Source organism: Xenopus tropicalis, chromosome 8, assembly GCF_000004195.4.
Source record: "Xenopus tropicalis strain Nigerian chromosome 8, UCB_Xtro_10.0, whole genome shotgun sequence".
Lineage (NCBI taxonomy): Eukaryota > Metazoa > Chordata > Amphibia > Anura > Pipidae > Xenopus > Xenopus tropicalis.
Genome location: NC_030684.2, coordinates 20,395,249 through 20,467,337, shown reverse-complemented (window position 1 = coordinate 20,467,337; position 72,089 = coordinate 20,395,249). Strand labels below are relative to the sequence as shown.

Below are 72,089 nucleotides of genomic sequence, written 5' to 3'. Positions count from 1 at the left end.
GCGCTTATACGTTCTTCATTGGATCTGTTAATATTCTATCATAGAAATTCCTTTGGGCAGATTGTTGGTCTTAGTCTCTAATAACTCGTCTTATGCAGTTGTTTTGCACCTAAGGGAAGAATGTTATAATATTAGCTACGGAGCAGATCTTTGGTTTAACAAAGTCAATTCTAGGAAACTACAAATGAATGTGAGATAATAGGTGTAATTTCAGCTAGCCATTTAGCATATCTCCACATTTATGTAGTAATTACCCCTAGTAATTAAACACCTACACCTGGATATTAAAATGCCCTAAAAGCACCCTGAGGGGCAGATTTATTAGCATTTGAATTTTTTAAATCCCCAAAAAACCTGAAATCTCAAATGTGGCCATCATCACAGCCACTTGGCCGTTATTTCCCCTTGAGCTTCCTTGTTAAAAGAGTCTGATTGAAAATCCTAAGGGATTTTCTTATTACATTTGTTGCAGATTTAGTTCTTTTCAACTTACGCCATAGTCTTCCTCTGATTCATCAGAACCATAAACTTCTTCTTCATAAACTTCTTCATAAACTTCTTCATAAACTTCTTCATAAACAAGTTCTTCATCAGATTCCTCCTTGTTAAGAGAAAAAGACAAATACAATTACACAAAAACACATTTTACATTCAAAGTCAATCAATATCGGGATTTTCTTATTATATTTGTTGCAGATTTAGTTCTTTTCCACTTACGTCATAATCGACCTCTTCCTCTAATTCATAAGAACCATAAAATTCTTCATACAGTTCTACTTCCTCAGGTTCCTCCTTGTTGAGAGAAAAAGACAAATACAATTACACAAAAACACATTTTACATTCAAAGGCATTCATTATCGGGATTTTCTTATTATATTTGTTGCTGATTCAGTTCTTTTCCACTTACGTCACAGTCTTCCTCTAATTCATAAGAACCATAAACTTCTTCATACAGTTCTTCATAAACTTCTTCATAAATTTCTTCATAAACAAGTTCTTCTTCATCAGATTCCTCCTTGGTAAGAGAAAAAGACAAAAACAATTACACAAAAACACATTTTACGTTTAAAGTCAATCAATATCGGGATTTTCTTAATATATTTGTTGCAGATTTAGTTCTTTTCCACTTACGTCATAATCTAACTCTTCCTCTGATTCATTAGAACCATAAAATTCTTCAGGTTCTTCATCAGGTTCCTCCTTGTTAAGAGAAAAAGACAAATACAATTACACAAAAACACATTTTACGTTCAAAGTCAATCAATATCGGGATTTTCTTAATATATTTGTTGCAGATTTAGTTCTTTTCCACTTACGTCATAATCTAACTCTTCCTCTGATTCATTAGAACCATGAAATTCTTCAGGTTCTTCATCAGGTTCCTCCTTGTTAAGAGAAAAAGACAAATACAATTACACAAAAACACATTTTACATTCAAAGTCAATCAATATCGGGATTTTTTTTAATATATTTGTTGCAGATTTAGTTCTTTTCCACTTACGTCATAATCTACCTCTTCCTCTGATTCATTAGAACCTTGAAATTCTTCAGGTTCTTCATCAGGTTCCTCCTTGTTAAGAGAAAAAGACAAATACAATTACACAAAAACACATTTTACATTCAAAGTCATTCAATATCGGGATTATTCTTATTATATTTGTTGCTGATTTAGTTATTTTCCACTTACGTCATTTTCTATCTCTTCCTCTGATTCATTAGAACCATGAAATTCTTCAGGTTCTTCATCAGGTTCCTCCTTGTTAAGAGAAAAAGACAAATACAATTACACAAAAACACATTTTACATTCAAAGTCATTCAATATCGGGATTATTCTTATTATATTTGTTGCTGATTTAGTTATTTTCCACTTACGTCATTTTCTATCTCTTCCTCTGATTCATTAGAACCATGAAATTCTTCAGGTTCTTCATCAAAGATGTAAGTTTGTTGTCTGTTCTGCTCTGGGGGTTCCTGCGTAAGAGACAGAGATATCAGGCCTCACCCCTCTATACGGTATTTAACGTATCTTTCATGATACAAAAACAAGCAACTTTAGTTCATATTTTTATCAGTTTTATATTATGTATTTCTTGCGACTTACTTGAGCGACAACATTACTAGTAGGTGCAACTGGTTCCTGGTTCAGGAAAAAAAGAGAATAATGAGATCAGGGAGATCAACTCGGCTCTTTGCTGGAAAAGCTAAAACCTATTTCTTGTGACCTTATGGGTTTGGCAGTTGCGATAGATAGATAGATAGATAGATAGATAGATAGATAGATAACTTTGTTAGATCAATAAATGTGAATTTGGAAAAGTCAGATGGCTCAGGTGAATACTCCTATTTAGCCAAAGAGAAATTATTCTTTATACAAAGGAAGGTTTTTTAAAGAACTTTTTTTTGTCTATTTTAACTTACCTGGTGAATATCCACGCCAGTTTCATCTTCTGTTTGTTCCTGGTTAAAGAATTAAAAAAAAGTGTGATTAACTCATTCACTACTGTAATGATGTATTTGATAAAGGGCAAAATAACCAGTTACTTTCCACTATTGCCTTTCCCACTTACTTGGAAGGTGTTATCTCCAAGCCCCACAATCTGCTCCGGGTTGTCCTGCGTAAGAGACAGAGATATCAGGCCTCTATACGGTATTTATCTTTCATAATACAAAAACAAGCAACTTTACTTCATATTTTTATCAGTTGTAAACAATTTATTTCTCGCTACTTGAGAGACAACATTCCCAGTAGGTGGAACTGGTTGCTGGTTAAGAGAAAAGAGAATAATGAGATCAGGGAGATCAAGTCGGCTCTTTGCTGGAAAAGCTCAAAACTATTTCTAGTGACCTTATGGGTTTGGCAGTTGCATTAATCTGTATTTAAAATGGATTATTAATTGTATGTGGCAGGGCACATGGCTAGAGCCGACTGTGTGTGCCAGTATAGGGGTGCAAAGCGGATATATATAATGTAGGGGGGCAGTACAACTATGGGAGCCTACATACACCGGCAGGTACAGGCGCAGTAGGGTAAAAGCCAATTACACATGAAAAGCTGCTTTTTCCCTTTACTGTGTATGCGCCTGTCTGTGTCCAAAGGGAAGAAGAGGAAAGAGACAGGTGGGCAGATAGGTAGGTAGATAGAGAGATAGATAGAGAGATAGATGATAGATAGGTAGAGAGATAGATGATAGATAGGTAGATAGATAGATAGAGAGATAGATGATAGATAGGTAGATAGATAGATGATAGGTAGGTAGATAGATAGATAGATAGATAGATAGATAGATAGATAGAAAGATAGAGAGATAGATGATAGATAGGTAGGTAGATAGATAGATAGAGAGAGATAGATAGATAGATAGATAGATAGAGGATAGATAGATGGATGGATAGAGAGAGAGAGATAGATAGAGAGAGATAGATGGATAGATGATAGATAGATAGATAGATGATAGATATATGATAGAGAGATAGATAGATATATGATAGAGAGATAGATAGATAGATAGATGATAGATAGATAGATAGATAGGAAAGAAGACAGAAGAGGAAAGAGATATTTGCAGCTTCTCCGTTTTGCTTACCTCGCAGATGGTTTCAGTGGGTTGATGTTGTTGTTCTTCTGGTTGAACCTGTTTCACATAAAGAAAAGAGTTTATTTAATAGAAATAAAGAGCCAAGTATTTGATATTATACTGAAATGCAAACTGGGATGGGTACAATATATTTGCTTGGCAGTTCCCTCCTTACCAGAATAACAACTTCTTTATCTTTCACAATTCGTTTCTGAAAACAAAGAGAATAAAGTCGGATTATAAATGGTAACGATCGCGTTGGGAAATCGGTAACTTTTATTCGCAAACCCAAATCAGAGATATTAGAGTCAAACAAAGGCCCTTACTTTTCTAAAAAGTGGGAGGCAACAAAATACTTTTCGAAGTATGCGCCTCGCCATTTTCGCTGCCATTCTTTCTGCGGAGAGAGAGAAACATCATTGGTGCAAACGGTAGTAATCCGATTGGTTGCTTTTATTTATATTTTATTATTTATATAGAGACATTAAACAGTTTGGCCCCACTTTTGAGCCTTGTACCAAACCCTTTTCTTTAATAGTGTTTTAATGTCGGTTTGAAAAACAGGTGAAGCCACTGAATGAGATGTGATTGGCTGTCGGCTTTTTGTAACCGTGAATACATAGTCACCCAATGGGAACCCTGGAATTAAGCCAACAAAATTCAATAGGTGAAATCGGATTGGCTGTTGGTGGCTCCGCCCCCTTTTTCTACAAATAAAACTGCAATCCCCTAGTGACCAACTGTGAAGAGTTTGGGGTCCCCGGGGTTAATACTGTGAGAATGGCAGCAGGTTGGATTTCCCCATTGAAAGTCAATAGATAAATTCTGATTGGATGTTCATAGCCCTGCCCACTTTTGGGCATCCAACATATATCATCTTTTCATTCAAGCTGACCCCATGACTATGCCATTCAAGTTTGGGGGGTGCAGCTTCAAAGCTGTAAGATTGGCAGCAGTTTGAAAATCTTCCCTGTCAAAGTCAATGGGAAAATTGGGGGGTTCGGAGCGGCGCCACAAAAAGACGTGGGGCGGGATCGCTTAGAAAAACACAAGCAAACTGCTCTGCTATAAGGCGAAGAAGTGTGGGGAGTTTGGGTGTTGTACCCCTAAAGTTATAGGAGGAGTAGCGTTTAGAAAATGGGGGGCGCTAACCAACATAATTACGTTTCCCCATAGCAACCAATCAGCAGCATTTACTGGTCACAAAGCCAAAACAATGTATTGGTTGCTATGAGTTACTGCACACAGTGCTTAGTGGCTTTTATTACATAAGGGGTAAACCTCTGAATTTAAAAAAAAAATAATACTATTTACGAATGATAAAAGACGACCAATATAGATAAATAAAAGGAAGACAACACGGTGTGGAATCCAATAAAATATATTAGAATTGGTAGGGTGATAAATCCCCGTAGGGAAATGGAAACTGTATGTATAGTATATACTGTATTGTATTTATATTGGCCCCTCCCCCTGGGGATCTTACAATGGAAATGATTGGCACAGGGAACATATTTGCCCCGCCCCTGTTTATATGTATAAAGCCGGACGCGACTGGCGCATTTAATGTACAAACGTAATAGCGAATTTTTATTCACAGTGCGAATGTCATGAAAAGCTTTTTAAATATGGCTTATTCCCAAATTGCTCTCTATAATAAATATCCCCCCCACTATGTTACACTCTGTAGTAGGGAATTAAATACAGTCGCGCGGGGTGTATCCTTCCCCCACTTGTTACACTGATAAATCTGTCCCTAAACCTTTATTTCCATAATGTCCCCCCTATGTAACCGGAGCTCCACTCACCTTGCTCGCGTAAGAAAGAATGTGCCGATCCCAGGCTGCTTAGCAACAACCTCAGCTTTCTGCATTGTGACATCACAATACAGCTGCCTGCACTGTGACATCACAATGGCTCAAGCAATGCGATTACTGACAGGAGTTATGGGCACTGGGGGGGCTGTAATACTGATACTAATAATGGCAGGGGGTAAGGTTATTGGGGCAGTTGATATTGATATATGGATGTATAATATAAATAACATAACAATACAGGGCATTATTGTGCTGTTTATATTGAGCTAATACAGTATGTATATGTACAGGTATAGGATCTATTATCCAGAATGCTCGGGATCTGGGGTTTTCCAGATAAGCGGTCTTTCTGTAATTGGGATCTCCTACCTAAGTCTGCTACAAAAATTATTTCAACTGTAATTAAACCCAATAGGGCTGTTCTGCCCCCAATAATGGGTAATTATATCTTAGTTGGGATCAAGTACAGGTACTGTTTTATTATTACAGAGAAAAGGGAATCATTTAACCATTAAATAAACCCAATAGGGCTGTTCTGCCCCCAATAAGGGGTAATTATATCTTAAGGAATCATTTTTAAAAATTTGAATTATTTTCTTATAATGGAGTCTATGAGAGACGGCCTGTAATTCCGAGCTCTGTTACTAGAACTCCCACAATCCCTTGCTCCAGCCCATGTGATGCCATCATTACTAGCAAGAGATACTGAGAGCCTGACTGTTATACAGAATGTACCAATACATGGGCCGGGGGGTATCAATCTGCACATAGGGGGAGTAGCAAGAATGGCAGCTCCCAAATAGAGGGGATCCCATAGAAAGCAAGGGGAGGGTTACAGGCACTTATTTGGATTTCATGGAATATAAAGGCCAATGGGTTGGGAATGATGGGGCTGCTTAACTGTATCCCCTGTGTGAGTGCCTGTATGGTACAGATTAGCTGTATGGGTTACAGCCAATCACAGTAGCCCAACTGTAATTGGCTGCTGGATCACCTCACTAAATGGTACTAAGGTAAATGGGGAGCTGACAACCAGATGGCAAGGGACACAGACTGCAGCTCTGATAGGGGATGCTGGGATATGTAGGCCAGTGACAGTTATAGGACTACAGGCTGCAGCTCTGATAGGGGATGCTGGGACATGTAGGCCAGTGACTGTTATAGGACTACAGGCTGCAGCTCTGATAGGGGATGCTGGGACACGTAGGCCAGTGACAGTTATAGGGTTACAGGCTGCAGCTCTGATAGGGGATGCTGGGACATGTAGGCCAGTGACAGTTATAGGACAACAGGCTGCAGCTCTGATAGGGGATGCTGGGACATGTAGGCCAGTGACAGTTATAGGACAACAGGCTGCAGCTCTGATAGGGGATGCTGGGACACGTAGGCCAGTGACAGTTATAGGGCTACAGGCTGCAGCTCTGATAGGGGATGCTGGGACATGTAGGCCAGTGACAGTTATAGGACTACAGGCTGCAGCTCTGATAGGGGATGCTGGGACATGTAGGCCAGTGACAGTTATAGGACTACAGACTGCAGCTCTTATAGGGGATGCTGGGACATGTAGGCCAGTGACAGTTATAGGACAGACTGCAGCTCTGATAGGGGATGCTGGGACACGTAGGCCAGTGACAGTTATAGGACTACAGGCTGCAGCTCTTATAGGGGATGCTGGGACATGTAGGCCAGTGACAGTTATAGGACTACAGACTGCAGCTCTTATAGGGGATGCTGGGACATGTAGGCCAGTGACAGTTATAGGACTACAGCTGCAGCTCTGATAGGGGATGCTGGGACATGTAGGCCAGTGACAGTTATAGGACTACAGACTGCAGCTCTGATAGGGGATGCTGGGACATGTAGGCCAGTGACAGTTATAGGACTACAGGCTGCAGCTCTGATAGGGGATGCTGGGACACGTAGGCCAGTGACAGTTATAGGACTACAGACTGCAGCTCTGATAGGGGATGCTGGGACATGTAGGCCAGTGACAGTTATAGGACTACAGGCTGCAGCTCTGATAGGGGATGCTGGGACACGTAGGCCAGTGACAGTTATAGGACTACAGCTGCAGCTCTGATAGGGGATGCTGGGACATGTAGGCCAGTGACAGTTATAGGGCTGCAGCTCTGATAGGGGATGCTGGGACATGTAGGCCAGTGACAGTTATAGGACTACAGGCTGCAGCTCTGATAGGGGATGCTGGGACATGTAGGCCAGTTACAGGACTACAGGCTGCAGCTCTGATAGGGGATGCTGGGACATGTAGGCCAGTGACAGTTATAGGACTACAGGCTGCAGCTCTGATAGGGGATGCTGGGACACGTAGGCCAGTGACAGTTATAGGACTACAGGCTGCAGCTCTGATAGGGGATGCTGGGACACGTAGGCCAGTGACAGTTATAGGACTACAGGCTGCAGCTCTGATAGGGGATGCTGGGACACGTAGGCCAGTGACAGTTATAGGACTACAGGCTGCAGCTCTTATAGGAGATGCTGGGACACGTAGGCCAGTGACAGTTATAGGACTACAGGCTGCAGCTCTTATAGGGGATGCTGGGATATGTAGGCCAGTGACAGTTATAGGGCTACAGGCTGCAGCTCTTATAGGGGATGCTGGGACATGTAGGCCAGTCACAGTTATAGGACTACAGGCTGCAGCTCTTATAGGGGATGCTGGGACATGTAGGCCAGTGACAGTTATAGGACTACAGACTGCAGCTCTTATAGGGGATGCTGGGACATGTAGGCCAGTGACAGTTATAGGACTACAGACTGCAGCTCTTATAGGGGATGCTGGGACATGTAGGCCAGTGACAGTTATAGGAGTACAGACTGCAGCTCTGATAGGGGATGCTGGGACACGTAGGCCAGTGACAGTTATAGGACTACAGGCTGCAGCTCTTATAGGGGATGCTGGGACATGTAGGTCAGTGACAGTTATAGGACTACAGACTGCAGCTCTTATAGGGGATGCTGGGATATGTAGGCCAGTGACAGTTATAGGACTACAGACTGCAGCTCTTATAGGGGATGCTGGGATATGTAGGCCAGTGACAGTTATAGGACTACAGACTGCAGCTCTGATAGGGGATGCTGGGACATGTAGGCCAGTGACAGTTATAGGACTACAGGCTGCAGCTCTGATAGGGGATGCTGGGACACGTAGGCCAGTGACAGTTATAGGACTACAGACTGCAGCTCTGATAGGGGATGCTGGGACATGTAGGTCAGTGACAGTTATAGGACTACAGACTGCAGCTCTGATAGGGGATGCTGGGACATGTAGGCCAGTGACAGTTATAGGACTACAGGCTGCAGCTCTGATAGGGGATGCTGGGACACGTAGGCCAGTGACAGTTATAGGACTACAGACTGCAGCTCTGATAGGGGATGCTGGGACATGTAGGTCAGTGACAGTTATAGGACTACAGGCTGCAGCTCTGATAGGGGATGCTGGGACATGTAGGCCAGTGACTGTTATAGGACTACAGGCTGAGGCTCTGATAGGGGATGCTGGGACATGTAGGCCAGTTACAGGACTACAGGCTGCAGCTCTGATAGGGGATGCTGGGACATGTAGGCCAGTGACAGTTATAGGGTTACAGGCTGCAGCTCTGATAGGGGATGCTGGGACACGTAGGCCAGTGACAATTATAGGACTACAGGCTGCAGCTCTGATAGGGGATGCTGGGACACGTAGGCCAGTGACAGTTATAGGACTACAGGCTGCAGCTCTGATAGGGGATGCTGGGACACGTAGGCCAGTGACAGTTATAGGACTACAGGCTGCAGCTCTGATAGGGGATGCTGGGACACGTAGGCCAGTGACAGTTATAGGACTACAGGCTGCAGCTCTTATAGGAGATGCTGGGACACGTAGGCCAGTGACAGTTATAGGACTACAGGCTGCAGCTCTTATAGGGGATGCTGGGATATGTAGGCCAGTGACAGTTATAGGACTACAGACTGCAGCTCTGATAGGGATGCTGGGGACACGTAGGCCAGTGACAGTTATAGGACTACAGGCTGGCAGCTCTGATAGGGGATGCTGGGACATGTAGGCCAGTGACAGTTATAGGACTACAGGCTGCAGCTCTTAAAGGGGATGCTGGGACATGTAGGGCCAGTGACAGTATAGGACTACAGGCTGCAGCTCTTATAGGGGATGCTGGGACACGTAGGCAGTGACAGTTATAGGACTACAGGCTGCAGCTCTTATAGGGGATGCTGGACCGTAGGCAGTGACAGTTATAGGACTACAGGCTGCAGCTCTTATAGGGGATGCTGGGACACGTAGGCCAGTGACAGTTATAGGACTACAGGCTGCAGCTCTGATAGGGGATGCTGGGACATGTAGGCCAGTGACAGTTATAGGACAACAGGCTGCAGCTCTGATAGGGGATGCTGGGACATGTAGGCCAGTGACAGTTATAAGACTACAGGCTGCAGCTCTGATAGGGGATGCTGGGACATGTAGGCCAGTGACAGTTATAAGACTACAGGCTGCAGCTCTGATAGGGGATGCTGGGACATGTAGGCCAGTGACAGTTATAGACAACAGGCTGCAGCTCTGATAGGGGATGCTGGGACATGTAGGCCAGTGACAGTTATAGACTACAGGCTGCAGCTCTGATAGGGGATGCTGGGACATGTAGGCCAGTGACAGTTATAAGACTACAGGCTGCAGCTCTGATAGGGGATGCTGGGACATGTAGGCCAGTGACAGTTATCGGGCTACAGGCTGCAGCTCTGATAGGGGATGCTGGGACACGTAGGCCAGTGACAGTTATCGGGCTACAGGCTGCAGCTCTGATAGGGGATGCTGGGACATGTAGGCCAGTGACAGTTATAGGACTACAGGCTGCAGCTCTGATAGGGGATGCTGGGACACGTAGGCCAGTGACAGTTATCGGGCTACAGGCTGCAGCTCTGATAGGGGATGCTGGGACATGTAGGCCAGTGACAGTTATAGGGCTACAGGCTGCAGCTCTGATAGGGGATGCTGGGACACGTAGGCCAGTGACAGTTATAGGGCTACAGGCTTCAGCTCTGATAGGGGATGCTGGGACACGTAGGCCAATGACAGTTATAGGTGTTGCCAGCAGGGGGCAATTAACCACCATCTGTCGTAGACCCATGAATGAGGTGTCAAACCGTGCGGCTTATTCGGGAATGGGGTGCTATGACTTTTGTGAGGGGTGGGTAGTTAATTGCCCCCAGGGCCGCCATCAGAAATCACGGGGCCCCTCACAAAAATTTTTTCTGCGCCCTCCTCCTCCCACACCCTGCCCCCCAATGCCCCCCCAGTGATCCCTCCCATCAGTAGATAGGACACACACACATTGGTAGCCAGGGCCCCCTAATACATTGGTGCCCAGCAGTAGTGCCCCCATAGTACATTGGTGCCTAGCAGCAGTGCCCCCATAATACATTGGTGCCCAGCAGCAATGCCTCCATAATACATTGGTGCCCAGCAGCAGTGCCCCATAATACATTGGTGCCCAGCAGCAATGCCTCCATAATACATTGGTGCCCAGCAGCAATGCCCCCATAATACATTGGTTCCCAGCAGCAGTGCCCCCATAATACATTGGTGCCTAGCAGCAGTGCCCCATAATACATTGGTGCCCAGCAGCATTGCCCCCTAATACATTGGTGCCCAGCAGCAGTGCCCCCATAATACATTGGTGCCCAGCAGTGCCCCCATAATACATTGGTGCCCAGCAGCAGTGCCCCCATAATACATTGGTGCCCAGCAGCAGTGCCCCCATAATACATTGGTGCCCAGCAGCAGTGCCCCCATAATACATTGGTGCCCAGCAGCAGTGCCCTCATAATACATTGGTGCCCAGCAGCAGTGCCCCCATAATACATTGGTGCCCAGCAGCAGTGCCCCCTAATACATTGGTGCCCAGCAGCAGTGCCCCCATAATACATTGGTGCCCAGCAGCAGTGCCCCCATAATACATTGGTGCCCAGCAGCAGTGCCCCCTAATACATTGGTGCCCAGCAGTAGTGCCCCCATAATATATTGGTGCCCAGCAGCAGTGCCCCCATAATACATTGGTGCCCAGCAGCAGTGCCCCCATAATACATTGGTGCCCAGCAGCAGTGCCCCCATAATACATTGGTGCCCAGCAGCAGTGCCCCCATAATACATTGGTGCCCAGCAGCAGTGCCCCCATAATACATTGGTGCCCAGCAGCAGTGCCCCCATAATACATTGGTGCCCAGCAGCAGTGCCCCCATAATACATTGGTGCCCAGCAGCAGTGCCCCACTAATACATTGGTGCCCAGCAGCAGTGCCCCAGTAATACATTGGTGCCCAGCAGCAGTGCCCCCATAATACATTGGTGCCCAGCAGCAGTGCCCCCATAATACATTGGTGCCCAGCAGCAGTGCCCCCATAATACATTGGTGCCCAGCAGTGCCCCCATAATACATTGGTGCCCAGCAGCAGTGCCCCCATAATACATTGGTGCCCAGCAGCAGTGCCCCCATAATACATTGGTGCCCAGAAGGCAGTGCCCCCATAATACATTGGTGCCCAGAAGGCAGTGCCCCCATAATACATTGGTGCCCAGCAGCAGTGCCCCCATAATACATTGGTGCCCAGAAGGCAGTGCCCCCCTAATACATTGGTGCCCAGCAGCAGTGCCCCCCTAATACATTGGTGCCCAGCAGCAGTGCCCCCCTAATACATTGGTGCCCAGCAGCAGTGCCCCCATAATACATTGGTGATCATTGTGCCCTGCAACCCCCCCTAATACATTGGTGTCAAGAGCAGTGTCCCTCTAATACAGGGGTGGGCAAACTTTTTGGCTCACGGGCCACATTTACTCACCCCCGGGCCGGACCGGGCCAGGGCGGGCACCCTTCTCTCTTTAATTCCGGCACGCCAATGACACCAAGTCTCGCGTGATGAGACTTGGCGTCGTCAGCGGGCCGGATTAAAAAGGCAAAGGGGCCGGATGTGGCCCGCGGGCCGTAGTTTGCCCACCCCTGCTCTAATACATTGGTGGTCAGTGTGTCCCGCAGCCCCCCCAATACATTGGCGACCTGCAGCAGTCCTCTTCGGCTTTGGTGGCTCCTCTGGCATCTTCGGCAGCATCTCCGGATCCTTCACGGGCGAAGCCTCCGCAAGTCTGTCTCCACGCGAATAGAGACAGGCCCTTTTATAAGGTTGCGCCCCGTGCGTATGACGTCACCCGTACACGCGGGGCGCAACAAACCAATGACAGGGCCCGGATTTTATTAAATAGGGCCCGAGCGACTAAGAAAACTGTAGCACCGCCGGGCCCCCTTTAAAAGTAAAAATTGCTTGGGCCCGGGACAGCTGTCCCCACTGTTCCCCCCTAATAGTTACATAGTTACATATAGTTACATAGTTACATAGGGTTGAAAAAAGACCAGTGTCCATCAAGTTCAACCCATCCAAGTAAACCCAGCACACTTAACCCACACCTACCAATCTATACACTCACATACATACACTATATATACAACCACTAGTACTAACTGTAGATATTAGTATCACAATAGCCTTGGATATTCTGATTGATCAAGAACTCATCCAGGCCCCTCTTAAAGGCATTAACAGAATCTGCCCCAGAAGGGGCAATTGTCACAGAGAACTGAAGGAAACATTGTAATATTGGGGCACGAGTTTTTCCACGGCAAGCACCACTCACATTTTCTTCAGGAAATGTACCTCTCTAGTTATATTTTAATGGTTCCCAGGTTCTTTATAATAGGGATGTAAACATCTGAATTCTAAACTCTTCTGTTATATCTTTTACTAGAAATTAGGCAAAAATTAGGGCTTATTTATGATGCCCGAGTATTTTGACAGAGTTATAACAATGGCTAATGCTCTGGGAAAAATACACTCTGCCATTTAACATTTTATTCTTTAACCAACAAATGTATTTGTAGCTGTAATATTGGTGTGTAGGCGCCATCTCGGTGCATTGTGCCCAAGTCTGAGCTTTCAGCCAGCGCTACACATTAGAACTGCTTTCAGCTAACCTATTGTTTCTCCTACTCCCATGTAACTGGAGGAGTCCCAAGTCGGACTTGGATTTCTTACTATTGAATGCTATTCTGATACCTACTGGGAGCTGCTATCTTGCTCCCTTCCCATTGTTCTGTATATGCAAACCCTATGGGCTTGTATTAGTGTCCCCTTACTCTGTAAAGTGCTACAGAGAACAATAACACTATATAAATAGTAATAATAATTAGGCCCCTCCATTATACATGATTTCTTTGCAGAAAATAAACAGCAGGGAGGAAGGAGCCCCTGACTTTCCATTTTCCATAGACCAGGAATAGAGTGCAAGGCGCCTATGTTCCTCTGCATTCTTCAGTTTGAACCTTAATTACAGTAATAGGCAAAATGGGCACACTGGGGCTTTACATGATGTGCGCGATTGTGTGCCTGGCACTGCGCCCCCTTCAGAGAAAATGGCTCTGTTTAGGGATCCAATGCATTTACAGACAACGATGCTACAAAATGAGCTGCCAACGAGGAGCATAAAGCGACACGTGTGTATCACAAACACGCAAAAGCCTGTAGTGTGTAGGGCAGAAACTCACAAACTAAACCCAATGTATTGTTACTAAACCCAAATATTCCAAAGCTCACTCAGTTGAATGTATATTTGGGTATGAGGAGGAGAGAAATGAATCTGACTTTACTAATAAACCTTCCTTTTGTCTGTAGAGTTATGAATAAAGGGATATTCCTTGCTTTTCATTGGCGGCAGGGGACTGAAAGGGAATGGCTGTCTCCATTTGAACAGTAAGACTTTTACTAATATTTTCCCTATAGAAAAATAACCCAAGGGAATGTCTGACAAATGATGGCACTTAATTTTAATTAAACTGCTGAATTGCATCAATATGTCTCAGTAGGGCGGGCCTGATACATTCCATTCAGGTAAGAATACACAAAATCAACTATTTTATAAATAACATTTCCACATCATATTAAAAATATGGGGTTCGAATTCCTGATACAGTATGGGATCCCTAATCCAGAAAACCATTAACCAGAAAGCTCTGAATTACAGAAAGCCCGTCTCCCATAGACTCCATTTTAATCAAATAATTCAGAATTTTAAAACTGATTTCCGTTTTCTCTGTAGTAATAAAAAAACAGCATCTTGTAATTGGTCCCAACTAAGATATAAATAATCTTTATTGGATGCAAAACAATCCTGATGGGTTTGATTAATGTTTTATTGATTTTATAGTAGACCTAAGGTATGGAGATCCAAATTACGGAAAGACTCCTTATCCGGAATACCTTTGGTCCCGAGCATTCTGGATAACGGGTCCTATACCTGTACTTGGTAGTATTGCTAACGATGCCCTCTTTGGAAATGGAATGCCAGCAGGAAGCACATGAAGCAGTGATCAGTTTCAAATCCCCACATGTATTGTCCGGTCAGTGTAGGAGCACCCATTTGTTTTGGCATCAACAGTTTGATGGATCCTTTCTTCGCATTATCTACCTATATACTTGCACGCAACGATTCCAGGCTAAACTTGGTCTTGTAAAAAGTAAGTATGGTTACAACTTGGATTACACAGAGAATTCGAATGTGTATGAACACCCCAATATCTTTGTTGAGTTTACAGTAGTTTTACTGATTTGGAGTTTGACGTTTAGCAAAGTGAAGTTGAAAGAGCCATAGAAAGCATTGCTAAAACCCAAACTGCAGGATATGATGGAATTCCAGCTAAACTGTTTAACCCTTTAAGTGCCATGGGACGTAGATTCTACGTCCAAGGCACTAAAGGACCAAAGTGCCATGGGACGTAGAATCTACGTCCAATGGCACTGTCGGGTTTACAAGCGCTGCGCTCGCTTTTAAAGCAGCGCAGCGCTTGTAAACCCCTCAGATCCCCCTAGGCAACGAGCAGAGAACAACATACTCACCGATCCGGTCCCCCAGCCGCACCGCTCCAGCCAATGACAGCAGTGGACACGCATTGATGACGTGTCCACTGCTGTCCCTTTAAAAGTCGCCGTCTACTGTCGGCTCCCTCACTCCTGCTGCGCACGTTGGACCGGATGGAGCTCCCCTGCTGCCTTCCTGCTGGATTTATCGCCCCTGATCGCCTCTGATCGCCTGCCTGCCTTGGGTAAGCTGAACTACAACTCTCTACCACTGTTTATTTTGCTTATTTCTATCTCAACTGTCTAAAAAAATTTTTTTCCATTTTTTCTTCTATCTTTGTCATTATTACACTTTTGTACACATACACACTTATTTACAACTTTCCCAAGCACACACAGACACTTACACACACACTTACACTTACACTTTTTTTTTTTTTTTTTTTCTTTCTTTTCTTTTCTTTCTTTCTTTGCTTTCTTTGGCAGTCTTTTTTTTTTTACTAAAACTTTATTTCTGATCTTGCTCTATAATTATCTGATTTATTTGGTTGCATTTTAGTGTTTTTTTGGCATTTTCATAATTGATTTCTGTTTTTGAATTATTCTATTGCACTGTAACTTTTTTATTGCTATTTGGTGCTGAATTTGCAGTGACGTTGGTGGATCCAGGGCTCTGACCACCGATTTCATTGCAATTATTGTTCTTCTGTTGGTTTAGGTGGTTTTATTGGATTTTACTGATTTTATGGTGTTTTATCTTTGCATTGTTCTTTGTGTGTTTAGTGCCCCCAAAAAGGTTGCTTTTGCAGTGACATTGGTGGATCCAGGGCTCTTACCGATTTCATTGCAACTATTGTTCTTTGATTGCTTTTAGTGGTTTTATTCCATTTTAACTTCATTTGATTTCAGTTGTTCTAGAAAGTTCCAGAGGTGCTAAGATTGTTCTGGTAGTTTCTATTGCCAAGGGTTAGGCTGATGCCACACATGGCGTAGGGCTGATTTTTTCAGCAAGTGGAAAAACGCTTGCCGAAAATTCAGCCCTACGCTTGCTACTTGTGCCTGCACCCGAATGAATGGGATACGCTCGGGTGCAGACACATGTAGCCGATATACACATGAAAACGCGAGACTTTGCATTCTCACGCGTTTTCATGCGTATATCGGCTACATGTGCCTGCACCCGAGCGTATCCCATTCATTCGGGTGCAGGCAAAAAAAAAGGGGTGCATAGAGTGCAGCCCCAATATTATGCATTTTCAGGTTTGGTGGCCATGTACTTATGTGCAACCAGACATAGGTATCGTTTTATTCAGGGGAACTTGCAGATTGATGGTTAGTAAGTTTTTGGTAGTTGCCATGGAGATTTTGGGGAGAAATCTAGGTTTTTATCTGGTTTTTCCTTGATTTCTGACCAAAATCTAGGGTTGTATCTTGTTTTTCCTTGATTTCTGACCAAAGCGCTGACTTCTGCAAGGGACTGCGGCCACAATTTTCCATGTAGAAAGAGAAGAATGGTGTCTCTGAATAGCTGAAGGTGTGCACTTTTCGTAAATATATAGATTGTGGGGGTTATCTCACAGGTAGGGGGGGTTAACACTGAAAAACTGCAGGTAGTGCACATAGAGCGCAGCCCCCAAAATTTCAACTGAAATTGCCCTTATGCATTGCCCCTGTTTTGGGGCATTTGGTGGCCACGTCTTTACGTGCACCCATACATATGGGGTATCGTTTTATTCAGGGGAACTTGCAAATTGAGGTTTAGTAAGTTTTTGGTAGTTGCCATGGAGATTTTGGGGAGAAATCTAGGTTTTTTATCTGGTTTTTCCTTGATTTCTGACCAAAGCGCTGATTTCTGCAAGGGACTGGGGCCACAATTTTTCATGTAGAAAGAGGAGAGTGGCGTCTCTGAATAGCTGAAGGTGTGCACTTTTCAGAAATATATAGTTTGCGGGGGTTATTTCACAGGTATGGGGGTGTTTAGACTAAATAACTGCAGGTAGAGCACATAGAGCACAGCCCCCCCTTATGCATTGCCCCGGTTTGGGGGCATTTGGTGGCCACGTCTTTATGTGTACCCATACATATGGGGTATCGTTTTATTCAGGGGAACTTGCAGATTGAGGTTTAGTAAGTTTTTGGTAGTTGCCATGGAGATTTTGGGGAGAAATCTAGGTTTTTTATCTGGTTTTTCCTTGATTTCTGACCAAAGCGCTGACTTCTGCAAGGGACTGCGGCCACAATTTTCCATGTAGAAAGAGGAGAGTGGCGTCTCTGAATAGCTGAAGGTGTGCACTTTTCAGAAATATATAGTTTGCGGGGGTTATTTCACAGGTATGGGGGTGTTTAGACTAAATAACTGCAGGTAGAGCACATAGAGCACAGCCCCCCCTTATGCATTGCCCCTGTTTGGGGGCATTTGGTGGCCACGTCTTTATGTGTACCCATACATATGGGGTATCGTTTTATTCAGGGGAACTTGCAGATTGAGGTTTAGTAAGTTTTTGGTAGTTGCCATAGAGATTTTGGGGAGAAATCTAGGTTTTTATCTGGTTTTTCCTTGATTTCTGACCAAAATCTAGGGTTGTATCTGGTTTTTCCTTGATTTCTGACCAAAGCGCTGACTTCTGCAAGGGACTGCGGCCACAATTTTCCATGTAGAAAGAGAAGAATGGTGTCTCTGAATAGCTGAAGGTGTGCACTTTTCGGAAATATATAGATTGTGGGGGTTATCAATGAAAAAACTGCAGGTAGTGCACATAGAGCGCAGCCCCCAAAATTTCAACTGAAATTGCCCTTATGCATTGCCCCTGTTTTGGGGCATTTGGTGGCCACGTCTTTATGTGCACCCATACATATGGGGTATCGTTTTATTCAGGGGAACTTGCAGATTAATGGTTAGTAAGTTTATTGGAAATTGCCAATGGACGATTTGGGGGAGAAATCCTAGGTTTTTTTTTATCTGGTTTTTCCTTGATTTCTGACCCAAAGCGCGACTTTGCAAGGGACGTTAGCGGGCCACAATCTTGTCCAATGTAGATTGTATATCCGCTTTAAGGCTATAGGTAATATTAGGTTAAGGCTTCAGTGCCTTCTCAGATTGTGAGACTCTCTTGCAAATTGGGTACGGGCTCTATCTCTTTTGACTTGCACCAATACATCTAGTACAATGTTATAGAATAGAATGTCAGGTAAGAACACAAAAAAGTAAAAAAGGTTAAAAATGCCTAGAAACAAGCATGATACCCATAGTGTTGGGCCAACCCTTCCCATTCAGCGGCTCAGTATTTGTCTAAGGGAAATGCACGTGATCTAGGATTTTCAGTATCCAACCAAGATTCGACCTTTTTCAGCAGGATAGATTCAGCCGAGAATCCACGTTTCCTGGCGGACCAAATGCGAATTACCGAAAAATTCCATGTGGCTTTTTTTACATGGTAAACACGGGAAGCTTGAAATCTTTTTGAGATTTAACCCTTCCAAACCCGGTATTGGGCCGAATCCTTTACGAAGGGAGAATCCTTGGGAGAAGGGGCTCAGGTTCCTACAGACTACTTGCTGCAAAATGTAGAGCAGAGGGGGAGATCCAACTGACACATGCAATAGTCTGTGTACCCCGATCACCGATGGGGCAGTTGAAAAATAGTGGTTTTTCTGGAGCAGGTCCAGGGGGGGCCATTTTACAAAACTTTACCCAAAGTGGCTTTTTTTTTTTTTTTTTTTAAACTTTGTTTTTATTAGTTGTTTTACAACAAAGTAGGATGCATACAAAATATGTGGAACAACGGGGGTTAAAGAAAGTAGAATAGGGGTTGGATAGAGGGTTAGAGGTAAAGGGGGGGTTGGACTCTCGCCTTGCCGTTTTCATCTGGGTGGTCTTTTTTCTTTTCTCTTTTTTTCCTTTTATTTAGTTAGCGTCTGGGATTTTCCCTTGGCATTGTCCGTTTTTAGATATGGTTAGTTGGTCGATTGTTTTGGTTTTCGGTCCAGGGTGTCCATATTTTTTCATATATGTCCATTTTGTGGTGGATGAGTGCGGTCAATTTTTCCATTGTAGATGTCCACCAGATTTTAGCATATATACCAGCTGTGTGCCCTGTGGGTTTTATAGATGAAGTTGGCACTGCATATATACTGGCTGTGTGCCCTGTGGGCATTATACATGATGTTGGCACTGCATATATACTGGCTGTGTGCCCTGTGGGCATTATACATGATGTTGGCACTGCATATATACTGGCTGTGTGCCCTGTGGGCATTATACATGATGTTGGCACTGCATATATACTGGCTTTGTGCCCTGTGTGCATTATACATGATGTTGGCGCTGTATATATACCAGCTGTGTGTCCTGTGGGCATTATATATGATGTTGGCACTGCATATATACTGGCTATGTGTCCTGTGGGCATTATACATGATGTTGGCACTGCATATATACCGGCTTTGTGCCCTGTGGGCATTATAGATGATGTTGGCACTGCATATATACCGCCTGTGTGCCCTGTGGGCATTATATATGATGTTGGCACTGCATATATACTAGCTGTGTGCCCTGTGGGCATTATAGATGGCATTGGCACTGCATATATACTAACTGTGTGCCCTGTGGGCATTATACATGATGTTGGCTCTTCATATATACTGGCTGTGTGCCCTGTGGTCATTATACATGATGTTGGCACTGCATATATACAGGCTGTGTGCCCTGTGGGCATTATACATGATGTTGGCTCTTCATATATACTGGCTGTGTGCCCTGTGGTCATTATACATGATGTTGGCACTGCATATATACTGGCTGTGTGCCCTGTGGGCATTATAGATGGTGTTGGCACTGCATATATACTGACTGTGGGCCTCTTGGGCATTATACATGATGTTGGCTCTTCATATATACTGGCTGTGTTCCCTGTGGGCATTATACATAATGTTGGCACTGCATATATACTGGCTGTGTGCCCTGTGGGCATTATAGATGGTGTTGGCTTTGCATATATACTAACTGTGTGCCCTGTGGGCATTATACATGATGTTGGCTCTTCATATATACTGGCTGTGTTCCCTGTGGGCATTATACATGATGTTGGCGCTGCATATATACTGGTTGTGTGCCCTGTGGGCATTATACATGATGTTGGCACTGCATATATACTGGTTGTGTGCCCTGTGGGCATTATACATGATGTTGGCACTGCATATATACTGGTTGTGTACCCTGTGGGCATTATACATGATGTTGGCACTACATATATACTGGCTGTGTGCCCTGTGGGCATTATACATGATGTTGGCTCTTCATATATACTGGCTGTGTTCCCTGTGGGCATTATAATGATGTTGGCACTGCATATATACTGGCTGTGTGCCCTGTGGGCATTTTAGATGGTGTTGGCACTGCATATATACTAACTGTGTGCCCTGTGGGCATTATACATAATGTTGGCTCTTCATATATACTGGCTGTGTGCCCTGTGGTCAATTTACATGATGTTGGCACTGCATATATACTGGCTGTGTGCCCTGTGTGCATTATAGAGGGTGTTGGCACTGCATATATACTGGCTTTGTGCCCTGTGTGCATTATACATGATGTTGGCGCTGCATATATACTGGCTGTGTGCCCTGTGGGCATTTTAGATGGTGTTGGCACTGCATATATACTGGCTGTGTGCCCTGTGGGCATTTTAGATGGTGTTGGCACTGCATATATACTAACTGTGTGCCCTGTGGGCATTATACATAATGTTGGCTCTTCATATATACTGGCTGTGTGCCCTGTGGTCAATTTACATGATGTTGGCACTGCATATATACTGGCTGTGTGCCCTGTGTGCATTATAGATGGTGTTGGCACTGCATATATACTGGCTTTGTGCCCTGTGTGCATTATACATGATGTTGGCGCTGCATATATACTGGCTGTGTGCCCTGTGGGCATTTTAGATGGTGTTGGCACTGCATATATACTGGCTGTGTGCCCTGTGGGCATTTTAGATGGTGTTGGCACTGCATATATATACTAACTGTGTGCCCTGTGGGCATTATCCGTAATGTTGGCTCTTCATATATACTGGCTGTGTGCCCTGTGGTCAATTTACATGATGTTGGCACTGCATATATACTGGCTGTGTGCCCTGTGTGCATTATAGATGGTGTTGGCACTGCATATATACTGGCTTTGTGCCCTGTGGGCATTATACATGATGTTGGCACTGCATATATACTAGCTGTGTGCCCTGTGGGCATTATACATGATGTTGGCACTGCATATATACTAGCTGTGTGCCCTGTGGGCATTATACATGATGTTGGCACTGCATATATACCGGCTTTGTGCCCTGCGTGCATTATACATGATGTTGGCACTGCATATATACCAGCTGTGTGTCCTGTGGGCATTATACATGATGTTTGCACTGCATATATACCGCCTTTGTACCCTGTGGGCATTATAGATGATGTTGGCACTGCATATATACCGGCTGTGTGCCCTGTGGGCATTATATATGATGTTGGCACTGCATATATACTGGCTGTGTTCCCTGTGGGCATTATACATGATGTTGGCACTACAGATATACTGGCTGTGTGCCCTATGGGCATTATACATGATTTTGGCTCTTCATATATACTGGCTGTGTTCCCTGTGAGCATTATAAATGATGTTGGCGCTGCATATATACTGGCTGTGTGCCCTGTGGGCATTTTAGATGGTGTTGGCACTGCATATATACTAACTGTGTGCCCTGTGGGCATTATACATAATGATGGCTCTTCATATATACTGGCTGTGTGCCCTATGGTCAATATATATGATGTTGGCACTGCATATATACTGGCTGTGTGCCCTGTGTGCATTATAGATGGTGTTGGCACTGCATATATACTGACTGTGTGCCCTGTGTGCATTATAGATGGTGTTGGCACTGCATATATACTGACTGTGTGCCCTGTGGGAATTATACATGATGTTGTCACTGCATATATACTGGCTATGTGCCCTGTGGGAATTATACATGATGTTGCCGCTGCATATATACAGGCTGTGTGCCCTGTGGGCATTATAGATGCTGTTGGCACCTCATATATACTGGCTGTGTGCCCTGTGGGCATTATACATGATGTTGGCACCTCATATATACTGGCTTTGTGCCCTGTGGGCATTATACATGATGTTGGCGCTGCATATATACTGGCTGTGTGCCCTGTGGGCATTATACATGATGTTGGCACTGCATATATACTGGCTGTGTGCCCTGTGGGCATTATACATGATGTTGGCACTGCATATATACTGGCTGTGTGCCCTGTGGGCATTATAGATGGTGTTGGCTTTGCATATATACTAACTGTGTGCCCTGTGGGCATTATACATGATGTTGGCTCTTCATATATACTTGCTGTGTTCCCTGTGGGCATTATACATGATGTTGGCACTGCATATATACTGGCTTTGTGCCCTTTGGGCATTATAGATTATGTTGGTGCTTCATATATACTGGCTGTGTTCCCTGTGGGCATTATACATGATGTTGGCGCTGCATTTATACTGGCTATGTGCCCTTTGGGCATTATACATGATGTTGGCGCTGCATATATACTGGCTGTGTGCCCTGTGGGCATTATACATGATGTTTGCACGGCATATATACTGGCTGTGTGCCCTGTGGGCATTATACATGATGTTGGCACTGCACATATACTGGCTATGTGCCCTGTGGGCATTATACATGATGTTAGCACTGCAGATAAACTGGCTATGGGGTTTTGGGCACATAACCCATTGGGGTGAGAAACAGGGGGCACTGGGAAAGGCATATTAAAGTGGGAGCTGGACGCATTATGGCTCACATATTTCTCTTTAGAGCTCACTGACCCATCTGTGCTTCAGCAGCTCCGTATTCTCATTATCCTTAGTCGCTATTGCTGAACAGTTAGCATAGTTACAGCACAGCAGAGTGAGGGACTGTTCGGCTATAGAGAATAAGAATAATTATAATATGGAGCTGCTGAAGGGGCTTTAGCCATGCTGTTGCATTGTGGCCTTTGGAGCAAAGCAATATTCTACTTCCTTAGGTAAATCGCCAACTGATTTTGCTGAGCAATGGCTCAAACAGCTCCTACCTCATGCGGCCTTCACAGCTCACTACACAGTAGAAAGAGCACATCGCGTACCCGGCCGCCCTAGACCACCGGGACCCCCCCCCCCGCGCCCGTTCCTCATAAGGCTTCTCCACTTCCGAGACAGAGATGCAGCTCTCTCTGAAGCGCGAGCAAAAGAGCATTTGGAGCATAATGGAGCATCGATATCCCTATATCCTGACTACTCCACACAACTGCAGAAACTTCGCAGCACCTTTACCGGAGTCAAAAGAAAGTTAAGAGAACTCAACCTAACATATGCCATGACTTATCCTGCCAAGCTCAAGATCAATGACGCAAACCGGACCTATTTCTTTACCACTCCTGAGGAAGCCATCGAGTGGATTGAGGCAAGACCGAGGAGAAGCCCCAGTCCCTAAGAATTGCAACCGGCAATTGCACACTATAAAACCATGGGGTAGGAATAAACTTTAGCAAAATGTGAACCCCCAGCCACAGCCTTCCTGGCCCATGATGCCCCAACCTCCCCAGAGGCACTGCACGCTACCATGATATGACTAAACCAGCGCACAGTACCTACACACCAGCAAAACCACTGATCCTAACCACTGGGAGGCACTGACAAGACAACAAACTTTAAGGTACTCACACAGGAAATGCAAAACAGAGTTAAACTAAAGGCCCAAAATCTCCCCCCCCCCAAAAAAAAAAAAGTAACTACAACAGAAACATAAGCACCAGAGCAAAAAACGAACATACCAACAGCCCACAGTCAACCAGAAGCCTACAACCTACATACCCACTAAAATCTGAAAAACCCATTTGCATCCAAAGACTGAAAAAGAAGACATATCCGTAATGTACAATAACTAACCAGAACAGACTCAGAAGGGAATTGGGGGGGGGGGGAGAGGAGGGGCTGGGACTAGTGGGTAGGGGGGGGGGGCATTTACCCTTAGACAGTACCACCAATAAACCGCAAAGACTTGGACAAAGTTAACCCCTATTCGCAAAGGGTCAAACCGCAGCAAACGCTGCTAAATGCCACGGAGCCCCCCGGAACACCGTGGACTTCAATGCCATCTTGTTGTGGGCAACCACTTCCTCCAGGTTATACCAAGTTTGGGATACTAAGCCCGTCAGACTTTAAGGATTGGGCAGGGTGGGGGTTTTTTTGTTGGGAATCTTCTCTGTTTACATGTTTTGTTACCTATCTTTTCTCTCTTTCTTTACTATCCCTGCACCACCAAGCCCTGATCCCTACTCAGCTGGACCAACCATCCCTACAAATGAAGTCGAGCCACGTGACAACTGGGCACCCGGGAGCCGCAGCACACTTAGTGAGTAACAAAGCACTACACCCGCCATATAATGAGCACGGTTAAAATAATTTCATGGAATGTGAGGGGTCTAAACGATAAAATAAAGCGGGCATTAGTATTTAACTATTTAAAGGTGCACAACCCCCACATTCTCCTATTACAGGAAACACACTTAACTGGGAAAAAAGTACTAGCACTCAAAAGGCCGTGGGTCACCTACACACCACCTAATGTATAGGGGTCCCATGTATTAAGATCTTTGAGTGTCTTGGTTATGAGGGGAGCATAGTTTTCCTTATATAGAGAAGCATAGTTGGGTGTGAGGTGTATTCCCAGCTATCTTATATGGTCTTTTTTCCATTTATAGTTGAAATTAAGTTTAAGTACCTTGCACAGATTTTAACAGAGTGTAACTGTGGGATAGTGAGTATAGTAAGGCAAGATGGTATCAGGGGTACAGAGTATAACTGTGGGATAGTGAGTATAGTAAGGCAAGATGGTATCAGGGGTACAGAGTATAAGTGTGGGATAGTGAGTATAGTAAGGCAAGATGGTATCAGGGGTACAGAGTGTAACTGTGGGATAGTGAGTATAGTAAGGCAAGATGGTATCAGGGGTACAGAGTGTAACTGTGGGATAGTGAGTATAGTAAGGCAAGATGGTATCAGGGGTACAGAGTGTAACTGTGGGATAGTGAGTATAGTAAGGCAAGATGGTATCAGGGGTACAGAGTGTAACTGTGGGATAGTGAGTATAGTAAGGCAAGATGGTATCAGGGGTACAGAGTGTAACTGTGGAATAGTGAGTATAGTAAGGCAAGATGGTATCAGGGGTACAGAGTATAACTGTGGGATAGTGAGTATAGTAAGGCAAGATGGTTTCAGGGGTGCAGAGTGTAACTGTGGGATAGTGAGTATAGTAAGGCAAGATGGTATCAGGGGTACAGAGTGTAACTGTGGGATAGTGAGTATAGTAAGGCAAGATGGTATCAGGGGTACAGAGTAACTGTGGGATAGTGAGTATAGTAAGGCAAGATGGTATCAGGGGTACAGTGAGTATAGTAAGGCAGATGGTATCAGGGTACAGAGTGTAACTGTGGGATAGTGAGTATAGTAAGGCAAGATGGTATCAGGGGTACAGAGTAACTGTGGGATAGTGAGTATAGTAAGGCAAGATGGTATCAGGGGTACAGAGTGTAACTGTGGATAGTGAGTATAGTAAGGCAAGATGGTATCAGGGGTACAGAGTGTAACTGTGGGATAGTGAGTATAGTAAGGCAAGATGGTATCAGGGGTACAGAGTGTAACTGTGGGATAGTGAGTATAGTAAGGCAAGATGGTATCAGGGTACAGAGTGTAACTGTGGGATAGTGAGTATAGTAAGGCAAGATGGTATCAGGGGTACAGAGTGTAACTGTGGATAGTGAGTATAGTAAGGCAAGATGGTATCAGGGGTACAGAGTGTAACTGTGGGATAGGAGTATAGTAAGGCAAGATGGTATCAGGGGTACAGAGTTAACTGTGGAGTATAGTAAGGCAAATGGTATCAGGGTACAGGTAACTGGGATAGTGAGTATAGTAAGGCAAGATGGTATCAGGGATACAGAGTGTAACTGTGGGATAGTGAGTATAGTAAGGCAAGATGGTACAGGGATACAGAGTATAACTGTGGGATAGTGAGTATAGTAAGGCAAGATGGTATCAGGGGTACAGAGTGTAAGTGTGGGATAGTGAGTATAGTAAGGCAAGATGGTATCAGGGGTACAGAGTGTAACTGTGGGATAGTGAGTATAGTAAGGCAAGATGGTATCAGGGGTACAGAGTGTAACTGTGGGATAGTGAGTATAGTAAGGCAAGATGGTATCAGGGGTACAGAGTGTAACTGTGGGATAGTGAGTATAGTAAGGCAAGATGGTATCAGGGGTACAGAGTGTAACTGTGGGATAGTGAGTATAGTAAGGCAAGATGGTATCAGGGGTACAGAGTGTAACTGTGGGATAGTGAGTATAGTTGTAATCCTAAGCACATTAGGCATTAAACTGTTCGGGGGCCCCGTGGCGCTGCCATTCATTTTTAGGGAGAAATGATGTAAAATGTAAGCTGTAAGGTGATGTTTAGGTGCTGCTTCAAAACGCTAATTTACGAAGAGTTTTGCAACTTAGTAGTTTGGAGTAGAGAGACGTGGTTACCCCGTTCAGATTCACCCTTATGTGTAGTGTCCAAAAATATTTGGCTTTCTTGGGTAAACTTAGGGATATTTTTGTCACTTTACTTAAAATGCAGTAAGTGCATTGATTTTGCAGTAGCTAAAGTGACCTATGGGATAAATTGTATGCGCTATTGTGATGGAGTCTCTGTTGGCCGGACCCTTATGTAATGCTGTACATACCGGCACCAAACTGCCCAGCACTTCCCTTTAGCCCGGCACGTTAGCTGGACTTGCACCTCAGTTTGAGCGCATACCTGCTTTCTCCAGATGGTGGCGCCATTGGGCCACAGTTGTGTCAGGCACATCACCATCTCTCCGGCTCATGTGGAATTGTAGAGGGGTAAAAATGCTGAGTTTGGGCTAAAATACAACATGGTTACTTAAAATGGCCTAAAATGGCACTTTGTATGCCGCACTTCCGCTTATAAATGACCCCTGCGGCATTCTTGGTTTCGCTTGTAGATTTGTTCCACTTTTATTAAGGGGGAAGTTGACCTTTAAATTAGCATTAAGTGTGATGTAAACAGTTGTATATTCCAAAACAGTTTCAGTTAGTCTTTTTTTTCTAGCTTTTTGTTCAGCATTGTGGCTGGGTCTTTTAGCAGCTAGCTAGTTGCTAGGTCCAGTTTACCCTAGCAACCCAATAGGGGTTTGATAGAGAGATAGGAAAATGAATAGGATAGAAATATTAGTAGTACAATAAAACCCCGACCTTAGCTCCTGCACAGGGTACAATGGCGCTACCCAAACAAAGCTGTACATGGGGTGGGTACGCAGGTTGGTAACATCTTGCCCTACTGACGCCATCTTGTTCTGCTGAACCTATGTTACCTTCCGCTGCTGCTGTGCAGGAACCTTCTGTGCTTGGGGGAACTCGCATGAATGGTCCTGCAGCTCCAGTGGCTTTGGTGCTACAACTCCCAGTACCCTGCATCCACCTTAAGGCAATGTTTTATATACATAGTACATAGTATTAATGTACATAGTATTAATGTTACGCCATGCTGGTGTTTGTATCCAGCAATGCTAGGAAGGTCTTTATTCTGCTCTTGTATACGGCGCGGTGCCACAGGGGTTCTGCCCGCTGCTGCTTCCCGGTGCCTCATTCAGTTGCACCTGGTTCAGATGGCACCGGCAGGACTAGGGATCCATATACTTTGAAAAGGGAATGGATTTGATACATACAAAAGAGTTACCTGTTAGTGGGAAATCAGAAGGATTTCCCTTCCCCTCAGTATGGGGGTTCCATAACATGGGTGGGTTCTGTGCTTTACTGCTCACCTGGCAATATTCTGTGTATCCATGGAATATGGCTGCATAGTAACCCTACAGGAGCAGGTTTTGTACCCACAGGCACCTTCACATCTGCCCAATGAATATTGTGTTGTGCATTTTACCCTTCAGTGATTTGGTCTCAGGGCTGGATGCCATGATGGGGAATGATGGGAGGATGCCAAGAATGGCCATTATAAACAGAAGCTCAGCCCGTTAGCCCGGTGTGAGAATGCTTGGTGGAGCAGCCATACCCGCAGGAGGACTGGTGTGTGTCACTCACAGGTACTGAAGTGCTGGGGGGTGTAAGGAATCAGACTGACACATACAGTGGAAAGCAGGGTTTCTTATAAAGCAGCAACATGTGTACATTTCTCTTTCTTTCTTCTTTAACTTTTCAGTGCCTCTACTTTGCTGATTTGTTCTATTCTCACAGTCTCTCCCCCTCTATGTGTTTCCCCTTCCAAATGAGCCCAATACCCAGAATAAAGACACACACACGGCTTGATGGTTCATCTGTGAAAATCACAGTTTTATTAATAATACAAATAATAAATTGTGTTTTTCATTGATTCTGAGGAAGGCAAAAAAAACCTCTGAGAAGCTTTGAGCCAATCTGCTTCATTAGAGGGAAAAATTCCTTCCTGACTCCTTAACGGCAATCGGATTTGCTCCCAGAATCAATGCCTTCACCCTGCTTGCCATAATCAAGGGAAGCAGGGTGAGGGAAACAAGGGAATATGGTACCATACACATGAGCATGTTGAAGTCACAAGGTGAATGCTGCATTCTGTTTCATTCTATGGCCCCCAGGCAGCTTGCAGACCCCGGCATCTGCAGTCTGAGGGATGGAGTAAAAAGGAATGCAGTGTTTACCAAGTAGCAAAAGATGCTCTTGTGCATAATACCATATTTTGAATCAAGGCGAAAGCACCACTGGTGGAACTGTGGTGGCTGGAAAGGGAGGCACCCCTGGTGGTAATGCTGTGGAAAGAAATATAGTACCATACACAGGAACCCCTTCAAGCTGCAAGGTCAATGCTGCATTCCGTTCCATTCCATTGGGCCCCAGGCAGCCTGCAGACCCCGGCTCCTGCAGTCTGAGGGATGGAGGGAAAGGGAATGCAGTTTTTACCAAGCAGGTTAAGGTGCTCTTGTGCATAATACCATATTCTGGATGAGGGGGAGGCACCTCTGGTGGAACTGGCATAGCCTCACATACTCACTGCTGTTCCCTGTAGATGGAGTACCCAGACGGAGATGCACCGTTAGTTGTTAGTGATAAACTACCGGTGGTTCTGATAGTTGGTGCCGTTGTTCTAAGGGCAGTCTGTAAAAGCAAACAAAATAACGTCAATCTCAAACCAGAGCAAGTGATATCCCTGTAGAAATCCTATAACTCTTACGGGCACATTAACCTTAATTTGGACAGTAGAGCAAAGTAAAAATATAGACTTAGCAGCATTGCACCTTTTTCCTCAACTTTCTGTGATTGTGGGAAAAAGTACAAATTGCGGTTTTCCGTGCATTTCAAGCCATTTGCACAATCATAAATATGGTTTTCTGTTTGGCAAAATGATGAAGATTCACTTCCCATTGGTTTCTATGGCCTCTCAGCAGGTTTCATCTGCGCGGGATTTATATGTCTTTTTCATGTTTTTCACTCAATGCTCAAAATCACAGACTTGTAATGGCTTTTAATTCATCAACCCCTTACTCTTTCCAAAACAAAATAGTGAGAATGAAAGAAATCTATTCCTTTGAAATAACAGCATACAAAGAAGAAAGCAAGAGGAGGATGGTTTATATACTGCACCTGGGTATCTGTCGATGTTCTTCAGGAGTATGGCCCTGTTGATCTCCTCTAGTTTTTTATAGAGGTACTCCAGGTAGACTTTGGCATCATTCCTGTTCTTCCGGAACTCTGCCTTCCATGTCAACCACCACCATTTGGTGATTGTCAGGCAGTCTCTGGCCATCCAGTAATCATACAGGGCCCTCCTGATCTCAGCAGTGATGTACTGCCTAATGCAGTCCAAGTAAGGGCTCACCCGGGGATCCTCAAAATCGGTGATCTCAAAGATCCCGTGCTCCTCCTCCCTGTAGATCCACCTTGAGGCCTAGAGAAATGCAGGAAACAAGACAACATTTAGGTCTCCAGCAGTTTGTATTTAATCCCCAGCAATAATAATTCATCCCAAATGCACAAATATCAACACAATGGGGCACATTTACTTATCCACGAACGCTCCGACCGTTCGCTCGATCGGTCCAATCGTATTTTCCTTGACGTTTTCCTACCTTGCGTGACTTTTTCGCCGCTTGCGCGACTTTTTCAATGCTTTCACGAATTTTTCGACGCTTTCGTATTTTTAGCTCGAAAAAATCGGATCGGATTGTGACTAATACAATTTTTTCGGAAGCATTTTCGTGATATTTGCGATCTTCAGGAATTTTCGTCTCCAATCCGAATTTTTCCCATTCGGGATTCGAACTCGTGTTTTGATAAATCTGCCCCAATGTGTATTTATTAGTACTAGGGGAGCTGTTCAAATGATCTTTATATAGAGAGCAAATAACATGGAAACTCTCACTAGTATGTTTTAACCCTGAATATGGGAAATGTAACGCTCAGGGCACACACTAAGCTAAACCCTCTAATCATATTTACATTGAAAATATACAGTGTTTATAATTGGGTTAGTATTCCCTTTAACCCCTTGGGTTTGGAGAGGACAGAGAATAAAACAAGCTGTGAGCGGCCTTACCTGGCTGTAGCCTTTCATGAAGTCATACTTCCTGCTGGGACACAAGCCCATCTCTGCTGCCCCTGTAATATAAAAGAGAGATTTGGGAAGGTTAGGGTTAATGTGGATGTGTAAAATAACTATCTAAAGACCTCGTTACACAAAATTAAAATTAGAGTTAGGGGTATTGGAATAACAGCAGCACATTTTCACCAGTTTTAATAATACCCCTCATGGAGCCAAGAAGTAATTTTATCCCCCTCTGAGGCAAAATAGAGAGGCTTCAGATGGGGTTTCCCACCTCCCTGTGGACCAGCTAGCAGTTAGGCAGGGATCATTTGGACAAAAGGTTGGACTGAATGGACATGTGTCTTTTATCAACCTCACCTACTATGTCATACATATTACAGAGAGAAAATACAGGATCCTTACCTTCCTTCAGATGATCAGGAATAGGGTGGGCAAGTTCTTCTTCCTCTTCTCTAGATGGTATTTGCTGGTCTCAATAAGGAATCTTCTTTCTTCTCTGTCGTCTTCTCTGTCTTCTTCTGTATCGCAGGAAATCGCTTGGAAATTCGCTATAAATCGCTAGAATCTCTGAATATTTCACTTTATGGGGAGACAGAGAGAAGAGAGTGTGAGCTCTCATGCATCGAAACCTCTCTGCCATTTATAGCAGTATATACTAGGGTTCCCTTTCTGTATCCCTCCCAGTTGTACTGCGCTACTGAATATGGCAATCAGCTTTGACCGGTCCTCTAAGGGGGCATCACCACTATTTTAGGACAAGTGATTTAGATTTAACCCCTCCAATAGTTAGAAATAGTAAATCAGGCCCTGTGTCTGGAAAGGGAGAAATACAGTTTTGCTCATGTATCAACCCTGGGCAAGATTGCACCTGGCAGCAACCCATAGCAACCAAGCAGTGATAAGCTTTGCCCTGCCAGCTGTAGGTAGAACTATGAAGGCATAAATCTGATTGGTGCCGGTGTTGGTAATAGCCCCCTCCCATTTCTGTTCCTACCATGTACCCTATTGCCCCCCACAGTCGGGGGTGCTTGAAGGCAAAGTACATGAGACTTTTACTAATAAATTTTTTCTGTAAAAGAAAAATGTATTGAAATGTATTGAGTTAAATTCAGTTAAATGTTAAGGTTGCTACATGAGAGCAGGGCAGATACCCGGGGCAAAGGGGCAGAACTCTAAGGAGCCTGTCAATACTGGGAGGAAAAATGTATGTATTGTATGGCCTCCAAATGTTTATGGGGTCCCCAGTCAAAAAAAATATATATATATTTGCTGCAGAACTGCCAAAGCCTGTGTCTGTGTCTCCCAACCAGCGCTAAGATTAATGTCATCTCTAAATTTCTCCAAATTCACTAAAATCTGTGAGAGGAGCAACATCCGCTAGTCTAGGGGGGCATCACCCAACTATTTCCCATCTTTTTTTAGCTAAAATAAGGGTTATTTGGCAAAAAATCTCTCAGAGGGGATTCAGACTTACCTCTCGCCACAAAGTCAACCAACGGACAAACCCAACTGTCACATTTCTAGGAGTGAAGTCACATGTCGTGAAGCAATGTGAAACAATGTAGCAGAAACAACATGATTGTTAGACCTGGGTAAAAACATTTCGCTAGATTATTTTTGCTTCAATCATCAGTACCAGCGACCAGAAAGGGATAAATAAATGCTGCTTCATTTGTCTCTGGCATACATAGTGTGAGAATGGCAGTATTTTAAATGTTAAACAATGAAATTCAGTGAATTAAATCTGATTGGCTGTTGGTAGCTCCGTACACTTTTGGGCACCCAAGAAAAATTGCCTTTTCATTTGGGTTTCCCCCTTGACTGTGTGATTCAAGTTTGGTGGGTTTGGCTCCAGAGCTCTAAGATTGGCAGCAGTTTAAATGTCTCCATTAAAGTCAATGGGTGAAATTGGATTGGCCGCTGTTGGCCCCTTCAACTTTGAGTTGTCCAACAAATGTCGCTGTTTCATTTGGGGTGACCCCATGATTATGTTATTCAAGTTTGGGGAGTGTAGCTTCAGAGCTGTAAGTGTGGCAGCAGTTTGAAAATCTTTCCTGTCAAAGTCAATGGAAATATTGGGGTGTTCAGAGCGGCGCCACAAAAAGACGGAGGCCGGGATCCCTTAGAAAAGAACAAGCAGCCTGCTCCGCTATAGGGCGAAGAAGTGGAGAGAGTTTGAGTGTTGTACCCCTAAACCTGTAGGAGGAGAAGCGTTTAGAAAATGGGCTGCGCTAAGAATGGGCTGAAGAATAAGCTGAAGTGGAAGAACAGTTTTTCAAAGCAACATAATAAATCCCAGGCTGATATGGGCACTAGTACTATGGATGGGGCACATATACATTTATCCCAGTAAGGTAAATGGCCAGTGAATTAAAGGGTAATCCCAGAACGTTTCTCTCTGTCTCAGCTTTTTTATATGTTAAATATGCTCGAGAACAGTAACCTTTAGCCTTCCAGGGTTGGAGCTATAAATATATATATTCACAGTGTGATTCATGAATGTTATGCATAAGTTACACATAAGTACATGTCCCCACAGCTCAAAAATATATGATTTTGGGTGGGTCAGTGTATTGTTTTGTGTGTTTTTACCCCACAAAAATGCAGAAAAATTTCTTTAAAGTGGAAGCTTTGAGGTGATTTTTTTTTTAGAATTTTCATACAATTTTATAGAAACTGCTACATCCAGTGGTCCAACTACATTCTAGTGAGAGTCTGACTGCTTACGACTTGATGTAATGAATTATGGGAAATAAAAATATAATCTATTCTCCAATAAGTATTAAGTCTGTGTAAATAGAATGTATAGTCCTTTTCAGTGTGGCAGTTCTCTACATCATGTCAGACGTCTAGAAGGAATACTGGAGTGTCTGGCCGAGCAGTCTAAGTGTGGATCCAGAAGTATGTTGGAGTCCCCTCCAGCCGCTAACGTGGAGGAGGGGTGTCTCTCATGGTTATGGCTATTTTATATGGAGAAGGGCTGCTAGGCTTTGGCAAGTTTAACAGCTCGGTGTCAACCTGTCCCCTGCCAAGCTCATCCCGCTTAGGCTGTAGGTACTGTACTGTTTCCTCAGTGGATGAGGCAGTGTGGGGGTCTGCCTCTGAAAGAAATCATTGGACATCATTCCCTTTTTGATTGGCCGCTCTTCTCGCTCCAGCTATAGCACCAAGTAATGTCCCCGTAATTGTAGCCTTACAATCGTCCCAGACTACGTCAGGGCTTGCAGTGTTTTTATTAGTGTCCCAGAAGTCCATTGAGGCTCCTTAGAGCCCGCCTCGGATAGCCACGGTGAACTAAGGGTACAAATTTGGGATCGTCCTGCTGGTATTATATTTATCTTAAGGAGGACTGTATGGGCAGACCAGACCATATAGTATTTGGTCCACTAGTCTATGTAAGTGAGAAATAGCTAAGGCTAAGTTGATTCTGGTTAATGTGTTTATACTTAGTGGATTGGCAGGAGCCCATGTGGATAGATTTTTCCACTTTCAGATGTCGGTGAGGCCCAAAGTAACAGTATAGTGTCCATCAGGGTGTGGGATTGCCTATCAGGCTGCTAGTGGGGCTGCTGGGAATCCTGTAGCTTCTTGCCTTACCTGCTGCATTGCCTGGAGCTGAAAGGTTGGTGGTACATATATACTTGTTATGGTCAGTGGCTGGATAGCTAAGGTACATGAAAGGGCTACAAATCTGCCCTGAGGGTCTGTATGTAAGTCATGAAGTGAAGTTTAAAAGGTATATGTTTTCTAATCAAAATAGAATGCCTCTGGCATAAGGGGGCGTGATAGCCATGAGCCTCCCAAGGGCTTTTTTAATGCCAGTAGGCATTGTCCCTCGAGATGGGTCTCCTGCAGTAGCAGGATATGGGGCTGATATTTTGTAATGTAATGGAACACTAGAGATTGTTTGAATTTGGGATTTGGGCCCCTTAAGTTCCAAGATATGAGCGCTAAGGGCTCCTCTCCTGCTCGGTTTGACAATGACACATTGTGCAGTGACATGCAGTGCATTTCATTAATTGAGTGACCTTAGCATAGTAAACTTAATATGAATATATTTATACCAGTTCTTGGGATTTCAATCTTTCCACAGTTTAATCACCAGTATCGGAAAACAAAGCAATTTTTTTCCCCAAAATAACTGTCCCTGTCCCTCCGTGCCGACCCCTAGTTGGGAAAGGCCTTTTCCCTGTAATTGTAAATGTGTTGTTAACACTAGGGAGATTAGTCTACTAATCTAAATTATGCTCCAGATAGTCCTGTAGAAGTTGTGGGTTGGTCCTATGGGAGGTAGTGAGGGCTCCTACCCATTAAAAAGCTGCCAAAAAATGGCAGTAGGGGTCCCATTCATTTCAGGTATAAGTGCATGTTTGGGTGCTAGTACAGGCAGCTAATGGATCACCATGGGTGAAAAGTATATTGAGCCTGTGTGTGATTGGTCCCCTCCTGAGTATCTTGTCCATAGAGGTTGATATTTCATGGTGGTCAAGTCGGCAAGTGTGTGTGGCTAAATCCCGAATGGACCAGGGATCAGGATACTGCATGTTACAATCTGGGACAGATGCCAAGGGATATCCAGCAGTGAGCACTGGTTGTTGGGGTGCCTTCCAATTGTCAGTAATAACAAGCAGGAGGCTTGGGATAGTCCCAGTCTGCCTGGGGCACCCTACCTGCGTCGGATGGCGCATGGTGGCAAAACACAGACTTTCTTTAGGCACAAAATTTAGAGCTTATTAAATGTTTTGCAGTCTGGTAAATGATGTTTTGTTACTTCCATTTTACATTTAGTTATCGCTTTTGTCTTCTAGAGGAATAGTCCTGGTTACAGGGAAATATCTATGCCGGGTACATTTTCTGGTTTATTTGGGCGGTCAGCCGGTTAGCAAACCTAAGGGACAGTTCTCATAGTTGGCTCTCCCAGTGTTTGCCATGTTTACCTTTAATTTACCTGCTAGGCCCCCAAGGGTGCAGACACATGGAGCTACTACAAAAATGGACAATGCTGATAATTGTCTCTACGTGTGTTTTAGCAGATTCAATTCTCAGTATTATCTATGGTATTTTCTGGCTGCTACTAAGTAGCTCCATGTGTCTTCGCCCTTATGCTTTCCTGTAAGAGATTAACAGCCTGGCATAAGTGTTTTGGGAGAATACAAACAGAATTATGGCAGTAAAGAGAAGACAAAGGCCTTTTATTCAAAGCAGAATTATCTCTGAAGCCTCTCTACAAGCAACAGAAAGGCAGATTCACTGGTTTGGCAAGGTCCCATGTATGTATGAGTTTTACATTTGTATTACATTTTTCCATCTTCTCCTGTCACGATCAAGTTGTTAAACCTGCCTTCTGCCTCTGAGAGGCTTATCAAGCACTTTATGTAGCTCCTTTTTTCCCATGTGGAGGTTGTAGAATTTAGAATGCAAGAGGTGGAACAGAGAATTAAGGAATGGGTTGGCATTTAAACTGTAAGCATATTGTTAATACACCAAAGAACGGAATGCTGTGTATGAAGGTTGGAATAAACTAATCGGAGGGATTCCATAGGGTTCATTTGTGAATCTGAGCGCAGCATGCAAAGTGCAGAAATGGCCACAATCTGGCGTATGTATGGCATACATTATACCTGGTGTTGCAGCTGATATATGCAGCTTCTGTGCAGTTTGTTCAATTGCCAAGTCAGCATATGCAGGAGTGGAGAGTGAAAGGAATGGAGTAAAGATATTTTCAGTGCAACATATGTAGGTTTATGGGTACAGGTGCCCTGTGGGCAGTGTATGCAGGTGTATATGCCAAGATGCTTTGAGTACGGGTGTGGGATCTGTTATTATATATTAGTTGGGATCAAATACAAGGTTCTGTTTTATTACAGAAAAAAAGAAACCATTTTTCAAAATTAGAATGATTTGCTTATAATGGAGTCTATAGGAGATGGCCTTTCCGTAATTCGGAACTTTCTGGATAATGGGTTTCTGGATAAGGGATCTGATACCTGTACAAATCATGCTGGTTTGCTTAAAGTAGGTTTATATACAGAGGTTGTCATTTCAGTAAATGGCCATGTACATGTAGGTACACTCAGCAGAATATATGCAATGTATGCAGTATGTGTAGCAGTTTTGATTACAGTGTATGCAGGTGTATATGCAGGGCTATCAGTGCAGTACACAAGTGTTGTTTTTTACACTGCGCAATGTGAGCAGTAGGGGTTATTAATACTGCAGTGTATATGTGAGTGTGGTCAGTGCAGTCACTCTATGCTGGTGTTCAATGAAAACATATTTGAATTTCCAAATTCCCTCTTGATTTAGATGTCTGTAGGAAGAATGGATGTCGGACTTTATGCTTCAACTGTTCATACCTTCAGCTGCCAGTGTACTCATCCAACAGAGATGTGAAGCTGATAGTCCTTCTATTTGTTAGTTAAGGGTTGTTATTATAAACTGGTACATAGTGATGTGTTAAGGAGTAAAGAGGGAAGATTTGCAAGCTCTTCACCCTCTTCTCTCTTCCCAACCCTTTTTTGCAGTATCTTTCTGTTCTTTTTCCTTCATTTTCTAATCTGTTATCCTTCACTCTGTTGTTCTCCTTATCTCTTCCGCTCACAACCTATTTGTCATCACAACCTTTACTCTCCCCATCTCCTCTACCTTATCTGCCCAAACACCCTTCTGACTCTTAAGGTGGCCATACATGCACCGATATTATCGTATGAAACCTCGTTTCATACGATAATCGGTGCGTGTATGGTATATCGGCGAGTCGACCGATATCGCAGGAAGCTGCTGATATCGTCCGACTCGCCGATCGGACCAGTTTGAAAATTTTGATCGGGCACCATAGAAGGCGCCCGACCAAAATTCTCCCTTCAGATCTGAATCGGCAGAAGGAGGTAGAAATCCTATTGTTTCTACCTCCTTACCTGCCGATTCAGCCCTGAATGGTGTGTGGCGGATCTGACGATGTTTCGTGCGACCGATGGTCGTACGAAACATCATCAGATCGCCACGTGTATGGCCAGCTTTACTGTTCCTTCTCTGATTCCCCCCTTCCTTAAATTGCCATACCCATACCCAGTATCTGCTCTACTATCTCCTACAGATAGCCCTTACCAGTATATGTGTATATATATATTTTTTTTTTTCCTTTCCTATAGGTCTGCTTAATGGAAATATTCTAACCTGAACTTTGTTTTATTTGTGAGCTTTTATTGTGTTATAGTTAGCTCGTATACAAGCTATTATCGTCACATTCAATCATTTCTAGAAAAGTGGAACGAAAAGTGCAATTAGTTTGGACAGTTGAACAGACACAGATAAGAGGAGTTTACATAAAAAAGGGGTAAACACTGGATCCGTTTGTAATTGCCCTGCTCTTCCCCACATCTAGAGCCCATATGTTCTGTCATCAGTTGTCTTTGTTTTAGTTCTACAGTGGTTCTATATTATCGGGCAGTTTTAGTTGCTTTCTTGGTATCTGATACTCACTGAGCTTGTTCAGAGGATGTATAGATTTGTTTTCAATCTTTTTGCTAAAGATCTTGAAAATAAGAGTAATGAATAGTTAAAAGCTAGAAGATGTGCGTGTGTTGGTTCATGTAGATTAAAAAGCACCAACCCATAATAGCAGGTTAGCAATTAGTCTCCATGTTGTTTCTTTAGGGCTCTGGATAGTGTTGTCCTTGTTTTGTTCCTAAATTAACATTACCTTTAAAGTTTAACCAGTTTCCTATAAAGTACATCTTGGTTTTCAACTGCGGTAACACAGGCTTGTTTCGTTAGCTCAGTGTTTGATTTACTAGCAAGGTTTGGGCCATTTCTTGGGTTGCTGGTTGCTTTGTGAGTTTCTATTACAGTTTGGTTGCTTATTGGGTTTATTTGCCTGTGATCACTGCCTTGTGAGAGTATTGCTGGGTCACTGTTGGGAACTGTTGGTATTTTATTTAATGTACAGGATGCTCCAGAGTCTGGAACTGTAGCCCACTCCAGCATTGTGCAGGGTGATGTTGGACTTGTGTGAGTGCTAACCCACGGGAACCCGTATATTATTTACATGGTAAGTAATTCTTGGGGGAATTCTCTCCCTGAAATGGTTGTACAGGCAGATACATTAGATAGCTTCGAGAAGGGTTTGGCTTTTTAATAAGTGAGAAAATACTAAAAACTAAAGTTACTAAAAAAATCGATTTTAGTAAAATGTTAATTACAGTCTTTGATATGGATACAAACGGTTGCACTTGATCGACATGTGTCTTTCTTTAGTTCTTTAGACCTATGTACCAGAGACAGCACACTACTCGCTAAAGCACTTGGTAGGGCCCTTCTATGAGATAAGGTTGCCTACCGCTTTGTGAATAAAGTGTTGGTGCTTCTAGACATTTCCAATTCACAATCATTTTATTTACAGGTGACTGAGATAGCTGTAGCAGAGCAGGAATTGATGAACTGACTAAATGGAGCTTCAGCTCAGATAGGACAGAGCACATTGCGGACTCTCTCACTCCACATAAGTCAGTTTCAACCCTGTCTAATAGACTTGTTATAATTCTCTAAACCTCGTATGTACTGGCAACTGTAATAGCAGCCAAAGGTGGTTCTACCTAGCATTGTTACAGGGTGAATACTTATACAATCACCAAATCTGCTTTTTAACTTTTAGGTATATATTTTTTACGTATCTCTTAGCATATGGCGTAAATCAAATGGTAAAATATCATTTTAATTCCAGTGTGTAACAGTGCAGGGAATTTACACCAGACTGTTGTACAGCACTGAGGAATAAATGTAGTGCTGTATATAGTGCCCAGAGCAATCACTGACTATAAAAGAGATCAAATCTTTCTAATTGTTGAGGGAGCTAAATACAAAACTTAAATGCTCAAAAGTTTGTATTAAAATGGTAAAACTCAAATTTTTAAATACATTGTATATATTTTGTGTGTGTTTTAGACAGCCTAAAGCTAGGTAGAAAGAGCCAGATAACCTTCAGTCATTTATCAGCTAAACTGGTCAGCATCTGCCCATGTGTAACCTGCAGTCACTGTCTGCTTGGGATCATGCAAGTCACCTAATCCCCCCTGTCCCACTTATGGTACAGCCCTTAGGGTGTCATTCATAGTGTCAGACATTTGCTCCTTGATGGTATGGTTACGCAGATTGCAAAATTGTAGATCCTTTTAAATGGCAGTGTAGGCTAGGGAAGAAGGTGCTGGCAGGAGGGGGGGCTGCTTGATTTTGGAATAGGGACAATATCCCTATAGACTGAAATGCAATCAAAATATTGCCTTATTTTTTTGTTCCCTTTTATAAGGATTAGCTGTTACTGTGTGACTATCACATTAATCCCTGGTTTGAGTTTATTTGATTAATCATTGTTTTTCTTTCCCCACAGCTTTTTGATGGATGTATATACAGCCTTCATGCCATGATGGGGAATGGTGGGGGGGATGCCAGGAATGACCTTTGTGAACAGAATCTCCAGCCTGTTGGGCCAGTGTGAGAATGCTTGGTGGGGCAGCCATACCCGCAAGAGCACTGTCACTCACAGGTACTGAACCTTTCAGTGTTTCTTCACTGCTGATTTGATCCAATCTCACATACATTCTCACTCTCCACCCCTCTATATGTAACCCTTGTCAAATGAGACCAACCAATACCCAGAACACACAGCGGCTTGATGGTAAATCTGTGAAAACACAGTTTTATTGATGATATAAAATGCGCTTTTTTGATTCTGAGGAAGGCAAAAAAAACCTCTGAGAAGCTTTGAGCCAATCTGCTTCATTAGAGGGAAAAATTCCTTCCTGACTCCTTAACGGCAATCGGATTTTCTCCCAGAATCAATGCGCGATGTTAAATGAGAGGAATATGGCGGCATACACATGAGCGCAGTTAAGCACCAGGTGAATTCTGCATTCCCTTCCATTCCACTGGGCCCCAGGCAGCCTGCAGACCCCGGCTTCTGCAGTCTAACCGATGGAGTGAAAGGGAATGCAGAATTTAGCGAGTACCTTCAGTGTGCCCCTGTGTATAAAACCATATATTGGAAGGAGGGGTGAGCGCTGGTGGAACTGCGGATAAGGAGAAGGCACCTAGACAGTGCAGTGCTGGATAGCAGCGTTGATCTCCTGCAAGGCCTTGTTCAGGTGTTTGAGTCTGGCCTTTATCTCCTTCTTCTCCTTCTTCCACTCAGCTGCACTTTTCCTGGGCAGGTCCAGTGTCAGTGCAGCTTTGCTGATCCACAGCTCTGTCTGTGCTCTGTGGATTTCTTCTGCGATCTTCTTCTTTATAGAGCACAGATAGGGGTCAGCGTTGGGGCCACAGGATGTTCTCGCTGAGCCCTAGAGAAATGAAGGAAAAGAGAAGACATTAAGGGCTTAAGCAGTTTTTATTAAATTCATAGTAATAATAATGTGCCAGTTTCCTACCACAGAGGGAAATAGCAAAGTGGCAGGTATTTATTACCACTAGGGGTGCTGTTGTATTGATGGTAGATAACGTACATGATATGGCAACTCTTGTAAGTAAATATAGGAAATGTAATTCCCAGGGCACACACTTGTATAATCCCTTATATTTCTATTTAAAAGTAATGGAACATAAATGCTGCTTATAATTGGGTTAGGCTCTCCTTTAACCCCTTGGTTACCTTTCTCAACAGTGACTTCTGTGAGGGCAGAAAAAAAAAATAAGTTGTGAGCGGCCTTACCTGGTTCCTGGGTCTCAGGCAGCTGTTCTTGAGGCCCATGTCGGATGGTTCTGTAATATAAAATAGAGGGAAGGTTAGGGTTAATGTGGAGACTCCCAATAAACAAATAAGGATTTAGTAATAACTCACTGTGCAGATTCCTCTTCTTTTTCTTCTTCTTCTTTTTCTTCTTCTTCCTGTTCTTCTACTATAGATGTCGGGTTGTAGTCTTTATAAAGACTTTTGTTTGTCTTCTTCTGTATCACCGAGGATCGTAAGAGTCGCTGCAAATAGCTCAAAATCGCTTTAAATCTCTCAAATCGCTCTATTTCATGTAATGGGGAGAGAGAGAAGAGACTGTGAGCTCTTGTGATCCGGACCCTCTCTGCCATTTGTATTCAGTTAAATGTTAAGGTTGCTACATGAGAGCAGGGCAGATACCCGGGGCAAAGGGGCAGAACTCTAAGGAGCCTGTCAATACTGGGAGGAAAAATGTATGTATTGTATGGCCTCCAAATGTTTATGGGGTCCCCAGTCAAAAAAAAATATATATATTTGCTGCAGAACTGCCAAAGCCTGTGTCTGTGTCTCCCAACCAGCGCTAAGATTAATGTCATCTCTAAAATTCTCCAAATTCACTAAAATCTGTGAGAGGAGCAACATCCGCTAGTCTAGGGGGGCATCACCCAACTATTTCCCATCTTTTTTTAGCTAAAATAAGGGTTATTTGGCAAAAAATCTCTCAGAGGGGATTCAGACTTACCTCTCACCACAAAGTCAACCAACGGACAAACCCAACTGTCACATTGCTGTGTGTGAAGTCATCTCTGGTCACATGTCATGAAATGTTTGTTTGTCATAACATTTACAGACAACTTTAAAACCATTGGGTTTTTGTAACACTACAAAAGAGTTTCTGAGTGGGGCTTCCCTTTAATGTTACTGCTAAATACATGGTGATAGCGAGTAGCAGAATAAATATATAAAGAGACAACAAATAGAGCATCTGATCAAATCCATATTTCTTTGTGACAAGGCACCTAATAAAGACAATATTGATATTAGACAGGAACGTTAGAGATAAGCTGTTTGCATCTCCTGCCTATAGCCCATTGCATTCAGATTTGGCTACATTTTGATAGCTATTGCAATGCAACTTGTAGATATATAATATATATTATTGCACTCACGGTACATGTAGTATTCATTTAACGGCCCTGTTCTCTTAATATGTTATTACTAACTTGTGTGTTATCTGAAAAAAGTTGCGAAGATTGTGAATCATTGCTGGTGGCAGAAATATATGAAACAATGTATAAATACTAAATGACTGATATGATGATTTGTCGTGTTTATAATGAAACTATCCAACGCATTGAAACAATATATTTATTTAAACCAGACTGGCCGTACAGGACATCCCAGCAAAGTCCCATTCAATGGGGTTTGTTATGATTTGCGGTTGTGACAGGGGTTTAGGGACATCTAGATCAGAGAGAGGGCCTGAGAGGGGGCTTCTAATTCCAATATTACTATAACGCACCGTTTAGGCCTGCTGGGAAATGATTGAGTGGGAATGTAAGGGGATTGTAAGGGACATAATAACACACTCCCCACTCTGGGCGATTCAGTGGCTACCAATGAAGGAACGAGTATTTAGAGACAGAAATGACAGAAAGTTAATGTACGTGCTACAAACTTGGGACAAACTGGTAGCTTCAGGCAGATAAATAAGCAACCCCACCACCCCAAGCAGCACTATTAGGGAACCTCACCAAGGAGTATACGCTATTATTAAATGAAACAGGACAAAACATCTAGAGGAATTCACTCAGCACCCTAGACCAGGGTTTTCTCTAGAATACTATCTTCTCCTAAGCTAGGGATCACCCTACAAAAGCTTACTGCACAATACGAACACCATGAAAGTACAGAACAGAAGAAGAAATAGACACCGTAAACACCAGACACCGAACTACCCTGCATATTGTTCTTCATTAAATAAAATCAATTAAATAACATTGAAAAAAAATAAAGGAGACCAATCCAAAGCTGCTAAGAAGAAGCCATTCTATAACATACTAAATGTTAGCCTGAAAGGGAATCAACCCGTTAGACACAGCCACAGGAAGCACGCCAATAAACCATTTATATGTTAAAATCTAAAAAAATGGGTCAGAAACTGAGAACTGGTAAGCATTTGCTACTGTGTGGGTGCATGGTGATATCAATGGCAGATAGTACAGGTATGGGATCCCTTATCCAGAAACCCGCTATCCAGAAAGCTCCGAATTACGGAAACCCCGTTTCCCATAGACTCCATTTTAATCAAATAATTCAGAATTTTAAAAATGATTGCCTATTTTAATAAAACAGTACCTTGTAACTGATCCCAACTAAGATATAAATAATCCTTATTGGATGCAAAATAATCCTATTGGGTTTAATTAATGTTTGATTGATTTTTTAGTAGATTTAAGGTATGGAGATCCAAATTACGGAAAGACCCCTTATCCGGAATGCCCGAGCAAGATCTGATGGTCTAGACTTAGCTTAGCGTGTCTATGATGTGGAACTCAGTAAATGATCTAATGAGGCATCTCGGTTCTAATACAGGTGGCTTTGTTTCCGAAGCAGGAATAACGCACAGAGCTGCAGCCCAAGTGCAGTTATTTAGTACCAAACAGAAATGTCAATTATTTGTAATTATTTATTGGTAATAACCAGCTGTCCAGCCCCATAGGGATTAATAAAAGGATTTTTGTGTATGTTATTTTTCTTTCAAGTGAGACTATTATATTATTTTACTTGTGAGGAAAGGACACATCTTTTTTGTTGTGGAGTCACTGTAACTGTTGCTTCCCCAGTACTATCAATTTTTATTAAATGTTTTTGAGGGAAAAATACATTTTACGTTATTTTTTAGTTCCTAAAATTCTCCCTCTTCCCTTGATGAGACATAAAAGGCAGAGCAATGCCCAATATATGCCCAATATAGCACAAAGGAGTACGGATAATGTCACGTGTGGCGCTTTGCTAGTGCTCTTACCCACAGGGCCGGATTTCTCTTCTGGGCGCCCCGAGACCGCCCCTGTTGGTGCCCCCCCTCCACCTGTGCACATGCGCAAACGCGCGACAACCCCCCGCAGCCGCGAGTGCGCTCCTTTTAACTCCCATACTGAGCTGTGGGGAGAGGTCCCGACTGCTCCGTATGGGAGATAAATTTAAAAATGTTCTTGCGGCGGGGCGGCATGCCGCCCCTAAACTTCTGCCGCCCTAGGCCCGGGCCTTTGTGGCCTTGCCACAAATCCGGGCCTGCTTACCCATGGCCTACAGTGCCAAAGGCCTTGACTATAATGGCCTCCACCTAAAGCATTTAAATGTTACAGCACAAATCTCCTGGTGTGCCTTTACCCTTATTTGACATTCTTATGGCAAAATGACGGTGCCTTATAAGCCGGTTGCATGGGAAACATAAGCAATCAGCTACTGGGCAGTACATAACCCCATTAAACTCCGCAGAACGGAGTAAGATTTTCAGGAACCTGTGGGTGTTGTAGGGTGAGAATACATTTTGTAAAGAAGAAATTCATTTTGATCCCTGAAAATCTCAACATTTGACATTGGACATTTAGGGGCTATATGGAGCTGAAACTGATAACTTGTTGCACTAGTATGTACCCATGGTGGGGTAAAAAAAGGTTTAATGGCAAATAGTACCAGTAAAGTTTGTAGTTTAATCTGATTAATATAGACTAGGGAAAAGGTCCTAATAAAACCACTATGCCCCATAAATAATCTCACAGCAAAAACCTGCTGTTTGTTGAGGGATGATCTGTCCCGGATTCATATACTGACACTGTGCAAGACTGCGAGTTGTACCCAAGGCTCATTCTCCTAATTCTGCTGTCTCTATGGGGGATATATGGGGGATTATTTTTTCCCAATTTTTTTTTTCTTTCAGATTTTTAGGGTTAAAAGTCACAGAAAAAAAAAGTTGTGACTTTTGCAAATGGCTAAAAATCCAAATTTGACAGTTTGACAGCTTAAATTTATATCTGATATCTTGTAGAAGTCAATGGCAGATGTCCCTTCCATTTTTGATGCTGGTTTTTGTGTGACAATTTGATAAATTCGAGCTTTCGGTCCACAGTTTGAAAAAGTTTCTGTGACTTAGTAAATATGCCCTATGAGTGCTGCACCTTTGTTCCTAAGCTTTGGCTTAAATAGTTCCATGTCCTACTTCTGCAGTCATTGCATTTGAATAGATCTCAGAACTGTACCTGTAGAGAAAGCTACAGTTCTCATAAATATATAATACCTGTAAGGAGGTAACATTTATTTTAGTTTGTTAGTTTAGTTTGGTGACGGCATTTGATGCATTTGCACATATGGGGGTACAATATTTCCGCTTCAGCAGCGATTTTGTGGATACGTGTGATGTCACTTCTGGAAATGTGTTTGTGTGTGAGGTCACTTCCGGTTATTGGGATAAAATGCTATACCCCCATTGTGCCAGTGCTGTCAGTTTGACAGCTGTGAGACTGTAAGGAGGGCTGCACTTAGCCAAGACCAGGGGAAGTAGGAGCACAGTGTGCCAGTGCCACCTTGGGGCTGGTTAGGTAGCTGTTAGGGTATCAAGGGCAGTCTTTTGCCCCAACAAGGAGGTAGCGTTTGGAGTTAGTAACCTGGGCTATTGTGCAGCAGTTAGGGACTGAGAGTTCAGGTGTTGGTTAGTAGGGAACCTACATGCTGTAGTGAGACAGCCGGGAGAAGCTTTTATATTGTCTGTATGACAGAAAAGGAGATTATTGTATAAGCAGAGGAGGCCCCCAAATGGTCAAGACATTCTGCTAGTGCGTTTCCACAGAGAAGCGAGGGTAAATTTGATCAACCAATAAATGTCCTGCGCAATGGCACTTACACTGCACTATTTATTCTTACATACCCTGGCATGCCCCAATCAGCCCCCAAACCTGCCCTCTCTGTAATATTCCCACACATGGCATGTCCTTCCCAGATAGGGACAGGGGCAACGTATGCATTAATTATTCAACGTAAACTTACATTATGGGGCACATTTATCAAAGTACCATTGACTCCGAATACAAAAAAATCATATTGGTTCGTACTGTGGGTATTTTCAGTGACTTTTTCATACTTTGCACAACTTTTTCGCACATTTGCGTGACTTTTTCGTACTTTGCAACAAAATTTGTATGACAAAATCGTATTGTTGCGCCGAGTACAAAAGTTTTGGATCCATTCAAGCTTCGGTATCATGACTTTCCTTGGGCCGGGTTGGAGCTGCAGAGTGCCATTGAGCCCTATGGGAGACTTTCCTTGGGCCGGGTTGGAGCTGCAGAGTGCCATTGAGCCCTATGGGAGACTTTCCTTGGGCCGGGTTGGAGCTGCAGAGTGCCATTGAGCCCTATGGGAGACTTTCCTTGGGCCGGGTTGGAGCTGCAGAGTGCCATTGAGCCCTATGGGAGGCTTTCCTTGGGCCAGGTTGGAGCTGCAGAGTGCCATTGAGCCCTATGGGAGGCTTTCCTTGGGCCGGGTTGGAGCTGCAGAGTGCCATTGAGCCCTATGGGAGACTTTCCTTGGGCCGGGTTGGAGCTGCAGAGTGCCATTGAGCCCTATGGGAGGCTTCCAAAATCATGCACTGAAGGATCAAATTCATAAAGGTTTTCCCGCCGTTTACAATCGTTCGATACGAAAATTTCGTGACTTATATGTACAATATTTTACAATATATTACCATGACTGTTCCGATTTGCGATCATCAGAAATTTTTCCCATTTCCGGTTTCGAACTGGTACTTTGATGAATGTGCCCCAATGTGTATTAAAGAATTGGCAAGTGGTGCTGCAGAGCTTTAGTTGCAGTGCTGCCCAGTTCTATGAATTTGCAGGGCCAATAATTCCCGAGTGGCCATACACAAATTAGGAGCTCTATCACTTAAAGACAAAGTTTGCCCATAAGTTAACTGCCTACATGTTGCAGATGGAACTATGCCAACCAGTTTCTATGTTGTTCTTACACCTGTTTTGCCTCTCTCCACAGTTAAACATAAAATGCTTCTAGTCATCTATACTTGGGGACGCTGGGAATCAGAAAGCAGATTGTTGTCAGGTAAGATTTTTTTATTGTTTTTATATGGTGCTCATCATTCTGTGCAGGCCTTCTTCATCCTTCCGGCAGATACACAGGTTTCTCCACAGGCACAGGTCTCAAGCAGTCACTGGCCTTTCTGTTGTTCGACTATGATTCCCAGAAGCCTCTGTGGGAGATGCAGTTACGCACTGAACAGCAGCAACACGGGGAATGTTATCCCTGAGTCTAGCGTACTGCATTCTGCAAATCAGTGTGCGTTTATACGGTTCAATAGCAAGCTTTGGGAATCTGAACAGCATCAAAGAGAAACTTATTTGCTGTGTCAGCAGCTTCTGTTATTAACCTTCCCAGTGCCTTATTGTACTGGGTCAGAACAACTGGATCTAGAAGTGTCCCTCCATATTGCCCAGGATAAAGTTGCTCTTATGCTTAAACTTGGTAGTATCTATCAGTTCCTTATTACATTGTTCTTGCAAGGGAACATCCCTCTCACAACTCTCACAACTCCAGTTCCCTGCATGAAAAATATATATAGAAAAATATTTCTTTAAGGCTATTTTTTGAACAAAGCAGTAAACAACAACAATTGTTTCGAAGATATTAAAAACTCTAGTAAGTGAACATGACAGCCCTTCACTTAATACTTGTACTAAGTATTTCTGAGCATGGCCATCGCCCAGCAAGCAGGCCGCAGATCTCGGAGCGCCAGTTAATCTTGACTGGAGTTGACTATTTGCTGTCTCTTTTGTGAAATTAGGGATGCCTTTTCCCTGCTAGCTGTCCCCTTTTCTTTACAGAGATGGACTTGGAGTACTCCTGAGCGAGACGCCTGCTGCCCATTTGGAGGCTGCAAATCTCTGCCTGACTCTGCTCCCTACAGTGTGGATGGTGAGTCGCGGTATCCGGCAGGAGGACTGGTGTGACGTACTTAAGGCTTTTCAGCTCACAGGGAAATTGTGAGTTTTGGCTTCTAATTATTCTTGTTGAATCTCTCACCCTGGCGCCCAGTTAGCTTTGCCACATACCTATCTCTTTTTTGAGCATTGTAGCTTTTAAGCGGTCAACTACATGCAAATTTAAGTATATTTGATTGACATTTGGAAAACTTCTCTACCATTTTTCTGGACTTTTTTCTATAGTTATATGGAGGCATAATTGTTTTTGTTTTAGCTCCAGGCCACTATAGCAACTATTAAGCCTTGGAATGAATTTATTGACCTTGTTGCTTCTACTTGGGAATGCATAAGCTGATTTACTTTATGTTCTGACCATGGCATTGATATGGTTATTGTAAGTCATAAGGTTATTAGTCTTACACTTGGGGCAGTAATTATTAACATTGGAGACAAACATTACTGGTGGTGTTGCCCATAGCAGCCAATAAGATCTTTGTTTTTGTAGTTGACCGTTCAAATTCTAATTGCTAATTGGTTTTTATTGGCAACATGACTGGTGATGTTGGCTTCCACACTATAATGAATATGCCCCTTGGACTAATACAACTGCATAAAGAGTTTAATAACCTGACGTATTGGCGTTAAGATCTCCTACAACACTTTGAAAGGTTTATATCTCAAATCGCTCTATGATATTGGAGAACCTATCACTGGCTTTCAGCTTTTTCTCAACACTTTAAAAATGCACTGTTATATTCAGTAATTTTGGGACTGTGAGGTTGTGGACTGTATTGTCAAATACTTTTGTAGTTCAACTCCTTCACCATAAGATGGCACCATAACACCAAATTATCTTGGAAAGGTGATGTTTTATTACTGTGCAGCTAAATATTTCTCTTTACAAGTATTTTCCTCCACATTACTGTGCCACTTAACTTTCTCCTGGATTACAATTTCATTTATCTTTAATGATCAAAGAAAAAAGCAAAACCTCTCCCTTCCTCTGTCCACAAAACCAATTGTCGCTTTCTTGAAGCAACAAATTGGTTGTTTGATACAATCTGCACAGAACTCGGATGGGGCGGAAGCGGAATCTGCAATTCCCACTTCCCAAACTACTCAAACAAGTCCTCTAACTTTGGACCAATCTGACAGTGTTCTAGTGGTGTTCCAGTCATTAATGGACAAGGCTACTGCACAAATCACTGCTGTTTCTGAGAAAGATAAAGAATTGGCAAGACACACAGATACACTCGAATCAAGGATGGACAATACAAAAATGGACTTAATTAAGTAATTGAATTAAACAACAGGTTCTGAACCTCCAATTCAAATTAGAATACCTGGAGAACAGGTTTTGTCGAGATAAGAAAACGAGGAATTCCAGAATCTTGGAGTCAGAATTGCAAGAATGCTTTACCATTTACCATCTCAGTTTCTGCACATCGATCAGATCCCCAGATCTCACAAGATCTGCTATCACTGGGGTTTCCCTTGAAATTGATATTTACACGTAATGGCAAGTCATTTTCCCACCCTACACCAAATAAGACCAAGGAAGCTCTCCAGTCTGCTGGATGTACTAATGCCTTACCAACTAAACTGAGTACAGCTCCATGTACCCTGCAATCATCGGGTTGGCCATCGCCAGAAAGACCTTCTCCTTCACGATTCCCTTTACCTCAAAGTGCTACAAAGTACAGTGCTCGTTCCAGGGATCAGCAGCTTCATTCAATTTTAGACTTTTCTCTCATCATTTCCAGGAAGAAGGAACGCATCAAATCAGCATGTTAAATTCAGGAAATGACTTTATTTATGGCAAGTTTGGTAACAATGAAAATTGTCCTCCAAATGATTTATCTGAAGGTCAAGGAGTGGAGGAGAAAGCAATGGTCTCCTACTGTGGGGCTTTGGAACAGAACCTTAGTAACATGGCCGCTTTGTATCTGCAATGCCTCTCGGATAAAATCTCATTTCTTATCCAAATTGTTATTAACTAAATTCTAAAAAGGAGAACCCTGACTGGTCTGCAGGGTCTGGGGGAGACATAACACGCACTTTGATATTCTCTTGAAGTGCTCTGAGGACTTTGCAACATTAGTAAGCAGTGTATTGGGAACAACCCTAGTGAGGGAAAAGGGGAGGATCATTTTCCATACATGAATTATATGGGTAGCCTCTCCTCTTAAAGGAGAACCACAGACTAATCCCTACCTGCAAAGAAATATTTAGGGGAAATAATATATAAAATGATTTTGTATTATTTTGTGAAGAGACATGCCTCCCCTTTAAGTGGGAGTGGAAGTTGTACCTGTTGGGCAGAGGAGCAGCCTATGTGCAATTTGTCTTAAATGACTGTGTGTTTCCCACAAACACATTTGGTCTAATTTACCCTTTCTCTTGTGGAGAGACATTTATCCGCCCCCAATGTACTCTGGGACAGTGCTGCCTATCATACGCCCCTCCTTCAGTGGCATCCCATGTGCCGGCCTATAGACTCACATAGCAGCACATCACAATAAAACCCAGTAGCAGTTTTCTTTAATACATTTTTGTAATTTATTATATATGTATTTTTACAATCTTGGGCTTTTTGTAGTTGATTTTGCTTTGGGTGTTTGAGGCATTACACATTATTATACACTTTGGTTCATTTGCCAATATGCATTACTCCATTTAGTAACCTCCCCCAGGTAATTGAAATCAGTCTCCTCTTAGCACAAATCCAGTTCCGCTTCCTGCTTCCGGCTGTTCCATTTCACATTCCCAAGCAGAGGGGCGGGGCTTAACCCAGAATGAGAGTCACTGAAAGCCTTTCACACCCGACTGAGTTCTATGGAGCGCTGGAGAGCTGAAGCAGGTTTGGACAGTAGGGGGCGCTGCTCTTTCATTCACTCACTTTTATTACTGCAGCAGTGAGACTTCCGGAAGCTTTCTCTGTTGGTTCCAAGTTCCGGCCTCTGCCTTGTATTGTGAAAAAGAAGAAATCAGTAGAAGGAGGGTCAGATTGGAGGGGGTTCTCTGGCCTCTGCTGCAGCCACCGCCCCACATTCATCCTAACAACCTTGGGCAGAAAACCAGAAAAATACAGTTACCAGAAAAGGTAAAGTCTCTCATGTGGGGTGGGGGAAACAATTAGGAGATGGTAGGAAACTGATGAAAGTAATTCAATTTACACCAAAAAAAAAATAATAAATAAAATATAAAAAAAAGTTATTTATAGTTATGGTTCCCTAGTGTGGCCCATATAGCTATTACAGCCGTGTTTGCTCTACCAAGGAGGAAACCACATGGGTGTGTGGCACATTGGCACAGAAGGGTTTTTCTTTTAGCACCAACTTCCTGCAACGTCCGGCTTAGGGCATTTGCTCAGGGATTTTTATATCATTTGGAAATAAGAATTAGCAATGTTTTTATGCTCAGGATAAAGCTGAAGAGACCAAACGTGTCAGGGAGCAATGTGTCAAAGTTTTCTGAAAATGTTTAAAATTATTATTATTTAACATGTTTTATTATTAATGCGTTTTTTGTTTGCACATTGTGGATTGTGACCCTTTCACAGATAAAAAAAAACAATTTGGTCTGTAATAGTTTTTAACTAAAGCCATCTAAAATTTATATTTTTTTATATTGACATATTTTATAGCTGAACCACAATAGACTTTTCTAAATGACATTTGCTGTATTTTGGCAGATTTCCCTTCTTTCACTTTTTCCTTCTCTTTTTCCGTTGAAAACTGCAGTGAGACAGTATTTGGATAGAGTGTATAGTAAGGAACATTGGGGGCGTTACTGTTTATTGCATGGGGCTGCTATACATGTGGGTACATACAGCAGGTCTCTTACAGATACAGGTCTGCGATTTTGGAGAGATTATTTAAGGGTGACTGCACACGGGGAGATTAGTCGCCCGCAATAAATCTTACCTACTGCGGGCAAACGCTTCCTTAAAATGCTTTCCCACTGCCGATAATGTTACTCTCTGGTGGGAAAACATACATGTCGCTTAGGGGCGTTTCTTGCCTCCGATGCTGCCCCTCTCGGCCCCCCCCCCTGCACTTACATTTACAGCGCCAGAGGGGGGCGCAGCGCTGGTGTAGAGAGTGTAATAGAGCTCTCTACACTAGCAGAGCCAAAATTCCATATTAAGAAATGGAAATTTGGCTCTTAAAGTTACTAGGAACGGCTTTTTGCCGCCCCAGGTAACTCCGGGGGTGCTGCCGTCTGAGGTTTTTGAAGAAATTCTAAGTTTCCTTGTGAGGAAACCGGTGGGAAAGTGTTTCAGGGAGATCTGAGGTAGTGAAGATTTATCTCGGGCGGCTAATCTCCCTATGTGCTAATACCCTGAAACTGGTGGTTTGTTTATGAATTAGTGTAAATGTAAAACATGAAATTTGTATGCCCAAGGTATATTTTAGGGTCTCTTTATGCCTTGTGCTTTTATAAACCTTTGTACATTGGGCATTAAACTGTTCAGAGGACCCCTGGCATTCATATATAGAGTGTTTTATCTTGGTACCTAATGATATGTAGCAGATAAGATTCTGCAGAGTGGAAGTTTTATGGTGATTTTAGCAAAGCTTTGCGGCTTGGTACTTTGGAGTAGAAAGACATTTGGATGGATGGATTTGAGGGAATAATATATAAATATATAAAAATATAGTTTGTTTTCATCTTGGGGCCTTTACAAACTGTTCAGAGGACCCCTGGCATTCATACATTGGGTGTTTAATCTTGGTACCTAATAATATGTGGGATATAAGAAGCTGCAGAGTGGAAGCCTTGAGGGGATTTTTGGAAATGTCATGAAAATCACCAACTCTAGGAAAGCTTTGCTGTTTGATAGTTGGAGTTGAAAGAGGTGCGCTTGTTTTGGTTTTGGGGGAATGTGCACTTTTCAAAACTATATGACTTTCTGGGGTGAGCGTATATGAAATGCAATAAATGTGTTATTTTTCCAGTAGCTAAAATTATTTTTATTTTGGGGCCCCTAAATGGCACATGTTTAGCCATGTACCTACATTGGACATCAAACTGTTTATTGGACCCCTGGCATTCATATTTAGGGTGTTTTATTTTGGTACCTAATGACCTGTGGGAGATAAGATGCTGTAGACTGAAACCATTTTTAAAAAAGTTCACACATTTTTATTAACAAAAACAATAATTTTAGGAAAGCATTGCAGTTTGGTAAATTGGAGTAGAAATGCACAATTACCTATATTGGATTTGTCAGAATGTGTTCTTTCCAGAAATGTATGGTTTGCTAGGGGAAACCTACTGTTAGAGGAACATTTGGCCTTGAAATCAGAAGTGTGCAGCTTACTGGAGCAGTGCTGTAGGAATGGGTCAGTGTGCTGCTGGGAGTTTGTGATCTATAAAAATTATGTTTACGCAGTTTGAAGCCAATTTCTTGTTGCAGAAGGGGAATTACACCAAATGCTAGCATATTTTAATATTAAAGTGTATGTAAAGGCAAATAATAATAACTACTATATGCATTCTTTAGTCCATAAGGAACAATTTTGCAATATATACTGATTAAAACTTATCCACCATTTACAAGACTGAAGCACTCAAATTGCCCTCGTTGGGGAAAACATTTGGTGGTTGCATATCAGCGCTAAAGTGAATTAGCAGGCAGTCACTGTTCCCTGCTGTTCCCAATTGCCAATAAGAATAGTGCTGACGTGCCTCTTACTGTGTGCGCCTATAGGCCCGCTCAAATCTTATTGGTGGCCGGTAACAGAAAGTTCTGGTCGGCCAGTGGCCCTTAGTGGGGCGGCACACAGAGCTCAAGCAGGGGGGATATGCCCAACAAACAAAATTCCAGAGCTTCAATGTTCAAAGGGTTTGAATCAGTGTGTACTGCAAAATTGCTCCCCGCTGCGCAGTGAATGTGTTTAGCAATTATTCATCTTTGCCTTTACGTTCCCTTGAAGTTGTCCTGAAAAAAATTATATAGTTTTTTTACCCTGGCTAAATTTAAATGCCCCCCAGGAAAGGCCCCCTAAAATTAAAGAGTGTACAAATGTTCAAAATCTGTTGGGCAATGAAAATACCTGCAAAGTGACCAAATCGGCTGTTGGTGAAAGGGTTAAGTGACTGGTAGATGTGGAAGAAGATCATGTGCACTTTTTGGTAAAATATCCCAGGGAGACAAAGTGCCTTGTGTGACATGAGCCTAACCAGTGGCAGGAACACAAACCTATGGCAATTAGAGTGTGTCAGGGCACTACAGGGGTTTCTTCTACTGGCTGTTCCAATGTAATGTATTTTAAAAAAACAACATTAAAAAAACAGTACGATACCAAAGCTGGAATGGGTAACGAAAAAGTACGAAAAATACGACTTTTTCGTGGAAGAATGAACGTACCACGGAACGTCTTATTATTTTAACAATATTATTGTGGTACGAATGGTTATAAACATTGGAAAAAATATGATTTTTTTCTGAAAAAAAAAAATCATACTTTAATGAATGGGCCCCTAAGTGCAGTATGCCCATGTATTCTAATTGTGTTATCAGAATATTGACTGTTAGTCAATTTGTGCACTACCCTTATTTTCCCACTAGATGTCACTAAGTTTTGAAGTTCAAACCTTCAAAGAGTGGGGAAATACCAGCGCACATATTCTGAAGCACAGGGATAGGATCTATTATCCAATGCTTTGGGATTTTCTGGATAAGGGATCTTTCTGTAATTTGGATCACCATGCCTTAAGTCTGACAAAAACCATTTAAGCGTTAAATAAACCCAATAAATAACTATTTAGGTTTTAATAAACCCAGTAGGATTGTTTTGCCACTAATATGGATCTAGTCAGCTTAGTTACCATCAAATACAAGGCATTATCAATTTGGAGTCTTATTATATAATCATTGAATGTCATGTGGATTCACATACCCCCACTGAGACTCTGTGACTTGTCTTAAAGAAAATATATCAACCTGTTGATATTAAATCTATTGAGTGGTGCGACTCCCAATCCCAACCGATTGATTTGTGTGACTTATTATTTTATTTCTTTTGGGAATGGTTCTCGTTTGGGTAAAATGTATTTGTCTATACAGGAGTTACTGTTGTTGTAGGGCCCCCTGTAGGGTATTTTAGAGCAAGAGGCATATTAATAAACTTTATTGATTTTATATATATATATTATACTCAATGTACATGAATTATATGTACCCTGGACACCTGAGATCCACTGGACTTAATGTTAAATTTGTGTGGAGTTATAAGGATATACTTTTTAGGATATTCATTGCTCTTTTGTATTATAAAGTAACAACAGACAAAGCAATTATTAGAATAGAAACTGCAAAAAGTTCAAGACTGCAAGTTTTAGTTCCGCACACAGTTTAGTAGGACACGAGTAAGACTCTAGCCCAGGGCTCCTCAAACCATAGGCCGTGGGCCAGATACGGCCTGCCAAGGTCATTTACCGGCTCCCGCTGCGTCCTCACCCCTGACTACTACCTGTCTGCCTCAGCGTGGTCCTTAGACACTTGGGCCAGTGTGACGCGGTGATGCACACTGTATTCCGCCCCCCAACAGTCTGAGGGCCCGTGAACTGGTCCCCTGTTTAAAAAGTGTGAGGACCCCTGCTCTGGGCTAACAGAACTAAATGATATAAAGGCCAACATGGATGAAACATAAAGGATATGGCAGTTTGCTCTGTAGTGTGAGCACGTGGAAATGCCTGGGTGCTACAGTGAGTGGCCAATACGGTGGGGACTGTAGGTACCGCAGGGGTCTCCCCCTGTGCCATTACCCTTAGACTGGGTCTCTGATTTACTTTGTATTTTGGGAAATACGTTTCCTGTGGGATCTGTAGCGCTGTGCAGTGATCAGTCAGATCCTTACCGTACTCTAGAACTCACATTCTGTATTCCCTTCTACTATTCTGCCGTAATGAGCCGAGTATATTAACGTCAGTGAATTGTTCTCTCAGGTAAAAAGCAACTCAGACACAGGGGGAAGATAGAATCTCCTAGAGCTCCATGAGGCGTGAGAACCTTGCTTCTGGGGCAGCATTGGTAAGTATACAGGACAAGGAAACCCAGACTTTATTACTTATTTAATAGGATATTATTTCATTTAGATGCCATTATTTTTTGTTTGTGGATCACTAACCTGACACCCTTGGTTCCCTAAAAAAGAGATCAAGTTATATATACCCTTAAAAGAAAAGGAAAGGTGGAATCACTGGATGGTGCCCCCCAGTGATTGTTTTCACATTACTCTAATGTTTTCCAATATCTACTTATTTCCTTAGCTGAGGCGGGGCAATGACCAGACGTTGGACCTTCATGGAGAGACTCGGTCAAAGGTTGAACCTTTTGAGAGGAGCTTGAACTGATAATTCTGACTTGCTGAAAAGCACTGCCCTAAGGTAAGATGGTGGCACAAGAGGAAGTTCTTGTTCTTCTTCCAGCATCTGGGTCCAATGAAAGGCTCAGTGGTCAGATCAGCCCTATTTGGCCCAGATTGTCCGTTTGGCATCAGACTCACAGATGCGTAGTAGATGTAAAATCCAAAATCTGTAAAGTAGATTTATTTAAAATGGTATAAAGTTCAGTAGCTCAAGAGTTACAACCAGCAGTGCATCTCAGTAGTAATCAGCAGTGCATTTAGTCATGTCAGTAGCCCAAAAGTTACGCTCTGCAGTGCATTACAATCATTTGCTCAGGAGTTACAATCAGCAGTGCAGCTTTTAATGCCACTTACTCAGGAGTTACAATCAACAGTGCAGGAATTTCTGTCAGTAGCTGAGGAATAACAATCAGCAGTGCAGGTATTTCTCTCAGTTGCTCAGAAGTTACAATCAGCAGTGCAGGTATTGTTGTTAGTAGCTCGTGAGTTAAAATAAGCAGTGCATATGTTACTGTGAGTAGCTCAAGAGTCACAACTAGCAGTGCAGGTATTACTGTCAGTAGCTCTGGAGTTTTTAATCAGCAGTGCAGGTATTCTGTCACTAACTGAGAGGTTAGAATCAGCAGTGCCGGTCTGATAGTATCTCAGGAGTTACAATAAGCCGTGCATGTGTTACAGTCAATAGTTACAAGAGTTACAATCAGTAGTGCATGTATTTCTGTCTTTAGCTCTATAGCCCTGATACAAATTGTGTGGGTGATGGGGAGGAGTATTTGGTTGGGACAGATGGTAAAGTGTCTCTCAGGTGGGATATAAAGTGTGTGGGTGATGGGCAGAAGGAGTATTTGGCTGGTGCAGAGGGTAAAAATGAGAAAATGAGTATTCGGTTTTGGTAGAGGGTAAAGAGTTCCTCAGGTTGGATAGAAAGTGTGTGGGCGATGGGGAGAAGGAGTTTTTGGTGCGAGTAAAGGGTAGAGAGTTACTTAGGTGGGATACAAAGTGTGTGGGGGGATGGGGAGAAGGAGTATTGGTTGGGGCAGAGGGTAGAGAGTTACTTAGGTGGGATACAAAGTGTGCGGGTGATGGGAAGGAGTATTTGGTTGGGGCAGAGGGTAAAGAGTTACTCAGGTGGGATACAAAGTGTGTGGGCGATGGGAAGGAGTATTTGTTTGGGGCAGAGGGTAAAGAGTTACTCAGGTGGGATACAAAGTGTGTGGGTGATGGGAAGGAGTATTTGTTTGGGGCAGAGGGTAAAGAGTTACTCAGGTGGGATACAAAGTGTGTGGGTGATGGGAAGGAGTATTTGTTTGGGGCAGAGGGTAAAGAGTTACTCAGGTGGGATACAAAGTGTGTGGGTGATGGGAAGGAGTATTTCGTTGGGGCAGAGGGTAAAGAGTTACTTAGGTGGGATACAAAGTGTGTGGGTGATGGGCAGAAGGAGTATTTGGCCGGTGCAGAGGGTAAAAATGAGAAAATGAGCATTCGGTTTTGGTAGAGGGTAAAGAGTTCCTCAGGTTGGATAGAAAGTGTGTGGGTGATGGGGAGAAGGAGTTTTTGGCACGAGTAAAGGGTAGAGAGTTACTCAGGTGGGATACAAAGTGTGTGGGGGGATGGGGAGGAGTATTTGGTAAGGGCAGAGATTAAAGAGTTACTCAGGTGGGATAAAAAGTGTGTGGATGATGGGGAAAATGAGTATTCAGTTTTGGTAGAGGGTAAAGAGTTCCTCAGGCTGGATAGAAAGTGTGTGGGCGATAGGGAGAAGGAGTTTTTGGCACGAGTAAAGGGTAGAGAGTTACTTAGGTGGGATACAAAGTGTGTGGGTGATGGGGAGAAGGAGTATTTGGCCGGTGCAGAGGGTAAAAATGAGAAAATGAGTATTCGGTTTTGGTAGAGGGTAAAGAGTTCCTCAGGTTGGATAGAAAGTGTGTGGGCGATGGGGAGAAGAAGTTTTTGGTGCGAGTAAAGGGTAGAGAGTTACTTAGGTGGGATACAAAGTGTGTGGGTGATAGGAAGGAGTATTTGGTCGGGGCAGAGGGTAAAGAGTTGCTCAGGTGGGATACAAAGTGTGTGGGGGGATGGGGAGGAGTATTTGGTTAGGGCAGTTAGTAAAGTGTTACTCAGGTGGGATACAAAGTGTGTGGGTGATGGGGAGGAGTATTTGGTAGGGGCAGAGGGTAAAGTGTTACTCAGGTGGGATACAAAGTGTGTGGGTGATGGGAAGGAGTATTTGGTTGGAGCAGAGGGTAAAGAGTTGCTCAGGTGGGATACAAAGTGTGTGGGGGGATGGGGAGGAGTATTTGGTTAGGGCAGTTAGTAAAGTGTTACTCAGGTGGGATACAAAGTGTGTGGGTGATGGGGAGGAGTATTTGGTTGGGGCAGTTAGTAAAGTGTTACTCAGGTGGGATACAAAGTGTGTGGATGATGGGGAGAAGGACAGAAGGACTGCGCTATTTTGATTTTGGAGTTTCTATAGATCTGATACTTTGGTAATTCTATGCACACTGGGCATCACATTGTTCAGTTTCCCCCTGGCATTGGTTTTTAGGATGGTTTATCTTGGCACCTGATGATGAGGGAGATAGGATGCTGGAACATGCAAGCTTTGTGGTGATTTTCAGGTATTTTGTCAAAGCTGTTAATTTTAGGGAAACCTTGCGACTCATTAATTCTTAGTTTTTTTTTTTTTTGTTTTTTTTTTTACTATTTACCCATTTAGGATTTACTGTCCTAAAATACAAGGTTTTCTTGAGTCAACATTTTATTTGTGGTTTTACCCAGCATAATATTCTGAAAATGTGTTGATTTTGCTGTTGCTGTTGTGACTATTACATGGCTATTTGTATGCACTTTTGTGATATTTAAGTCTCTACAAGCCAGATCCTTATGTAATGCTATGCATACCGGGTATCAAACTGCCCAGTAGCGCCCTGGCATTCATATTTAGGGGATTCAGGCTGATTTACCTTGGTTCTATAGGAGCACAGCACTTCCGTTTAGCCCGGCACGTTAGAGGGACTTGTACCTGCGTATACCCCCATTCCTCCCAGTTGCACCGCTTCCTTCTTTGCCGCTGCAGCACCTCCTACAATTAGATCTACTCACAGACCAAGCAATATGTCCGCTGTGGCGGGGCCCACAGAGTTTTCTCCCAGTGCCTCGCTGGCCCAGTCTGACTCTACTCCCAACCATTCTACATACCTTGTATTAAATTGTCCCTTGTGTCATTTCCCTCTTTTCTTTATCTTGTTGGTCAGTCTCTTCACTATGACTTTTATCCCAATATCTATTTGTGCACCCCCCTCCCACTGAGTCTGCCTCCAACTTTAGTTGTCGGAATTTGCTCAGCTTTTTCTCCCTGCCTTACCAGTTGGTAATTGCCGGACTATGGTGTTGACTAAGGTAGCCCCAGTACATTGTGTTTCCATCTGCTGTGGCCCTCAGGTGGCCAAAGTTTGTTTATATGGGGGTCATACACACTGAGATGGTGGGGTGGACACTGAAGGCATTGTAATGTGCCTGTCACCATGTGTAGGACCCCTGTAGATGAAACAGATCAGGGCTGGAACTAGGGGTAGGCAGAGAGGCACGTGCCGAGGGTGCAATGGTGTGGGGGCACTAGGAATGTATCTCTTTTGTCGCCCCTTTACCCCTGGGCCCTGTGACTGCACCTATGCACATACTGGTTTATTCACGCACCGTAAATGAACAAAAATGTGCAAATTAACACACGCAGGGGAGGGGCGAGGTGCCCGGCACTGGTGTAGGTAGGCATTAAACTTTGCTGTCGGGGAGGGGTCAGTTGTCGTGGCGGTTTTTCATAAATGAACTCTGTTATAATGTGATACTAGGCGGCGGGGAAACAATTTCGTTACAGCGCCTAAAGTAAAGGTGTGTAATGGGACCCTTCATTCTGCTGGCTGCTGCACCCTGGCAACAGAGCAAATGGGAAATAGCTCTGTTTTTTCTTAACCCTACATGTTTTGGGGGCATTAAGTATTATTAACATGTATTTGTAAACCGCCAATATATTCTGCAGGGTTGTACAATAAATGCATGTATACATTAAACATACAAGAAACCATACAAACCGACCTATAACAAGTACAATAGCTATAGAGGGCCCGTCCCAAAGGAGCTCCCATCTAAAGAAAGGTATTGGCACTAGTGATGAGCAAATTTATTCGTTAGGCATGGATTCACAGTGAAATTATACATTTCGTAATTGGTAAAATTTTTCGTTAAACTGGGGAAAAAACTGACCACAACAAAAATAACAATGATTTTGATATATTTGGAGAAAATAGTTGTGTTAAAAAATAAAGTGCGTGAAAAAAAAGGCACGATAGTAAAATTGAGAAAAAAATGCCCATTGACTGATTTGAGTGTTAAAAAAGTTGCACAGCAAAAAAAGTTGGCGGTAGGAATCCGAAAAACCACTCATTGACTTTAATGTGTTTGGAATGAGAATAAAAAATAGTTGTATGCGAAAAAACATCACGTCTGCATGTCAAGAATTAGCATTTGACAAATTTTTAATTTTTTAGTTGTAATATTGGTGTGTAGGGAACAGGGTTTCTACTGCTTGGGTGCAATTCTCCTGCCTACCACAAGGAGGGGCTACTGAGAACACTTGGCAACACAAAAGATTTCTGAACTCTATCATGCTGAGATCTTCAGGTACAACATAAGGCAGCCTACAGGAGACCTGCTTTTTGGAAGGGTAAGGGGTCTGGGGTTTCAGAGATCAGTGTATTTAATGGATTTGAAGCTATGGTTCTCACTGCTTCTCACTGTGTGTATAATTAGTGTATTTTGTGTGGTGTTAACAAAGTGTTCATTTCCCATTTCCCAGTCTTTCAGGCATTTCTGGAGTTAATGGACTGCGTATTCCCCATTTTCCAGCAACAATTTGGCATGTGTGGAGTTAATGGAATGCTTATTGCCCTTTTTCCAAGGATCGTACCGGCATGTGTGGAGTTAATGGAATGCTTATTGCCCTTTTTCCAAGGATCGTACCAGCATGTGTGGAGTTAATGGAATGCTAATTGCCCTTTTTCCAAGGATCGTACCGGCATGTGTGGAGTTAATGGAATGCTAATTGCCCTTTTTCCAAGGATCGTACCGGCATGTGGGGAGTTAATGGAATGCTAATTGCCCTTTTTCCAAGGATCGTACCGGCATGTGTGGAGTTAATGGAATGCTTATTGCCCTTTTTCCAAGGATTGTACCAGCATGTGTGGAGTTAATGGAATGTTTATTGCCCTTTTTCCAAGGATCGTACCGGCATGTGTGGAGTTAATGGAATGTTTATTGCCCATTTTCCAAGGATCTTTCCAGCATGTGTGGAGTTAATGGAGCGGTACATCAGGGTAGGGGCCCATTTCTGGCCAGACTATACAGGTGGGGGCACATACCATGAGCAGGAGAGAAGGAGGATCAGAGAGGAGCTGCAGGGGGTGAGTATGGAGAGAAATCCCTCTATATTAACCCTTAGCAGTGTGTTTGCTCCCTGCCGTCTCTCTTCAGCCCCCTCTGCCTCTGCCCCCTACCAACTCCCTGGTAAGGATGATGGCACACTAGGAGATTAGTCGCCCGCAGTAAATCTGCGCTACCGCCGGCGACTGCTCTCCTGAAAATGCTTTCCCATTGGCAATAATGTAAATCACTGGGGGGAAACGTACGCGCTGCTTCCGGTTTCTCAAGTCGGCCAAAGATTCCCCGCGAGGCAACTTAGGAAAGCGGAAGCGCATTGTAGGTTTCCCCACCGGCGATTTCCATTATTGCCTGTGAGAAGGGAACTAGGGACGTTTCTTCGCCCGCGGTATCTCAGTTTATCGTGGGTAAGAAAACGCCCTGTGTGCCGGTGCCCTAACCCATTAATAGTTTATCATTTCCTGCTACACATTTACAAAGCCTCTTTTGCCTCTGCCCCCAGACATGGCACTATTAACCCCTTGATGCCACCTTCTCTCTAAATCTGCAGTGCCCTCCCTATAAACTCACTGTTTCCCTGACCGCTATTCTGATAACTCCTTTCCACCTCTCCCACCAAACGTAACCTTCTTTCTCTGTCACGCTTCTTTCCCAGCCCCAAACTGCCACTGTGCCACCAACTTGCTCTTCTTTTCCCTTCACTATATATTCAAGGGCATCAGCCATGAAATGTACATGTGTTTTTACTTTGCTTTCTGTTGGCATAATATATTATTTGGGCATTATACTTTATTATTATATTATATGATGCTGGCACTGCATATATACTGACTGTGTGCCCTGTAGGCATTATACATGATGTTGGCGCTGCATATATACCGGCTGTGTGCCCTGTGGGCATTATACATGATGTTGGCACTGCATATATACTGGCTGTGTGCCCTGTGGGCATTATACATGGTGTTGACGCTGCATATATTCTGGCTGTGTGGCCTGTGGGCATTATACATGATGTTGGCACTGCATATATACTGGCTGTGTGCCCTGTGGGCATTATACATGATGTTGGCACTGCATATATACAGGCTTTGTGCCCTGTGGGCATTATACATGGTGTTAGCACTGCATATTTACACTGGCTGTGTTCCCTGTGGGCAATATACATAATGTTGGCGCTGCATATATACAGGCTGTGTGCCCTGTGGGCATTATACATGATGTTGGCACTGCATATATACTGGCTGTGTGCCCTGTGGGCATTATACATGATGTTGGCACTGCATATATACTGGCTGTATGCCCTGTGGGCATTATACATGGTGTTGACGCTGCTTATATTCTGGCTGTTTGCCCTGTGGGCATTATACATGATGTCGGCGCTGCATATATACTGGCTGTGTGCCCTGTGGGCATTATAAATGGTGTTAGCACTGCATATTTACACGATGTTGGCACTGCATATATACTGGCTGTGTTCCCTGTGGGCATTATACATGATGTTGGCGCTGCATATATACTGGCTGTGTGCCCTGTGGGCATTATACATGATGTTGGCGCTGCATATATACTGGCTGTGTGCCCTGTGGGCATTATACATGATGTTGGCGCTGCATATATTCTGGCTGTGTTCCCTGTGGGCATTATACATGATGTTGGCACTGCATATATACTGGCTGTGTTCCCTGTGGGCATTATACATGATGTTGGTGCTGCATATATACTGGCTGTGTGCCCTGTGGGCATTATACATGATGTTGGCGCTGCATATATACTGGCTGTGTGCCCTGTGGGCATTATACATGATGTTGGCACTGCATATATACTGGCTGTATGCCCTGTGGGCATTATACATGGTGTTGACGCTGCTTATATTCTGGCTGTTTGCCCTGTGGGCATTATACATGATGTTGGCGCTGCATATATACTGGCTGTGTGCCCTGTGGGCATTATAAATGGTGTTAGCACTGCATATTTACACGATGTTGGCACTGCATATATACTGGCTGTGTTCCCTGTGGGCATTATACATGATGTTGGCGCTGCATATATACTGGCTGTGTGCCCTGTGGGCATTATACATGATGTTGGCGCTGCATATATACTGGCTGTGTGCCCTGTGGGCATTATACATGATGTTGGCGCTGCATATATTCTGGCTGTGTTCCCTGTGGGCATTATACATGATGTTGGCACTGCATATATACTGGCTGTGTTCCCTGTGGGCATTATACATGATGTTGGTGCTGCATATATACTGGCTGTGTGCCCTGTGGGCATTATACATGATGTTGGCGCTGCATATATACTGGCTGTGTGCCCTGTGGGCATTATACATGATGTTGGCGCTGCATATATACTGACTGTGTGCCCTGTGGGCATTATACATGATGTTGGTGCTGCATATATTCTGGCTGTGTGCCCTGTGGGCATTATAGATGATGTTGGCACTGCATATATTCTGGCTGTGTGCCCTGTGGGCATTATACATGATGTTGGCGCTGCATATATACTGGCTGTGTTCCCTTTGGGCATTATACATAATGTTGGCGCTGCATATATACAGGTTGTGTGCCCTGTGGGCATTATACATGATGTTGGCGCTGCATATATACAGGTTGTGTTCCCTGTGGGCATTATACATGATGTTGGTGCTGCATATATACTGGCTGTGTGCCCTGTGGGCATTATACAGGGTGTTGACGCTGCATATTTACACTGGCTGTGTTCCCTGTGGGCATTATTCATAATGTTGGCGCTGCATATATACAGGTTGTGTTCCCTGTGGGCATTATACATGATGTTGGCGCTGCATATATACTGGCTGTGTGCCCTGTGGGCATTATACAGGGTGTTGACGCTGCATATTTACACTGGCTGTGTTCCCTGTGGGCATTATACAGGGTGTTGACGCTGCATATTTACACTGGCTGTGTTCCCTGTGGGCATTATACAGGGTGTTGACGCTGCATATTTACTCTGGCTGTGTTCCCTGTGGGCATTATACATGATGTTGGCGCTGCATATATACTGGCTGTGTTCCCTGTGGGTATTATACATGATGTTGGCGCTGCATATACTGGCTGTGTGCCCTGTGGGCATTATACATGATGTTGGCGCTGCATATATACTGGCTGTGTGCCCTGTGGGCATTATACAGGGTGTTGACGCTGCATATTTACACTGGCTGTGTTCCCTGTGGGCATTATACATGATGTTGGCGCTGCATATATACTGGCTGTGTTCCCTGTGGGTATTATACATGATGTTGGCGCTGCATATATACTGGCTGTGTGCCCTGTGGGCATTATACATGATGTTGGCGCTGCATATATACTGGCTGTGTTCCCTGTGGGCATTATACATAATGTTGGCGCTGCATATATACAGGTTGTGTGCCCTGTGGGCATTATACATGATGTTGGCACTGCATATATACTGGCTGTGTTCCCTGTGGGCATTATACATGATGTTGGCACTGCATATATACTAGCTGTGTGCCCTGTGGGCATTATACATGCTGTTGGCACTGCATATATACTGGCTTTGTGCCTTGTGTGCATTATACATGATGTTGGCGCTGCATATATACCAGCTGTGTGTCCTGTGGGCATTATACATGATGTTGGCACTGCATATATACTAACTGTGTGCCCTGTGGGCATTATACATGATGTTGGCTCTTCATATATACTGGCTTTGTTCCCTGTGTGCATTATACATGATGTTGGCGCTGAATATATACTGGCTGTGTGCCCTGTGGGCATTATACATGATGTTGGCACTGCATATATACTGGCTGTGTGCCCTGTGGGCATTATACATGATGTTGGCGCTGCATATATACTGGCTGTGTGCCCTGTGGGCATTATACATGATGTTGGCGCTGCATATATTCTGGCTGTGTTCCCTGTGGGCATTATACATGATGTTGGCACTGCATATATACTGGCTGTGTTCCCTGTGGGCATTATACATGATGTTGGTGCTGCATATATACTGGCTATGTGTCCTGTGGGCATTATACATGATGTTGGCGCTGCATATATACTGGCTGTGTGCTCTGTGGGCATTATACATAATGTTTGCACTGCATAAATACTGGCTGTGTGCCCTGTGGGAATTATACATGATGTTGGCACTGCATATATACTGGCTATGTGGTTTTGGGCACATAGCCCATTGGGGTGAGAAACAGGGGGCACTGGGAAAGGCATATTAAAGTGGGAGCGGGACGCATTATGGCTCACATATTTCTCTTTAGAGCTCACTGACCCATCTGTGCTTCAGCAGCTGCGTATTCTCATTATCCTTAGTCGCTATTGCTGAACAGTTAGCATAGTTACAGCACAGCAGAGTGAGGGACTGTTCGGCTATAGAGAATAAGAATAATTATAATACGGAGCTGCTGAAGGGGCTTTAGCCATGCTGTTGCATTGTGGCCTTTGGAGCAAAGCAATATTCTACTTCCTTCCAATCATTACAGTACAGTAGATACTTACAGTATATAGTAGGTTGGTTGCCCTCATTTCTGTATCTATGGCTCCCTGTATGTTTTATAGCCCCATTAGGTACATATTAACCACATTAGGTACCAATTAAGTCATATGACCTCTTAAATATAGTAAGACAAGATGATGTCAGGGTTACAGAGTGTAACTGTGGGATAGTGAGTATAGTAAGGCAAGATGGTATCAGGGGTACAGAGTGTAACTGTGGGATAGTGAGTATAGTAAGGCAAGATGGTATCAGGGGTACAGAGTGTAACTGTGGGATAGTGAGTATAGTAAGGCAAGATGGTATCAGGGGTACAGAGTGTAACTGTGGGATAGTGAGTATAGTAAGGCAAGATGGTATCAGGGGTACAGAGTGTAACTGTGGGATAGTGAGTATAGTAAGGCAAGATGGTATCAGGGGTACAGAGTATAACTGTGGGATAGTGAGTATAGTAAGGCAAGATGGTACAGGGGTACAGAGTGTAACTGTGGGATAGTGGAGTATAGTAAGGCAAGATGGTATCAGGGTACAGAGTGTAACTGTGGGATAGTGAGTATAGTAAGGCAAGATGGTATCAGGGGTATAGAGTGTAACTGGGATAGTGAGTATAGTAAGGCAAGATGGTATCAGGGGTACAGAGTGTAACTGTGGGATAGTGAGTATAGTAAGGCAAGATGGTATCAGGGTACAGTATAGTGGTAATCCTATATACATTTAGTATCAAAACTGTTGGGGGCCCCATGGTGCTACCATTCATATTTAGGGAGAATTTCAGCAGACAGCTAGTTGCTAGGTCCAGTTTTCCCTAGCATCCCAATAGTGGTTTGAAAGAGAGAAAAAGAATGGGATAGAAATATTAGTAGTACAGTAAAACCCTTAGTTCAGCTCCTGCACAGGGTACAATGGCGCTACCCAAACAAAGCTGTACATGGGGTGGGTACGCAGGTGGGTAACATCTTGCCCTACTGATGCCATCTTGTTCTGCTGAACCTATGTTACCTTCCGCTGCTGCTGTGCAGGAACCTTCTGTGCTTGGGGGAACTCGCATGAATGGTCCTGCAGCTCCAGTGGCTTTGGTGCTACAACTCCCAGTACCCTGCATCCACCTTAAGGCAATGTTTTATATACATAGTACATAGTATTAATGGGAAGGAGCACACACAGAGCAGGTGAATGCTGCTTGCTTAGACTTTATTTTAGTGTTGCCAGGATGCTTGAAAAAGGTGCAGGTCTCCCCAAAACACGCTCCAAACTACAATAAAGTATAAGTAGAATGAAGCTGCTAGTTGTGTGCTCCATCTATGCTCGGCCCAGGGCACGGGCACTTGTTTGTCTGCTTGTACTGCCGTATATAAACTGCTCTGCCCGGCTAGTAATGGGAATCCCATAGGTAGCAGCACCGGCGATTTTGTCTGAATATGAGCAGCGTTGGGGTTTAATATCGTTTCCATTGCTGCAAATATCTGGCAGTGGTGCTGATTCCTGGCACGCTATTGGCAAGCAGAGAGCGGATCCCACTCTGGGCTGTTACCCCTCTGTACATTACTGGGGGCTATTCTTCATAACTAAATGATGGGAATAATAGCATGTAACAAACTGGGATACACACGCGGGGCACAGTATTAACCCTTTCTCCTCTGTAGCTTTACTTCTAGCAGTAATTGTGTTACTCTTCTCTAAAACTGAGTTAGTAAGGTAACAGAATTGTGTGTCAGTTTGGGGCAGAGATGGGACAGGGGGGCAACGCTGGCACATTAAAGTGAAAGAGTTGGGTTTGGGTTGTATCGCTGTTCATTGAAGCTATTGCCGGGGGGGCTGATTCTCAGCCGGTGTATAATAAACGCAGGCCAAGTATCAGCCAATCCGCTGGCATGGGCCTGGGTGCCACACACAGCGGGTAATAAGTCCCATCTGGCAGTAGCTTAAAGCTTTAGGGGTAAAGGGAAATGTTAATGTTACGCCATGCTGGTGTTTGTTCCAGCAATGCTAGGAAGGTCTTTATTCTGCTCTTGTATACGGCGCGGTGCCACAGGGGTTCTGCCCGCTGCTGCTTCCCGGTGCCTCATTCAGTTGCACCTGGTTCAGATGGCACCGGCAGGACTAGGGGTCCATATATTTTGATAAGGGAATGGGTGGGTTCTTTGCTTTACTGCTCACCTGGCAATATTCAGTGTATCCAGGGAATATGGCTGCATAGTAACCCTACAGGAGCAGGTTTTGTACCCACAGGCACCTTCTCATCTGCCCAATGAATATTGTGTTGTGCATTTTACCCTTCAGTGATTTGGTCTCAGGGCTGGATGCCATGATGGGGAATGATGGGAGGATGCCAAGAATGCCCATTATAAACAGAAGCTCAGCCCGTTAGCCCGGTGTGAGAATGCTTGGTGGAGCAGCCATACCCGCAGGAGGACTGGTGTGTGTCACTCACAGGTACTGAAGTGCTGGGGGGTGTAAGGAATCAGACTGAACACATACAGTGGGAAAGCAGGGTTTCTTATAAAGCAGCAACATGTGTACATTTCTCTTTCTTTCTTCATTAACTTCTATGTGTTTCCCCTTCCAAATGAGCCCAATACCCAGAATAAAGACACACACATGGCTTGATGGTTCATCTGTGAAAATCACAGTTTTATTAATAATACAAATAATAAATTGTGTTTTTCATTGATTCTGAGGAAGGCAAAAAAAACCTCTGAGAAGCTTTGAGCCAATCTGCTTCATTAGAGGTCAAAATTCCTTCCTGACTCCTTAACGGCAATCGGATTTGCTCCCAGAATCAATGCCTTCACCCTGCTTGCCATAATCAAGGGAAGCAGGGTGAGGGAAACAAGGGAATATGGTAGCATACACACCATTTCCATTGGGCCCCAGGGCAGCCTGGCAGACCCCGGGCTCCTGCAGTCTGAGGGATGGATGGAAAGGGAATGCAGTTTTTACCAAGCACCTTAAGGTGCTCTTGTGTATGAACCATATTTTAGATGAAAGGGGGAGGCACCGCTGGTGGAATTACGGTGGATGGAGTGCAGGCACCGCTGGTGGAATTACGGTGGATGGGAGTGCAGGCACCGCTGGTGGAATTACGGTGGATGGCAGTGCAGGCACCGCTGGTGGAATTACGGAGGATGGGAGTGCAGGCACCGCTGGTGGAATTGCGGTTGATAGGAGAGAAGGTGGATCTGGGCGGATCTTACCTTTTGCCTTTTAGTTCCGAGCGGCCACCTGCCAAAAATCAAACAAAAGAACTTATTTATACCTTAGCAAGCGATATCCCTGGAGAAACCCTATTACACTTAGGGCGCACATTAATATCAAATCGGCGCGCTTAAGCAAAATTAAAACACTGAACAAGTGGGTATTTTTCCCCCACAACGTTGGCATCTTACATGGGCTTCACACATTGCACAAAATCTGAGAATTGCAATTGATTTCAATCCATCAGCCCCTTTCCATTACAAAATAGCCATCATTTAGGGAATATTTCCATTTCAGCAAACAGCATAGAAAGAAGAAAGGGAAAGACGGATGGATTCTATACTGCACCTTAATATCTCTCGCTGTTTCCGCGTCAGGATGACCTTGTTGATAGCCTCTAGGTCTTTGTAGAGGCCCTTTAGGTGGGCTTTGATGTACCTGTAGTCCCCTCGGAAGTCGGCCTTCAGGCGAAATTGCCACCACTTTGTGATCTTCACACAATCTCTGGCCATCCACAGATCATAGAGTGCCATCCTGATGTCTCCTCTTATCTGTTCCCTAATGCACTCCAAATAGGGACCCGCCCGTGGATCTTCAAAAATCCCTGATCTCGAAGATGTCCCGATCAGGGGGGATCCACCATGAGATCTACAGAAATGCAGGAAACAAGAAGACATTAAGGTCTCCAGCAGGTTTTCTTTAATCCTCAGTAATAATAATTTAGAATTTCTTAGCCCACATACCACAGCAATGTGTATTTATTAGCACTAGGGGCGCTTACCTTCCCATAGCGGTACTCGGTAGTACTGCCGGCTGCTGGCACTCATGCCCATCTCTGCTGCCTCTGTCATATAAATAGAGATTTGGGAAGGTTAGAGTTATCTAAAGATGTCAAATTAAAAAGACCCCAAATAAACAAGGTAAAGAATCAGAGTTAGGGGTAGAACTCCATGGATGTGCCTCTTGGTTTAACCTCAATCTACTATGTAATACATATTGCAGAGGGAAAAATGCTGGTTCCTTACCAGGTGAACCACAATGGGTCCGGCAGGTTCTTCTTGTTCTTCTGCTGTGGAGAAAGGTGTAGTCTTTAAAAAGGACTTTTGTGTGTCTTCTTCTGTATCTTTCTATATCAGCAAGGATGGTAGGAGTCGCTGCAAATCACTGGAAGTCTCTCAAATCGCTCTATTTCAGGAGAGAGAGGAGACCGTAAGCTCTTGTGATCCGGACCCTCTCTGCCATTTATAGCAGTATATACTAGGGTTCCCTTTCTGTATCCCTCCCAGTTGTACTGCGCTACTGAATATGTTTGCTGCTCTATAAATAACCAGTAGCACCAATTATTAGAAGCTTTAATAGAATGAAGAATTTGATTGGGAGAGATACAAAAGTTTGGTGCAAAGAAGGGCTCCGGACAGCGCTGCCAACCAAGCGTGGGTCCTGGTGTCACAGTGCTTTTAGGGGGCTGTACAGGCTGATGGGAAAAGATCAACCCCATTCATTTCTGTGCCAATTGCTTTGCTTTGCAAGGAAAAATGTATTGAAATGTATTCAGTTAAATGTTAAGGTTGCTACATGAGAGCAGGGCAGATACCCGGGGCAAAGGGGCAGAACTCTAAGGAGCCTGTCAATACTGGGAGGAAAAATTTATGTATTGTATGGCCTCCAAATGTTTATGGGGTCCCCAGTCAAAAGAATATATATATATATTTGCTGCAGAACTGCAAAACTGCCAAACCCTGTGTCTGTGTCTCCCAACCAGCGCTAAGATTAATGTCATCTCTAAAATTCTCCAAATTCACTAAAATCTGTGAGAGGAGCAACATCCGCTAGTCTAGGGGGCATCACCCAACTATTTCCCATCTTTTTTTTAGCTAAAATAAGGGTTATTTGGCAAAAAATCTCTC

At 43.5% G+C, this 72,089-nt stretch overlaps 1 long non-coding RNA gene across 2 annotated transcripts; it reads left to right on the top strand.

Annotated features, from left to right (window-relative positions):
* Positions 1-40,473: 40,473 nt before the first annotated feature.
* On the top strand, positions 40,474-62,045 carry LOC108645791. 2 transcript variants are annotated; one of them, XR_004219673.1, is made up of 6 exons: positions 40,474-40,529; positions 48,584-48,742; positions 51,596-51,785; positions 56,639-56,723; positions 56,963-57,079; positions 61,913-62,045. It is a non-coding gene; the product is annotated as an uncharacterized LOC108645791 (long non-coding RNA). The 2 variants fall into 2 exon arrangements; XR_004219674.1 differs by lacking the exons at positions 48,584-48,742; positions 51,596-51,785 and having other exon boundaries at positions 40,483-40,529.
* Positions 62,046-72,089: the final 10,044 nt, after the last annotated feature.